Source organism: Mus caroli, unplaced genomic scaffold (assembly GCF_978045245.1).
Source record: "Mus caroli unplaced genomic scaffold, Mus_caroli_1 scaffold_5, whole genome shotgun sequence".
NCBI classification, from domain to species: Eukaryota; Metazoa; Chordata; class Mammalia; order Rodentia; family Muridae; genus Mus; species Mus caroli.
In genome coordinates, this window is record NW_028227260.1 from 58,482,218 (window position 1) to 58,554,306 (window position 72,089).

Sequence of the window (72,089 nt, forward strand, 5' to 3'; positions counted from 1 at the left end):
AAAATACCTGATAAAAAAGGTTAAGAGAGAAAGAATACGTTTTAGTTTATAATCTGAGAGGGTACAGTTCATCACAAAAGGGAAAGCATGGTAGCAGAGCACAAAGGTACTTGCTCACACCTGGGTAAACAGTGAAGCAGAGAGAGCATGAATGTGGTTATTCTCCTGGCTTTGCCTTTTGTCTCTTTTCTTTAAGTGTAAGCAACCAGGCCATAGGATGCTATTCACTCAGAGGTGAGTCATCCCTTCTCAGTTAATTGTCTCTTGTGACACCCTCACAGACATGTTCACAGGTGTGATTCATCAATGCCCCAGGCATTTCTTGATCTAATTAAACTGCCAATCAAAGTTAACGGTCCCCAAAGATTAGGTATTTATTCCAATCTTCTTAATACGGATCCCTTTGTACATGCTTTCTAGAAATGTAAGAAAGCACTTTCTTTTCTCCGAGCCTATATTCAATCCCACACTAATGCACAACTGAGTAATACCCTAGGTTATGTTTACTAATGATCCTCTTCAAATGTAAACCCTTATGGACACATTTATAACCGGGTTCCACGAAATCCTAATCATCTTCTCAAAATATAAAACATCTATAGTTATACCTATTGATTAAGATCATTAATGATCTAAGTCTCTCTAGAAATACACCAAAAAGTCTGTCTACTAGGCATCTTCAAACACAGCCAAGTTTAAAATTATGATTAACTACCACAGAGGATTTGTAATTTTATTCTCTTGTGGTCAGAAAAGATATAAATTTTATGTTTTTATATTTTAAAGTTGTTTCATGGCCTAAATTGTAGTCTATTTTCAGGAATGTTTATATGCTGATAAATGAATGTGTTAGCTTCACCTGCACATTGATATACCCTTTAAATATCTGTTAATTGTATTCATTTCAGTCTTGTGTTTCTTTCTCTTAATTTTTTTTTCAAGATGATTTGGCACACTATGAAACTGATGTCTGTAATTCCCCACTATTGTTTTTTTGGGATACAACTCTCTCTTTAGCTCTCATGTTTGTTATGTAAGATTGGTTTCTCTAGTACTGGATGAATACAAATTCATTAAAATAAATTATTTATATTCCATTAGTATTTGTCTTTGTATACTTGTCTTAAAGTCTGTTTTGTCAGTGCTGGACTGTGGCTCACTTGGTAAAAGCATGTATAGCTCTAGGAGAGGATAAGGGTTCAATTTCTAACATTTGTGACACCTCATCATCATCTGTAATTCCAGTTCCAGGTGATCCAAATGTAAATGCAGGCAAAATATTCAAAGAGGTAATTAAAGTCTAATTTGTCTTATATGAACACACTCTTCACTTTTTCTTCTTTTGATGTAGAATATCCTTCTACTTTTAAAAAATGTATTCTGTATGTGTTTAGAGATGATGTCAGTTTCTTATAACCAGCTTATTTTTCTTATTCATACAAAGAGCCTTTGTAGAATTTTTTACACTCATGATTATCATTAAGTAGTCATATATTCCTGTTATTTTGCTAATTTTATTCTTGTTTTTTGAACATCAGTTGTTTCTTTCCTACAGTTATTTCTTTAATTTTCATATCATTTATTCTAGTGTTCATCTATTTTAGTTTTAAAGTTATGATACTTTGGATTTTTCGTTGTAACTGGTCTTTACATGGATTTTATATTTGTAAATATTCTCATAATGGTAGTTTTCTTTAACATTTTTTCTGAATGTAGAACTCTTTTAATCATGACTTCAAGGAGAGTTTTATGGTAACATATTCATTTTTACTTTTTTTCTCTTGGAAAACATTATTTCTCTTCATTTTGGGTGGATAGCTTTACTCAATAAATTATTTTTGGTTTAATTTTGGGAAGGTAAACTGTCAGCAGTTAAATTATGTTATCTAATTTATCTTCATGTATAACAGGTCTGTTCTGAATTGTGCTGCTAGTTTAGTCATGATTTCACTTAAATGTATCTTGGAATTGTCCCTTGCCATTTTTAGAAATCTTTCTTGGTTTTGTATATTTCCGAGTTTGTCCATCATACATTATGACTATAATATATTTTCAACTTTAGATAATTTTCATCTATTATTAAACTATTATTCAATGTCTTTCCCTTTTCTGTGCCATCTGGCAGCTGCCCATTGCCTCCAAATGAATATTTATTTATTTAATATTGTCACATATGTGTGTGAAGCCATTTGCTTATTATTATATTTTACTGTATTTTTGTCTGAATTGGATGTGTTTGTAAAATATCCCATTAAGTTTACATGGTTCTTAGTATGCTACACACACACACACACATATACACAAATACACACACACACACACACACATCAAGCAGGATATATATATATATATATATATATATATATATATATTCAGATTCTACTTGAATTTTTTCTCATTTTAAAAGTAGATATATTTATTTTATGTGTATGTATATTTTGCTTGCATGAAGAATGTATTTTCACCACCTATATGCCTGATCCCTGCAGATTTCAGAATAAGGTATCTATCTGGGTGTCCTCTATATGGAGTCACAGAATGGTTGTTAGATAGCAGGTGAGTACTAGGAACCTAAGCCACTTCCTCTCGAAGAAGAGCAGCAAGTAATTTTAACTCCTCAATCATCTCACAATCACAATGATTTTTGTTCATTCAAAATTTCAAACATTTAATGTGCACTTATCTGGATAATTGCATAAACTAGTAGAGTTCAATATGAAATGTGTGTGTGTTTGTATATGCGTGCGTGTGTGCATGTTCGCACGTGTGTGATTTGACAAGAGAAGAGGAAAAAAGGAAAAATAATACCAAGTCCGATTTGTGTTGCCTGTATAATCATTGGAGGATGGTCAAATGCCCAGTGGTCAGCCACTTAAAGAAAACTGAATCCTTCCCCACTCCCACAGCTGCCAGAAACCATTAACTGTGAAGACGTACATTTCAGCATCCACATCACAATATTTAAGCATTCTATTCAATGACTTCCTGTATAGACTGTTTCTTCTGGAGGAGTCAGGGGTGTGCAGACATTGCCATAGAAGCCTTCTATGTCCTTCATTCTCAACTGTGAAACTGTGTCATCGAAAAATACCATTGCAAAAGAAGATTCCTGCCCCTTTTTTTTTGCTCAGCAGCAACACATACCATGGATTCCACCAGTGCTTCTGGTATGGACCATGGACATCAATATGGATTCTGGTGGCATCAAAAGCCATGGACATCCCCATATCCTCTAGTGGTAAAATGATTTTGGCCATGGACATAAATATGACTCCCAGTGCCATACAAATCTTGACCACCTACTCAGGGGCTGTGCTATCTACAGTGGGCTGGGCTTTCCCACATTAATTACTAATAAATAAAATATAGGTGTAGCTCATAAATTATTATGGAGATGGTATTTTAAAAATATTTCTGGAACTAAAATTGAAAACATAACACACCAAAATTTCTGGTATAAAAACCAACCAAACAAAAACAATCAACTAACCAACCAACCAACAAAACGAACAAAAATTTCTCTAAGAAGGAAATTTATAAGAGTCTACATCAAATGCTCAGAAAAAGAAAAAATATAAAGGACTTAATAATGAAAAGTAAGAATTGGGGCAAAAAAAAAAAAAAAAAAAGAAAAGAAAAAGAAACCCAAATAAAATGAGTAGATGGAAAGAAATAAACCAAAGCAGAAATTAATGAAATATAAAGAAAATAATACACAGAATCAATGAATTTAAAGAGCTGTCCCTTTGAGAAGATATATAAGACTGGTAGACCCATTATGATGTGTTTATAAAACGATAAACAGAGATAGTAGATATGATCTATGGGGGTGTCTTGAGGTATGAGGGAAGGGGGTGTCTCAGTGGGCTCATGCCAAGGCAACCCTTTCCCCTAAGGGGCCAGACACATGATCATATAGTATAGAATAGAGTCTATTCAGGGCATGGGGAGGGGAGAGAGTAGAGAATTAGAGGCCAGCCATGAACACATGGAGAGAGGGGGAAGGGAATGGGGAAGGTAGAGGGAAGGGGAAGAGCCCAAGAGAGCAAGAAAGAAGCAAGAGAGCAAGAGAACAAGTGAACAAGAGAAGGAGGATGGGACAAGCAGCCCCTTTTATAGTGGGTCAGTCATACCTGGCTGTTGCCAGGTAACTGTGGGAAGGAGCATACCTTGCTATTGCCAGGTAACTGTGAAGTAGAGTTTAGAGAGAATGTTAACACTTTGTCTTGGTGTTTTATTGCTGTGATGAGACACCATGACCAAGGCAACTCTTACAAAGAAAAAACATTTAAGTGAGCCTGGATTACAGTTTCAAAGTTTTAGTCCACTATGATGGCATGAAGCATAGCAGTATCTATGCAGACATAGTGCTAGAGAAGGAGTTCTATACCTTGATCCACAGAGAGCAGAAAGATTGTGTATTATGCTGGGTGTACCTTGAGCATAGGAGACCTCAAAGCCACTCCCTCTAACAAGTAGCATACTCCCTCTAACAAGGCTATACCTCCTAATAGTGCCACTTCTATTAAGCAAACACATGAGTCTAAGGGATCATACCTATTCAAGCCACAACATTCTTGATCCAACTAACCCTAAGAAAGAAGATGATTCAAATGGAGAATCAGAAAAGAGCAGAGAGTGGGGTAGTGGTGGTGCATGCCTTTAATCCCAGCACTTGGGAGGCAGAGACAGGTGGATTTGTGAGTTCAAGGCCAGCCTGGTCTACAAAGTGAGTTCCAGGACAGCCAGGACTATACAGGGAAACCCTGTCTCAAAAACAAAACAAACAAACAAAAAAGAGCAGAGAAACATTACAACAGACACAGAAGAAACACAGAATATTATATGGGATACTGTAAAGATCTCTATATCATGATGTGGAAAATTAAAAAAAAAATAAATATATTTTTTTTTTTGGTTTTTTGAGACAGGGTTTCTCTGTGTAGCCTTGGCTGTCCTGGAACTCACTTTGTAGACCAGGCTGGCCTCGAACTCAGAAATCCGCCTGCCTCTGCCTCCCGAGTGCTGGGATTAAAGGCGTCTGCCACCACGCCTGGCCTAAGAAACATACAATCCCCACAAGAAACAAAGAAATTGAATAAATGGAAAAAAAAAAAAGCTTTCCTAAATGTTCAGTTCAGAGAGATTCTGAGTAGAATTATACAAGATTTTCAAACAAGAACTACAACCAATCATTAGACCCTTTCAAAAGAAGGATCAACTTCCAAAATCATTCTGTGAATCCAGTATTTCTTTAATACCCAAATGAGTTAAAGACACAACAAACAAACAATCCTACAAAGCTATGAATTGATATCACTGATGAACAGATTCAAATATCCTCAATAAAATGCCAGCAAATCAAATACAAGTGTATATCAAATGGATTATTCACCATGACTAAGTTGGCTTTAAAAAAAATATCTGTTTAGTACAATGTACTTAAGGCAAAAAAACAAAAAAAACATAAAACCAAAAAAATGATAATCTCAATAGACCTATAAAAAGGTTTTGACAAAATCAAACATGATTTCATGATAATAGTTCTAGAAAAAGTAGGAATAGAATGAAAATATTTCAACATAATAAAGGATATATAAGACAAACACACAGCCAACATTATTCTAAAAGTTATTTCCTGCTGCTTGTGGATATAGAACTCCCAGCTACATTCTTCGGACCATGGTTTTCTGCATGCTGCCATAATGATAATGGACTAAATCTTTAAACTGTAAGCCAGCCCCAATTAAATATTTTCCTTTTTAATGTTTGCTGTGGTCATGTTGTCTCTACAACAATAGAAACTCTAACTAAGGCACAGGTTGGTATCAGGGATGGGGGCATTATTGTGACAGGCCTGACCTTGCTTTGTTTGGAAGAATATGGACTTTAGGACCTTGAATTAGAAAAGCAGTGGAACACTTTTAGCATGGCTTAATGGGCCATACTACTAGGATATGGAAGAAAATGTTACAGAAAGTGATGGAAGGGTCCAACTCAAGATGATTCATAGGGGAGGAGAATATTATATGTGGCCTAGAGATCTTTCTTGTGATATTAAGGGATGTTTTTTGCCAAAAATTGTGCATGAGGCTACATTGGAGAGTTTTGTATTAATTGCATTGGAAGAAGAAGTTCCAAAACAGCCTCATATTGACTCTGATGTGTCATTATTTAGTGATTACTTGTATCTATAATGAACACAAGGACACTGGGCAAGGAAAAATACGAAATATGCAGTTCTGGGGGGTTAGGAGTGGGGAAGAGCAACTGCAAAGTAGAATGGAGTTAAATTCTGTGTTCAAGTAGATAACCAGATTAAAGAAAAGCCTGATGTTAAATGGAACAATGAGAGAAGTGACCCCAGGACAAGACCCTGCCCAGCTTAGCTTCCAAGTGGTCTTGAGCCTGGTATGGAAGTTCATAACTTTAGTCCCAGCACTCTGGAGGCAGAGGTACACAGATCTCTGAATTTGAGGCCAGCCTGGTCTTCGGATGGAGCTCCAGAACAGCCAAGCTTAGGCAGTGATGGAAGTGACAGAGAACAGAAAGCTGATGAAGATGTAATTGAACAAGGAGAGCATGTCCAGCACTAGTAAGCTGCAGAACTAGGCAGCTTTAGCCACATGGTTCTGGCTTAAAAGCAAATAATAGAAAAAAAGTGGTTAGTAAATTTCCCTCCATGACTAAGGAAAGCTGATAAAGCCAGGAATGTAGCAGGGGTGTCCCTGGCATGGTGGCCTAGAGAGGCCATTGGGTGAAGCTGTGAATGTAAAACCTAGATTGCCTTGGAGACCCCAAGAATTTAGAGACACCATAGTCTTGAGATAGCTGTCTAGGAAATTTATTCATTTGCTCTTTAAAGTTCTCTATCATCCTTCTAATATTGGTTTTATGGTTGTGTGTGTGTGTGTTTGTGTGTGTATGTGTGTGTGTGTATTTCAATTGAGTTAGGCTATCCAGGGCTTGCTGTAGTAGGTAAGGTAGCTGTGCTCTGAAGGTTTCATATTGTCATGGCTTTTGTTGATTGTTTTCTTTTTGAGGGCCCTTAGCAATCTTGATGGCTTTGGTCCCTAGATATTTGTTGGGAGCCATTAAGACAACACAATTGTCCTGATCTCTGAATTGGGCCTCTCCCCCCCAAAAGAAAAGGGGGTCAAAAGCGAGCCACCTATGCACTGCTCCGAGAACAAACACAGATTGTTCCAGCTCTAAGTCAGTGCAGGATGTCCTGACCACAAGATGTACCCTGATACCACCAATTCCTGCTTCCCCATGTAGTCGCCAAAAGAAAAATTTCTGCTGTCCCATCCCTCCTGCTGAGAAATACTTCTTCCTTTGCTTGTGCATTTCCGCTGCCCCATTCCTCCTGCTGCGAAGTACTTCTCCTTTTGCTTGTGCATTTAAGCCTTGAGCCTTGCTAAATACAGTGAGACCTTGATGCTAATCAGACTGCTTCCATGTGTCATTCATTGCACTTGGTTCTCGTCTCCCCCCCCCCCCATTTGGTTCTTAGGAGAAGGTCCCCTTGAGACCCTTGAATAACTGGACCTGCTGGAAAGGTCAGATATTCCTGATGTAGTAGGTATTGGGAGGGGGATTAGCCTCAATAGTACTGGTGTGGCAGACCTCTGGAGGTTATCCTTGGGTTGTGTGGTTTCAGATCAGCAGATCTGTATGTTTCAGGCTCCTCAGGCCTAATAAAGTTGGGCTGAGATTTGTATGTAGTCCCACTGTGGATAGCAGACTGCTTGTGGCACCATTCTTGTGCTCCAGAGGACTCAGCAAGCAGAGAAAAATGGATAAGGAAGGACAAAATAGTTAATTTTAAGAGACAACTTTGAATGTCTGTGTGAGAGGGTTTATTTTTGAAAATGTGAATTTAGAAAAAAAAATCATGAAATTCTTAAATCAAGGTCCTAAACAATATCAAAAGAGAATAAAATCAAGGGACTACAATTGTGAACTCTAGATTCAGAGGATCTGTATTCAAAGTTCTGCCACAGTGGTGCTACATTTCACAGATTTCAAAAATTTCTATTGAAACTATTCATAAAATGAAACACCTTTACCTTTCAATTCAGTCTTCATAAATACTAAATGAGATTATTTATATTGCATTATTAAAATGTGCCCTAGCATACAACACTGATAAGTAGATCAAAGTCACTGGAGTAATAATAATGCCCAAGACTATTAAGCACCAATTCCTTGTACTCTTTGCAGTGCTGAGTATAGATTTGATACTATCTCCATATACTTCATCTCCCTTTGAACCTCTGTTGATTTAGATTTCTTATGAGATATCCAATAATACCCATTTTCTCCCATGGCCACCACATTCCAAAGTATTTTGATATTTCCAAATTGTTAACTATTATACTGGCCATTTATTTAGGGACATTTTATTTTAGATTTTTTTAAACCTATTTTCTTCTTTTTCTTCTTCTTCTTCTTCTTCTTCTTCTTCTTCTTCTTCTTCTTCTTCTTCTTCTTCTTCTTCTTCTTCTTCTTCTTCTTCTCTTTACTTTTTTATGGATTCTTTGTTTTACATTATGCAGCCCAGTCCCACTCATGTTCCCATCCCTTTGTATCTGCCCTGTGTCCTTGAACACCCCCCCAAGAAAATAACAAAACAAAACAAGTATAGAAAACCTCTCATGTAAGCTTCAGTGTCTCACAGTGTGTCTCAAAAATATAGCCTTCTGTTCACTCATCTTTACTTGCAAATGTTTGTTGTACTGCGTCATTGCTTTAGTTCAAGGCCTATGGCTTCTGCTGCACCATCAGTACAAGATTCTCACTAGGACTCCTCTCTGATATCCTGTTGTTGCCATGTGTCAAGAGATCCTGCAGATTTGGATCAAAATGATGAACCCTTTCACATGATCCAACGGTTCATCGATGAGGTAGATTTGGGGGAGGGATAATTCAAAGCCCCGGATTTGGGCATGGGTATTCCCTGAATTTGTAAGCCTGCTAGCTCATAGGTATCCATATCACTAGTGTGAGCTCTCCAGCAGTGCCAAACTTGGCTGAACTAATGCCTTAGCCAGCAGAGGACAACATCAGTTCTCCTGAGTGCTATAGCCAGGGAGAGGTAGAATGGAATATCACAGCCTGTGAGGTCTGGGGTCAATTCTCCACAGCCCTTGGACAATACCTGGACCCAGACAACTGCTCAGACCAGGGGTGTCTGCCTGGTCACCAGTGGTAATATGAACCATGGACATAGAAACAGACCACCTGATGTTGCATGGCCAAGGACCCAGGCATGGTCCTCAGAAGCAGCACAGGCTAAGGCTAAGAATTCACCATGGCTTATAGTGGCTGGGTTGACTACTTAGAACAGGCTATTCCTCTCAAGTCTCCAATGCCATCTCTCTTCATAATTTTTAAACTGTTCCACTCCTCTTTCTCTCCCATCTGTCCACTATATACTTGAACATTATAGTGGCTCTGTGTCTTAGTCAGGATTTCTATTCCTGCACAATCATCATGACCAAGAAGCAAGTTGGGAAAGAAAGTGTTTATTCAGCTTACACTTCCCACACTGCTGTTGATCACCAAAGGAAGTCAGGACTGGAACTCAAGCAGATCAGGAAGCAGGAAGTGAGGCAGAGGTCATGGAGGGATGTTACTTACTGGCTTACTTCCCCTGCCTTGCTCATCTTGCTTTCTTATAGAACCCAAGACTACCACCAGCCCAGGGATGTTACCACCTACAAGGGGCCCTCCCCTTGGTCACTAATTGAGAAAATGCCTTACAGCTGAATCTCATGGAGGTAGTTTCTCAACTGAAGCTCCCTTTTTCTGTGGTAACTCCAGCCTGTGCCAAGTTGCCACACAAAACCAACCAGTGCACTCTTGATGTGGACAGGCCACAAGGTTGGCATGTCTGTGCATGTCCTCCTCAGCTAATCCATTTGGTGTGGCAGCTGACAGGTCTCTGAAGGCCTTGCTCCTCCCATGCTGCATTCCATAGCAGCAGAGAGGCTTCTTTGTGTCTTCAGTGCACCCATGCCATGTGGTGACAGGCAGGTCTCTGGATGTCTTTCTTGCCCACACTGCACGGCAGGCCTTTGGATGTTTTCCTCCTCTGGTGATGGGTTGTGCATCAGTAGGTGAGTCTCTGTGTGTCTACAGCCTAATGGCAGCAGGTGAGTTTCTAAATGTATAAATTTTAATAATTCAATGAGACGTTAAATTCCTAAGGGGCACAGAAACTAATTTTTAAAGTTGAATGTTGTCTGAAGATTGTTATGAATACCTGTAAATCATTATACTTTGTTCACATGTTAGTGGTTTTTCCAACAATACTGTTGGTAATCATTCTGACCTACAAATATTCTCAGTCTAAAACATTATACATAAATTATTATATGCAAGAGAGGAGATTACAATCAATTAATAAAATAAACTGAAATCTAGGTATGAAAAGGTCAACTGTAATAGAGTAACTATTATTCTGTACATATATCTTGGCAGAAAAGAGTAGACATTAGCTGAAGAACATTAACTATTTGTAGAGCAGGCTGACAAAAATTTTACCTGAAAAATACCCAATAATGTCTGGTACACACACACACACACACACACACACACACACACACACACACACTTTTTTTCATAATAGCATCATTACATATATATAATATATAATATTGTATATAATATATATATAATATTATATATATTTCATAATATCATCATTATTTCACCTAACTCAGGGTTTACTACATAAGGAAGGCCTTACTCCTGTGGTAATTTTTGAAATTAATGAGTGGTCAAAATTTAACATTACCGCTGATGCATAGAGCATTAGCACACAGGAAATTAAATAAAGAAGAGAGAGAAAGGGGAGATAGCACTAATGATATTTGAAGAAGCCATAGTAAAATATTACTTCATGTGCTTACTTAAATGTTGATAGACATGTATACATACATAAATAAATGTAATAATTTTTAAATACTATAAGTCTAAATTATACAACCGTATGAACTCAAAAAAGTTATACCACAAGAACCACAGTTTATCTAATGAAACTTCCAGTGCCAGGCATCAGAAACCTCTCTTTCAATTGTTGGTCATGGGATATAAATTATAAAAGGTGTTTTCATTGCCCTAGATTGGTTAGCAGAATTTGAAGGTAAGACCTTATTGCTGAAGACACCAAGATTTGACTTTGGACAAAAATTTGAGGGAATAAAACTGAAAAGGGACCTTGAAGCCTCCTCCCAGAAGAGTAGTTTTCATAGTATCAAAAGTGCTAAGCAATAGACAAAATCAAGTAATAGCCCTACCAAGCTACAAAACTACAAACCATATCAATAAGGCACAGAGTAAGACATCTGTAATAGTGAAATAGTGGTACTTACTTTTTGGAAGTTACCAACATCTAATTAGACTTAAGGCTTATTCTATGAGAGGGATTTTATGCCTGGTACTATAAACCTAGTTTAGAGCTTAGTCATGAAGCCTTGAGGATAGTGTACTACTTCCTCTTTCCTAAACCAGTATAATATATAAATGCAAACTAAATACTAATTCTTATGCCTGCAGATAAATGTAGCTCTTGCCTGCCATCAAAGAAGCTTCTTTGTACAGCAGATGGAGAGTGTTACAGAGATGTACAAATGGTTAAAATGCAGAAAATAAGTGAAAGGGTTCCTAATCCCAATTGATTCATCTACAATTCAGCCCTTTCACTGAAGGCCAAGGAAACATTGTGAAAGAGGAGGCAGAAAGATTGTAAGAGTCAAAGAAGCAGGGCATCTTCTGCTAGTGTCTTCTAGACATGACACAGAGGCTAAACCCAAGAAATCTCAATAATAAGATTTCCTAAACAAGACCAGCAGAATGAGAATACAAGTTGACATGCCAATGTGGATGAAAGAAAATTTACAAGGTCTGATATGGAGAGCTACAGGCAATCAATGGTTACTAACAGAACTGTTTTCTCCAAGGGCACACTCCTGATAGGTTATTCAGTCACAAGTAGTCAGTCTGAAATACAAGTATATACAAGCAACAGATTCATTATCTTTTCATCTGTTGAAGGACATTTAGGTGGTGTCAGTTTCCTGACTATTGTGAATAGGGCATTTTCGATCATTACAGATCAGGTATCTGTAGAGTAGAATGGTGAATCCATTGAATATATGCCAATGAGTGGGATAGCTATTCCTACAGTAGGTTTATTTTTAGGGTGTTGAGAATTCTCTATGCTTGTTTTCAGGGTACCTGCATTAATGTGCATTCCTACCAATTGTAAACAAGGTTACCCATTTTCGAAAGTCTTATCAAAATTTCTTGTCATTTGTGTTGATGATCTTAGCCATTCTGACAGAAGTGAAGTCTAATAGCCATTTTAATTTGAGTTTCCCTAATTTCTCGGTGTCTTAGGATTTTAGTGCTGTGTAGAGGCACCATGACAAAGGCAACTTTTTTTTTTTAATATTTTTTATTACATATTTTCCTCAATTACATTTCCAATGCTATCCCAAAAGTCCCCCATACCCTCCCCCCCCACTCCCCTACCCACCCATTCCCACCCACTTTTTGGCCCTGGCATTCCTCTGTACTGGGGCATATAAAGTTTGCATGTCCAATGGGCCTCTTTTTCCAGTGATGGCCTACTAGGCCATCTTTTGATACATATGCACCTAGAGTCAAGAGCTCCGTGGTACTGGTTAGTTCATAATGTTGTTGCACCTACAGGGTTGCAGATCTCTTTAGCTCCTTGGATACTTTCTCTAGCTCCTCCATTGGGGGCCCTGTGATCCATCCAATAGCTGACTGTGAGCATCCACTTATGTGTTTGCTAGGCCCCGGCCTAGGCTCACAAGAGACAGCTATACACGTGAAACTGAAGAAGAACGAAGAGCAAAGTGTGGATGCTTTGACCCTTCTTAGAATTGGAAACAATCACCCATGGAAGGAGTTACAAAGTTTGGAGCTGAGACAAAAGGATGGACCATCTAGAGACTGCCATATCCAGAGATCCATCCCATAATTAGCCTCCAAACGATGACACCATTGCATACACTAGCAAGCATTTGCTCAAAGGCAACTTTTATAAGGGCAACATTTAATAGGGAGTGGCTAACAGGTTCAGAGGTTCAGTCCATTATCATCTAGGCAGACATGGGGCTGGAGGAGCTGAGATTTCTACATCATGTTCAGAAGGTGTCTAGGAGAAGACTGGCTCCCAGGCAGCTAGGACAAGTGTCCTAAAGCCCATGCCCAGAGTGACACACTTACTCCAACAAGGCCACATCTCCTAATAGTGCCACTCCCTGGGTCAAGCATATGTAAACCATCACAACTGGTAAATATATTGAACACCTTTTAAGGAAGTTCTTAAGCATTTTCAATTCTTATATTGAGAGATGAAGTTTCAACGCATAATACATGTTTTTAAAAGGATGATTGTTTCTCTGAGTCTTTTTTTTATTTTATTTTTACTATATCATGGATATCAATTGACTATCAGATGTACATTTATTAATTTTTTTCTACCAGCCACAGCTCTGCTTGATTCCCCAGAGATCTACTGCCACCCAGGACAACCAAGCGAAATCCCCAAGCTCCAAAACCCTGCACACTGGGTTCCCTGCCAATACCAGCAGAACTGCCCTGTCTGCTTGGTGCTCCATTTTCTGGTCCATACCTCTACCTGAAATCCATGATGCCTGCAAGCATAAGGGACTATCAGCTCTGCCTACATCCTAGGAGGCATCTATAACCATAGATGAGAGGCCTGGATCTATTAGGGATGACCAGCTCTGCTTGCATCACAGGAAAGCCTGTTACCATTGGGAGCAGCCAGCTGTACCTGAAATTGCAGAGATTTGCTGCTATCAGTGACTACCATATCTACTTGTACCACAGAGTCCTGCTGCCATATGGAATACCAGGTTTGCCAACACTAGGGACAACCACATACATAGCTAAAGGCCAGAATAAAAATACAGTCAACAAAAGTCAGAGAAATATGGCACCACCAGACCCAGCTCTCCTACTACAGCAAGCTCTAGATATGTTAACCTACCTGAAATACAAAAAAATGACCTTAAAACTGGTCTTATAAAGATTATAAAGGCCTTAAAAGAGGAAACAAATAAATCCCTTAAAGAAATACAGGTAAATGCAATCAAACAGGTAGAGGTTCTTAAAGGGGAAATGAATTAATATAAAGATATACAGGAAAAAATAATTAAACAGGTGAAGGAAATAAATACATGTCATCAAGACCTGAAAATGGAAAGAAAAGAAATAAAGAAATCACAAAGGGGTGGAATCCTGGAGATGGAAAACCTAGAGAAGAAAACAGGAATGACAGATGCAAGTATCACCAATAGAATACAAGAGATGGAAGAAAGAATCTCATGAATAGAAAATACAATAGAAGAAATTGATAGAACAGTCAAAGAAAATGTTAAATCTAAAAAAAAAAAAAAATTCAGGCACAATCATACAGAAAATCTGAGGTATAATGAAAATACCTAACCAAAGAATAATAGAAATAGAAGAAGGTGAAGAGTTCCAGGTACAAGGACCAGAAAATATTATCAACAAAATCATAGAAGAAAACATTTTCAACCTAAAAAAGAGATGCCTTTAAACATACAGGAAGCTTATAGAACACCAATCAGACTGGACCAGGAAAGAAAATCCTCCTGCCACATAATAATCTAAATACAAAATCTATAGAACAAAGAAAGAACATTAAAGGCTGCAAGGGGAAAACAGCAGGTAACATACAAACACAGACCTATCAGAATACTCAATAGATACTCTAAATGCTAGAAGTTCCTGGACTGATATCTTTCAGCCTTTGAAAAAGAGCAGATTCCAACCTAGACTACTTTACCCAGAAAAACTCTCAATCATCATAGATGGAAAAAACAAGATACTTTGAGGCAAATTCAGATTTAAACATTATCCACAAGTCCCACACAACAAAATATATGAAAAGGAAATCTCTGACCCAAGGAAGACAACTCCATCAAAGAAAACACAAAAACAAAGTAATTCCATACTAGCAAAACCAATGAACACACACACACACACACACACACACACACACACACACACTAGCACAACCAACATCAAAATGACGGGAATTAACAATAACTGGTCATTAATATCTCTCACCATTAATGGACTCAACTTCCTAATAAAAAGACACAGGCTAACAGAATGGATGCAAAACAGGATCCATCTTTATGCTGCATGTTAGAAACATACTTCAACAATAAAGATAGACATTACCTCAGAATAAAGGGCTGGAAAAAGCTTTTCCATTCAAACATCTTCAAGAAGCAAGCTGGAGTAGCTATTCTAATATCTAATAACATAGACTTTCAACCAAAATTATTCAAAACAGAGAGAGAAGGATGCTTCATACTCATGAAAGGAAAAATCTACTACGATAACATGTCAATTCTGAAGATCTACGCCCCAAACACAAGTGTACCCACATTTGTAAAAGATACATTGCTAAAGCTTAAATTGCACATTGAACCCCACATATAAAATAGTGAAAGACTTCAACACCTCAGCCTCACCATGACTTGGCAGGTCATTAAGACAAAAACAAAGCAAAACAAAACAAAACAAAACAAAACAAAACAAAACAAAACAAAACAAGAGAATCAATGAAATTAACAGACATTATGAATCAAATGGACCTAACAGACATCTATAGAATGTTGCATCCAAACAGAAAAAAAATATATTTTTCTCAGTACTTCATGGATCCTTCTCCAAAACTGGCCATATAATAGGTGACAAAGCACACCTCCAGAGACATAAGAAAATTTAAGTAATATTGTGTATCTTATTTTACCACCATGGATTAAAGCTGCACATCAACAACAACAGAGGCAGAAGAAAGCTTCCACACTCATAGAAACTGAAAAACTCTCTACTCAATGATTATTTGGTCAGGGAGAAAATAAAACAATAAATTAAAGACTTTATAGAATTCAATTAAATTAGCCGGGTGGTGGTGGTGCACGCCTTTAATCCCAGCACTTGGGAGGCAGAGGCAGGCGGATTTCGGAGTTCGAGGCCAGCCTGGTCTAAAAAAGTGAGTTCCAGGAGAGCCAGGGCTGCACAGAGAAACCCTGTTTCAAAACAAAACAAAACAAAACAAAGCTAAACAAAAACAAAAACAAAAACAAAAAAAACAAAATAAAAAACAAAACAAAAAAAAAACAATTCAATTTAATTGAAGGAAAAAATATCCAGATTTATGGTACACAACGAAAGTTCATAGCACTAGGTGCCTCCATAAAGAAATTAGAAAGTTCTCAAACAAACAATTTAAAAGTACAGCTGAAAGCTCTAGAAAAAAGGAATAAACAGCACAATCAAGAGGAGAAGGCAGGGAATAATCAAAATCTGGCCAGAAATCCGTTAGTTAGCAACAAAGAAAACAATAAAAAAAAATTGTTCTTTGAGAAATTAAAAAAGATAGACAAACCCTTAGCCAAACCAACCAAAAGACAGAGAGACAGTATGCAAATAAACAAAATAAGAATGAAAAGATATAACAACAGACACTGAGCAAATTCAAAGAATCATCAGTTTTTACTACAAAATCTTGTTCTCAAAAGAAATTGGAATGTTTTAATGAAATAGATGATTTTCTAGGCATATATCACTTATCAAATTTAAATCAAGATCAGGTAAACTATTCAAGCAGAGCTAAAACTCCTAAGAAATAGAAGCAGTCATCAAATAGTTCCCAACAACAACAACAAAAACAACAACAACAAAGTCCAGGGCTAGATTGTTTTAGTGCATAATTCTGCAAGACTTTCAAAGAAAAGCTAATACCAACACAATTCAAACCACCCACAATATAGAAACAAAAAGAACATGGCAAAACTCATTCTATGCGGCCACAGACACCCTGATTCCTAAACCACACAATGACTCCACAAGAAAGAGAATTTCAGACCAATTTCCTTATGAACAGGAATGCAAAATATTTCATAAAATACTCACAAACCAAATCCAAGAATACATCAAAAACATCATCCACCATTATCAAGTAGGCTTCATCCTATGGATGTAGTGGTGGTTCAATGTACAAAAAGCTATCAATATAATCCAGCATACAAGCAAAGTGAAAGAAGAAAAAAACACATGATCATCTGATTAGAATCTGAAAAAGCCTTTGACAAAATCCAACATTACTTCATGATAAAAGTCTTGGAAAGTTCAAGGGTACAAGGAAAATACCTAAGCACAATAAAGGCAATCAATATTCAGTAAGCCAAATAAATAGAAAGAAACTTAGAGCAATTCCACTAAAATCAAGGGCAATATAAGGCTGCCCACTCTTCATCTCTTCAATATTGTACTCAAATTCCCAGCTAGAGAAGTAAAACAACCAAAGAAAATCAGGGGATGATAATTGTAAAGGAAGCAGTCAAAGTATCACTATTCACATATGATATGACAAAATACATAAGTAATTCCCAAAACTGTCCAGGAGAACTCCCGAAGCTGACAAACGTTGTTGTCAGCAAAGTGGCTGCTTACAAAATTAACTCAAAAATCAATAGCCCTCCTTTACAGAAATGAGACATGGGCTAAGAAAGAAATTAGTAATATGACATACCATTACAATAGCCACAAATAGTACAAAATACCTTAGTGTTACTCTAACCAAGCAAGTGAAAGACCTGTGGAACAAGCATTCAAGTCTCTGAAGAAAGAAATTGAAGAAGATATCTGAAGATGAAAAGATCTCCCATGATCATGGACCCATAGGATTAACATAGTAAAAGTGGTCATCTTACGAAAAGCTATCTACAAATTCAATGCAGTTCCAATCAAAATTCCAACACAATTCTTTACAGACCTTTATAGAACAATTCTTCACTTTATATGGAAAAACAAACAAACAAACAAAACTAGGACAGCCAAAAGAGTCCTGAACATTAAAAGAACTTCAGGAGAAATCACCATCCCTGACCTCAAGCTATACTACAGTGCAATAGTGATAAAAACTATCTGGTATTGGTATGGAGACAGACATGTTGATCAATGGAATTAAATTGAAGATCCAATAATAAACCCATATACCTATGGACACTGGGTTTTTGATAAGGAATACAAATCATACAAAGGAACAAAGAAAGCATCTTCTACAAATTTTCCTGGTCTAATTGGAAGTCTACATGTAGAAGAATGCACATAGATTCATATTTATCAACCTGCACAAAACTCAAGTCTAGATGTATCAAACATCTCAACATAAAACTGGACACACTAAACCTCATAGAAGAGAATGTGAAAAATAGACTAGGACACACTGGTACAGGAGGTAGTTATCTGAACAGAACACCAATGGTTCAGGCTCTAAGATTAACAATGGATCAGTGGAAACTCACAAAACTTTTTTAACTTTTGTAAGTCAAAGGGCACTGTCAATAGGACAAAACCACAGCATACAGATTGGGAAAGTATCATACCAACCCTATATCTGAGAAAGGGCTAATATCCAAAATTTGTAAAGAACTCAAGAAGTTAAACACCAGCAACCCAAATAACCCGATTTTAAGATGTGCTACAGAGTTAAACAGGGAATTCTCAACCTAGGAATCTCAAACAGAGTAGAAACACTTCAAGAAATGGTCAGCATCCTTAGCCATCCGAGACATGCAAACCAAAACAAGTCTGAGATTCCATCACACTCCAGTCAGACAGGCTAAGATAAAAAACTCAAGTGATACTACTTGCTTGTCAGAATGTGGAGCAAGGGAAATACTCCTCCATTGCTGGTGGAAGTGCAAACTTGCACAACCACTTTGAAAATTAACTTGGTGGTTTCTCATAAAACTGGGAATCGTTCTACCTCAAAATTCAACTATACCATTCTTGGGTATATATTCAAAGGATGCTCCACTTTTCCACAAAGACACTTGCTCAACTAGGTTCTTGGCAGGTTTTTGTTTCTTTGTTTTTGTTTGGTTTTGTTTTTAATAATAACCAGCAACTGGAAACAGCCTACATGACCCTCAGCTGAAAAATGAATAAAGAAAATTTGGGCAGTCTATACAATTGCATACTATTTATCTACAAATACAAAGACATCATGAATTTTGCAGGCCAATGGATGGGACTTGAGGATATCATCTTGAATGAGATAACCACATCTTAAGAGGACATGTATTTCATACCAGTAACCCCCAGAGCTCCCACAGTACCCCCCAGAGCTCGTGTCTCTAGCTGCATATGTATCAGAAGATGACCTAGTCGGCCATCAGTGGAAAGAGAGGTGGGCTGGCTTGTATGGCTTCAGTTGGAGAGAATGGGTGTAGCTCCACAGAGAGTTGATGTATCAGGGTTGGGGGATACCCTGATAGGCCCTCATCCTCTCAGAGGAAAAGTGGAAAAGTAGGGGGGAAGGATTGTGGGAGAGAGTGACCGAGGGGGGCAGTGAACAGGATGAAAAGTGAACCTATAAATAAAAAAAATTTTCACATACTTAAGTGATACCTATTTTTACTATTATGATCATAATTCCAAGAATTTAAATATTACTGTTTTATATGTTTTTTTATGTAAAATGGGATAAAAATTGGAAATTGAGTTCTAGGATGGCTCCAAAAATAAAATGTGACAATACATGGAAAATGGTTAGCAGTGAATTTGATATATAATAATGAATCTGTAATTATATTATGGTAATTACTTCTATAAAGTAATCATATGATAAAGGTGTGCATATAAATATACATATACACATTTCTATTCTGAGCTTGTTTGTAAGGTCTTACTGGGAAAATAATGTAAATTTTCAATTTTTCTCTTTTAATGTAAGTACTTTTACAAAATATTTAGTCATAAGTTGAACTGAATTACATGACATTGGAAAATTTAATGATTAAGGGAGAAAGTAAAGAAAATATATGAATCCATTAAAAACAATTAGTTCTTTCAACAAAACACTATGATAATGTATAACAATTTTTCTATTTGTCTAAACACACACACACACATTCACAGACACACACACCATCTCCTCTAATCAGGAATAAAGCTTATGTGAATAATATTTATTGACATGGTGTGTGCAAAATCAAGAAGTTTTCATTATTCTTTCATTATGTACATTACCTTCTCAATATTTATTCTTCTAGAGGTAAAAACAGTACTGCCAAACATATATTCTATAGTTAAGGAATTATCATGTATGATATTTTGAAACACAAGTTTTTAAAATTTGATTTTCAGGGTATATCACCATTATCATTTTGATTAATTATCTATGAGTCATGCAACCAGATGAATGTAAAGCTAACTGTTGAGAGCAGCATAGTATATGAGTAGAAATGAACTTTCAATTTTCAAGCTATTTCTTGATAATTGACTATTTTCATTGAGTGGGGGGGGGAATACACATTTTTATAGATTATGGCTAACTTAGTGTATGTTTTAACAAAATATTCTTTGACCAATCTTAGGAATAAAAGCTTATTATAATAAAAGTAAATTATTAATAAAAATTAATAAAAGTAAAGTAATAATAAAAGTTAATTATAGAATTATTGTATCTTATATATTTGTAACTTACTTTTTCTCTTTTTAGGTTTAAATTTGTTTTGTTTACTGCAATAATCAGGAAGATATCACAATGTCAATCAAGGATTAATACCTTTAACCAAAAAGCATTATCTTTTGAGGCAATGAAAAGAACTATGATTAGTATCTGGAAGGAAACATACCCTGTTTACATATGTAATCTTGCTTGAACTTTAAATGTATTTGAACCTGTAATACATATAAATGATTATTACCGAACATATAAAAAACTTTCATGTTGTAATTTTATCATTAGTTTTAAATAAGATGCACGTGATGATAGAATTTATATATCAAATAATGCTTGCTTACAATATTTAACTGCCTATAGAATACAGCTAACACCCAGGAGACTAATTTGTTTGCATTAGTTGGTCAGGTCAACTGCTTCAAAAATGCAGATTGTAGAACTACTGGTAGATTGCATTACACCATTTAAATAAATAGTGGCAATTTGTCAATGTCATCTTAACTTCAACATTTCCTTTGAAACATCAGGAAACAGTAATTCCCACTAAACTGACCTTTTCTTTCTTTTTAAAAAATGTGATGACCTAGATATTTTTCTTAGTAGATCTTTCTTCTAAGTCTGTTACTATTTGTTTTCAATAAGCATCCTTTTGGAAAGGAGAATAAGAAAGCAATGAAAAGTTTTTGGTAGAATTCAAATATTAAATTCTAAAAATGTTGGATTAAAAATGAAGCATTTTGCTGATATAATTCCCAAAGGAATTATAATCAAAGCTTTGTGTGTGTGTGTGTGTGTGTGTGTGTGAGATTTGTATGGGGGAGATGGTGGAGAGGAAGACTATATATGTATATATATTTCTCAATATTTATATTTCTGGACAATTTTTTTGGTTTTATTTAATTTTATTTATAGTATTTACTATTTTCTTAATAAAATATATTGTTGATGCTATTTGTCTAAAATATCCCTGTTGAATGTAAAAAATGTAGCTATTTATTTTATTTATTAAGGTAATCCAAAATAAAATATAACAGGAGGGGCTAAAATATGATACCCTACCATCTACTGATACAGAAAGGAAACAAAGGTGATTTTGACAAGAAACATTAATCACATCCTGTGAAAGTAGAAAGGATTCATAATTTATCTAAAAGGAAAACTCTAAGAAAGTACTCCCACCTCACCCTTCTAGCATCCGCCTTTGATGGGTCAACAAGCCTCCACAGGACTAAGCACAAGCCATCCCATTGATAGTAGATAAGGCAATCCTCTCCTACATTTGTAGTGGGAGTCATGGACACACCCATCTGTACTCTACTCTTTGGTTGATAGTAAATCCCTGAGAGCTCTGAGAGATTCGGATAGTTGATATTGTTGTTCTTCTTATAGAGTTGCAATCCCCTTCAGCTCCTTCAGTCCTTCCCTATCTCTTCCATTGGGGTCCCTGGGCTCAGTTCAATGGTTGTCTGTGAGTATCTGCATTTCTTTTAGTCAGGTGCTGGCAGAGCCTCTCAGACCTCAAGCTGTACTACAGATCAATCATGATAAAAAACTGCATGGTATTGATACAGTGCCAGGCAGGTAGATGAATGAAATAGAATTGAAGACTCCAAAATGAACCCACACACTTATGTTCACTTGATCTCTGACCAAGGAGCTAAAATCCCCCAGTGGAAAAAAAGACAGCATTTTCAACAAAAGGTGCTGGTTCAACTGGTGGTTAGCATGTAGAAGAATGCAAATTGATCCATTCTTATCTCCTTGTACAAACTCAACTCCAAATAGATCAATGACCTCCACATAAAGCCAGATACATGAAACTAATGGAAATGAAAGTTTGAAATAGCCTCAAGCACATAGGCACAGGGGAAATTTCCCTGAACAGAGCTCCAATAGCTCATGCTCTAAGATCAAGAATTGACAAATGGGACTTTGTAAAATTGCAAAGATTCTGTAAGACAATGGACACTGTCAATAGGACAAAATAGCAGCCAACAGATTGGGAAAAGATCTTTACTAACCCTACATTCTATGGAGGGCTGATATCTAATATATACAATGAACTCAAGAAGTTAGACTCCAGAAAAACAAATATCCCTATTAAAAATGGGGTACAGAGCTAAAGAAAGAATTTTCAGCTGATGAATACTGAATGGCTGAGAAGCAGCTAAAGAAATATTTAACATCCTTAGTCTTCAGGGAAATGCAAATCAAACTGATCCTGGCTACCAGCCAGTCCATCCAAGAGCTCCCAGGGACTAAACCATCAACCAAAAAGTGCACATGTAGGGATCCATGGTTACAGTAGCATATTAGCAGAGGATAGCCTTGTGGGACAACAATGAGAGGAGAGGCCCTTGGTGTTTTGAAGGGCCCCAGTGTAGTGGAATGCCAGGACAGGGGAACAGGAAGAGGGGGAAGGGGGATGGGATGGGGAATTTTGGATGTGAAATGAGGAAAGAGGATAAAATTTGAAATGTAAATCAAGAAAATATCTAAAACAAACAAACAAACAAGCAAAACCCCAAAACCCTCAGATGACAGCAGATGTTGGCGAGAATGTGGAGAAAGAGGGCCCACATTTCTAAGGAAAAGTAGTTCTTTATCTCACTGTATCAATAAGTTGCCAATAGTACCCTAGGTAGAGGTAAAATCCATAACCCTTTTCCATCCATGTTGGGATTTTGTATGGCTTGATCTTCTGCAGGTCTTGTAGATACAGTTCCACCTACTCCAAGTTCATGTCTGCCATGATGTTTTCATGTTGAAAAATACTATTTTGTTACAAATAGCTAGTTCCTTCATAGCACCTATGCTCAATCTATGAAGACCCAAGCTCCATTGTTGCCTCTTATGAGTACTCCAATTTAAACACGCATATCTAAATTTTCAATTCTAGTATCCACATATGAGAGAGATCATGGATTTGTGTTTCTTTGTCTGAGTCCTCCCATTCAAAATCACCAGGGAAGGAGTTACAGAGACAAAGTTCGTAGCTGTGATGAAAGGATGGACCATTTAGAGACTGCTGTATCCAGGGATCCGTCCCATAATCAGCTTCTAAACGCTGACACCATTCAATACACTAGCAAGATTTTGCTGAAAGGACCCAAATATAGCTGTCTCTTGTGAGACGATGCCGGGGCCTAGCAAACACAGGAGTGGATGTTCACAGTCAGCTATTGGATGTATCACAGGGCTCCCAATGGAGAAGCTAGAGAAAGTACCCAAGGAGCTAAAGGGATCTGCAACCCTATTGTTGGAACAACATGATGTACTAACCAGAACCCCGGAGCTCTTGTCTCTAGCTGCATATGTATCGAAAGATGGCCTAGTCGGCCATCATTGGAAAGAGAGGCCCATTGGACTTGCAAACTTTATATGCCCCAATATAGGGGAATGCCAGGGCCAAAAGAATGGGAATGGGTGGGTAGGGAAGTGGGGGGCGCTATGGGGGACTTTAGGGATAGCATTGGAAATGTAATTGAGGAAAATATGCAATAAAAATATTAAAAATCAAAAAAAAAACAACAAAATGATTATTTCCAGTTGTATCCTTTTATCTACAAATTTCATAATTTGCTTTCTTTTATTTCTGAATAATATTCATATGTATATGTATATACACAAATTTGAACATTACAAATATATCCTTTTTCAAATATAGCTTCCTACTTGTGAATCAATTCTTGTACAGATATTGAAATTATGATATATATATCCATATATATATATCCATATGTGTGTGTGTGTGTATTTGTGTGTGTGTAGTATTCAAATTCAAATTGTTTTTTTTCCTTCCTGGTGAACCAAAGCCTTGATTTTCATAGATAGTTTCATTGTTTTCACAATGCTCCTTGAATTTAAAATTAATTTTCTTTTTCTTATGTGGTACATTAACTACAATAGATTTTCTGTCTATTAGTGTTAGAATGCCTTATATTTTTCCTTTTCTTTTAAACCTCTTTGTTCCTCATTGCTGAAAATATGACCTTAAATTTAGTACATATTTTTCTTTTAATATAGTTTGATATGGATTGTTGATATTTCATACAGTTCTTGATATAACTCGATTTATATCTGGTATTTATCATTTGGTTAAGCTTGTACATTTCATTCTTTCTTTTTCCTTTCTCTTTTCCTATAGTAATTTGCGTTTGGGGAATCTATTATAATTAATATATATTTCTGTTTTCCAAGGTCAAACATACTTTATGCTATTGTCATAAATATATTTACATATATATGAAATATAAAATCTACCAGACATTTCACTTTACAATGTATTTATAAAGTAATTAAACATTTTCATTATTTTTCATTACTCTCTGTGTTTACATGATTTAATCTCAAATAACTTTTTAGCATTTGAAGGTCTTTCTTTAGTCAGTGTGAAAGTCTATACTAGTTTTCAGTATTTACCTTTAAAAATTATTTTCTTTCTTTTGTTTCTCTACGACTTTTATTTTCTCTTTTACACTATATAGAATTCTTGGATCTATTTCTTATTTGAACTTTGCAACTCTGTAACTGAGGATATGGTTTATTTGTTAAAATTACTGAGTGCCTGATTTCATATCCTCAGTACTCATTCCTCGAAAGCTGAATATACCTAGCACTGTCAGGTTCAGAAATGAATCCTTGGAGATGCCAACCTATGTCTGAGCTCCCTGAGAGACCTCGACTCAATGATACAAAGCAGAAAATGATAAAGAAGTTTGAGAGACCTCGACTCAATGATACAAAGCAGAAAATGATAAAGAAGTTTACCTAACATCCTCCTTTGGCTTCCATATGCTTGCACAGTGTGAGCATATACCATATATATTCAAAAAATCTGTTACTCCATTTCTGGTTGACCCCTATTTTTAGCATAAAATGCAGCCGTGTATGACTGCTCCTTTGGCCATTAATATTCATGTTTTGGTTTCTGCCCTCCACTGCTTTCCACTTACTTTTCACCTGTTTTGTAAAGACTTGCCTAGATGTACCTAATACTTTTCTCAGTAGGTATTTGCAATCATGTTCTGATTGTTTAGTTCAATATATTTTTAGTTTTGAAAGTTTCTGCCCTACATATTTATGTAGAAATGTATTTCAGGTATTATACCAAGACCACTGCTTTTTTATCCTTCATGCATACAATTACATAGACCTTGCATCTTTGGGCAACATCTTATCTGTCCTCAATATTCTTTGGGGTTGTTTCTTTGTTTTTTTTCTGTCATTTTCTTTTCTTAGAATTTTAGTATAAAATTTTTGCAATGATTTCTTTTCTAAAGCATTATTATTGATTTTTACTTCATATAATCTATTAAGTAGTTCATCAAAGATGTTTTTACTATTGCCAAGATTATATTCTTCAGGATCAGGGTGCTTTAGTCACCTTAATTTCATTTTTTACCTCTTAAGCTCTGTTAAACTGTCAAAATCTTTAAGCTACAATTGTGTCCTCAGCATGTAGCTGAGGATTGTGATTCAAATCAGAACACCTCCTATAGGGTAAAAATGGCAGAGAATGTTGGGCTTAGTTCAATATTTTCCCTTGTCTTTGAGATATTGATCTTTTTAGTTTGGACAGCATTGTTTGTTCTGTGATAATTTTAGTCAGTTCAACTTATTTACTTAAATTGTATATTTATCCTCTATGTTTATTTTTGTGATATTTATATAAAGCAAGGTTTTCAGTCAAAATCCTACACTTGTGTATGTTTCATGATTGGGTAAATTTTGTTAAAATGTGTTTTTATAATATTTAGACATAGAAATCAAAAACACTTCCAAAGATTATATAGAACATGTACATACATTTTAAAGTAGCCTTCATTTTCATATTGTCCCCTCCTTTTTTCTGTATATGTAAACACAACACTATCAAACATGTACCTGACCCAAAATGATTCTCACTTCAAATGCAAGGACAACTGCCTTATGCTGCCTATTAAACCTAAGACAATAGAATTTTAATTATTTTGGGTATATTAATCTTATTTTATGTATATGGTGATTTGCTTGCATGTGTTTCTATGTACCACCTTTATTCCTGATGGCCATGGAGCCAGAAGAATATGTTGGATCCCCTAGAATTATAATGCCAACAGTTAAATCCAGATTTTATGGAGGGAGCAGCCAGTGCTCTTAACCACTGAACAGTGTCCCCAGCCCCAAACTTCTTTGTTTTAAATAAGTACATTTGATTTTTTTTCTTTTATGCCATAAATATTTTCTATATAGCTTCTTAAAATGTTAAATTCATACAGGTCTTATAGAATATTTATATCTGTTTGACTGTCTCAAGAAGTATCTTCGAACACATTTCTTGAACAAGCAATTAAATAGACAAAACCCACTAAGCACCCATTTCAATTAAACTTTATAACTAAAACCATATTGCCATTTGGCAATTCCTGCAAAGATTTGTCATATAAATTTTCTCAACCTATTTCAAAATGCATAGTAAAATTTGCACATGTAACCAAAAAGGTAATTATGTGGTTTAAAATTAGTATGTTTATTTATTTTTATTAAAAATCTATATGAATTTCACTCAGGTTTCATTCCTAGTCAAATTAATCACAGGATTATTTATATTAGTTTGGTCATTCAGATGCAACCTTAGCTAAAATGTTGGTAGCAATGTGTCATTGTGGTACACACTTTTAATCCAGGGGCAGTTGGAGAGATAGGTGTAGCTCTGTGACCTAGTGTGGTCTACATAGAGAGCTCTATGACAGGAGGAGCCACATAGAAAGACTCTGTCTCAAAACTATAGCAACAAATAACTTGGTACCTGAAAGAACACACAGTATATATCTAAGAATGAACCTAACTATTCATAAGGGAATTTGTTTCTTATCTTTTTAGTTTTACATCCAGGTGACTATCTTAAGATACATTCGGACTTTTTATCTATTTTCTTTTATTTATGAAAAGCCTTCCTTACTTCTATTTCCCATTTCACCTCTACTTTCAACTTAGGCTGTAGATAGAGCAATTGATTGAATGCAGAGTAAATGGCAGTGGTGGAAAATTTAATTCAAGATCTTGTGTAGAGACTGGATCATGGAAATGAACCCATAATTATATGCTTCTATTCCTCTATCTCTGACCAGAAACTGACTCAACTCTTGTAGGGATGGTCATTCTATTCAAATGGTAAATTGTTTAATATATTTCTACTTGGAGCAAAAAAATAGGGAGAGGGAACCTTGTTTCATCAGCAAAATCACCAAACAACCTCTGGCATTCAATGAGGTAACAAATATTCCATCTACTTCAAGCATACTTCTAGGCATAGTTGGCAAAATAATAAAACTGTCTTCTGTAATATGTGGCTATATTCCATGATTGCTAATTACATTGCTATGACTAGGATTAAAAGCAATGTGTAATGAAAGTAAATACTTTCAACCATATTTTGAGTAATTTTATTATAAAAAAGAAAACTTCTGATCGGGAGGTGTTTTGCTTATCTCAGGCTTTTGATTAGGCTTAACATATTTTAACTGCACATGCCTCTTGAAAACAAAGGAAAGCAAGGCGTCTTCTTGCTGATGATCCAAAGAATCTACATACAGCACAGAGTGACTAGGATAACTTAATGGCCCCTCTTTGAGGGAAAGGTTAATTGGGCATCTGTTCAAATTCTAGATTTTAGATAGATTGCCCAAAATATCAATTTCTGTTCTCTCTCCCCAAATATGAGTACTTCATGAAACTCAAAATAATTTAGAATCTTATGGCTTCCATCATATGCCTGGAAATTAAGTATAAACGGTTAGGGTTGCTTCAAGGGAGTAAAGAACTTGGAAGTATCAAGGCTTAAATGGGAATAATAGGATAAAATGGGTTAAGATGGGGTGGGAGGTAGGCAGGCAAAGGAGAGGAGAAAATATACATGAGTTAAAAGGCAATTATCCTATAACTAAAATAGCAATACTCATACTAAATACCACATGATAAAAATGAAATTCCTATTGTCAGAAATGGGGTATGTCTTGTGGACATAACAACTGGTGAGGTCTATAGGTCCTTAAACATTACATAGTTCTGCCAATCTACTTGTTACCCTCCATAACCTGATTGTAAGAACCTATTGCTGAAAACTTCATATACTTGAGTACAGAACATTAGAGATCATTGCAAGTAGAAGACAAAGTGTAAGACTGAAGACCACTGAATGAATAAAAGGAAATACTGTTTTCTGGACATGAAAGAACTTTTTCACATATGAACTCATAATAATCATCACAGCATGTACAAACCTTATGTAAAAGAAAGCTCAAGGCAGAAAAAAACCTCAGTATGGAAAGGGAAGAGTTGGGCATCAAATCCCACCTCTATCTAAAGAGCTATGGGCAATTGATAGCTGTTGGAAGAGGGATACTAATTTTCTTTAATACCGTCGTCCCTCTGATAAATCGGTCATGGTTTAGTGAAGGTATACATGCAAGAATATACAGATTGTACAAACTGAACTTGATGGATAAGGAAACAAAACAAAAAAGTAATGATATAAAGTTAGGTGATTAGGAAAGGTAGACAGGATCTGGGAGTAGGACAGAGGAGTGGATATGAGCATAAAATTTAAAAATAAATTGAAAATTTAAGATGATGGTTAATTTGTATAGTAAATCAATTCTATGGTAAAATTACTAAGTTTTAAAAAAAATATTGGATATTTTATTAACTTACAATTCAACTGTTATCTCCTTTCAGGGTTTCACTTTCACAAACCCTGTATCACATCCTTCTCCCCTTGCTTCTCTGAGGGTGCTCCCCCACCCACACACCCACTCTCACCTCCATGTCTTGGCATTTCCCTACACTGGGGCATGGATCCTTCACAAGATCAAGGGCCTCCCCTCCCATTGATGTCAGATAAGGACATTCTCTGCTACATATGCAAGTAGAATCATGGGTCCTCTTTGGATTGTGGTTTAGTCCCTGGGAGTTCTTGGGGTCTGGTAGGTTGATAATGTTGTTCTTCCAGTGGGGTTGCAAACCCCTTCAGCTCCTTCAGTCCTTCCCCTAACTCCTCCATTGGGGTCTCTGTGCTCATTCCAATGGTAGGCTGCAAGCATCCACATCTGTATTGATCAGGTCCACATCTGAATTGACCAGGTTCTGGCAGGGTATCTCAGGAGACAGCTATATCATGCTACTGTCAGCAACCCTTCTTGGCATCAGCAATAGTGTATGGGTTTGGTGTCTGAATATTGCATGGATCCTCAGGTGGGGCAGTCTCTGTATGCTCTTTCCTTCAGTAAATGTTCCACTCTTTGTACCCTTATTTCTTTAAGACAGGAACTATTCTGTTTTAAAATTTTGGAGATGAGTGGGTGGCCCCATTCCTCAAACTGGGGCCTTGCCTAACTTCTGGATATAGTCTCTAGAGCCTCTCCCTCCCTTTTATTGGGTATTTCATCTAGTTAAAATTATCAAGACATATAAAAATGAGAAAGTTATTGGCTTTGTGGCTTCAAAGACAGTGCTATGAAATGTTCTTAATAATAATGAAAATTCCACAAAAAGTAGAGTAATAATTATTTGCTTCAAAAACTTGACTCCTGGGTATTATAAATAAAAGTTTCAAATATATATAAGCATTCCTATACCAACTGAAGTGCTAAAATGTATAATCAAATGAATTGTCTTTATACATATGGGCAAATAATTAAAATATGATGTATATAGCTATGGGGATATTTTCATTCTTAAAATAAGATAATGAGATCCTGTAATCTAGTACAATATAGATGAACCTGAAAGACATCATGCAGAGTAAGCTAAGTCAATCCCTGAAGGACAAAATACTCCTACACATAATTAATTACCAAAGTAAACACTTATAACCACAGATAGTAATGTACTAATGGCTATGGGCTGTAAGGAGGGGCAAAATTGTATTTGCTGCTAAGTTCACATTGAGTTATATTTATGTAATATGCAATACATCCTAGAAATCTGTCATTTAACAATATCCATGCAGCTAATACTGACTGCATGCATTAAAATCTCATAGGCTGGCAGATGTCATGTTCTGTGTTATAATTTCATGTTTTATGATAAGGTAATACATTGAAATACATATGAGTTAAAATAAATTTGAATATTCTTCTAAAATTGAAAAATATAAGAGCATTCTTGTCAGTAAGCAAAAGAATGCTTGAAATTGAAAAAAAAAATGTGCCTAAACACACCTACATTAGGATAATGGGTGCTTCTATATGACATCATTATTCTTTGAAGGGAGTACTTCAAAAAGGCTAAGGTGACAGTATGTGGAAAGAGTCATGGGCATTTTTGGTGGTCATACAAATGAAATTTTAAATTTACAATTAAAAGTATATATCATATATTTATTATATTTTTAATTTTATATGTATATATGGCAACCATGTGACATTTCATGCATATAGTAATGGTGCATAGTCTATGTTAATATAATCATGTCATCTCATCTTAAAAATATTTTTTTCCTAGGGAAAACATTCAAAATCCTTCTTCTGTATTTTTATAATACACAAAATTATATATATGCATATATATAACACATAAATTATAACATAAATTATATGTATATAACACATATAAACATGTTCATGTATATAATTGTCATTATTTATGATAACCTTTCTATGCAAAAAAGTGACAATAATTCTATTGTTAAGTCAGAGGATTCTGATTTCATTTCTGTGTTAACACTCTGTCAATACTTAAAGACAAATAAATCTAGGGATAACATGAGACTAAAATAGTATGTGCATTCTTTTTGCTCTTTCCTGGTAAACTCAAAATGAGGAAAATGATATTACTTTCAATTACTATATATAATTACTTAAGAGGAGACTTTATTTGAGATGTTAAATTATATTGAAAATTTGTCTATATGATAAGGTGGAATAAATGTGTGAAAGAAGAGTTTAGAAGACCCTGTATGGATCCTATGAAGGGACAAATAAAATTCAAATGCCTTCCTTTTACAATCTTGTAGACAGTTCCATTAATTATGTCAGTATTCATTTCTACTCTTTGCCTCCAGTGTTTCTCCCTTACCTAGTCACAAAGCCTGTAGCCTTACCAATTCACTCAGCAGGAAATGTTGTTACCATCTCATCTAGTCTCTGCTTCAGGCTGATAATATGGCTCTTGCACTATAAACCATAACTTTAATATCTTTGAAATTAACTTAAAATATGGCTAGAGATTATTTCACAAAATAGTAAGTTATAGGCATTATGAATATGCTTTTCATTCAGGATAATCACAATAAGAGGGAAATAAATGATAGCTGAGAGGAAGGATGGACCATCCAGAGACTGCCACACCCAGGGGTCCATCCCATAATCAGCCACTAAACGCAGGCACTATTGCATATGCCATCAAGATTTTGCTGAAAGGATCCTGATATAGCTGTCTCTTGTGAGGCTATGCCAGTGCCTGGCAAACACAGAAATGGATGCTCACAGTCAGCTATTGGATGGAACACAGGACCCCCAATGGAGGAGCTAGAGAAATTACCCAAGGAGCTGAAGGGGTCTGCAACACTATAGGTAGAACAACAATATGAACTAACCAGTACCCCCGGAGCTCGTGTCTCTAGCTGCATATGTAGCAAAAGATGGCCTAGTAGGCCATCATTGGGAAGAGAGACCCCCTGGTCTTGCAAACTTTATATGCCCCAGTACAGGGGAACACCAGGGCCAAGAAGTAGGAGTGAGTAGGTAGGGGAGCGGGGGTGGGTGGATGGTATGGGGGACTTTTGGGATAGCATTTGAAATGTAAATGAAGAAAATACCTAATAAAAAATTGGAAAAAGGAAAAAAAAGAAACAAATGCAAAGTATTTGATAATTTATAGTCTTTTTTGTCACCTAGAGACAAGCTAGGATTATCTTAGAAGATTAATCTCAAATGTAAAAGTGCATCAATAAGATTTCCTATAGTTAAATCTATGGTATATTTGCTTGATTAATGATTGATGTGGGAGGGTTGAGCTCACTGTGGATGGTACCATCTCTAGGCAGGTGGTCCTGACATGTTTAAGAAATCAGTCTGAGATCTGGGTAAGCCATAAGGAGCTAGCCAGTAAGTAGTGTTCTTCCATGGTTCCTGGCATCCAGGTTTCTGCTTGACCTCTATACCCTGACTTCTCTTTATGATGGTCTGTACACTTCAATGTGAACTAAGCTATTTCTCCACAAGTTATGTTTGGTTATGGTGTTTGTCACAGTAATAGAAACTTAAAACAAGTATAAAAAAGGGATATTTAAGCATTAATATAAATTCTTCTCAAAACTATTCTAGGCCTAGATAAGATTTTATGGAGGCTAGAAACATCTAGGCCTAGGTCTAGGTTAGCAGACAGGGTTAGTAAGCCTCCAAGACAACAATTACTTCAGGAAAATAGAAGTCACTTTATCAATAAGAACGATGTTAAGATGGCTTTGTAGGTAAAGGTACTTGATTCCAACCCTGATGACCTGAGTTCAATCCTTGGGATCCACATGATAGAAGGAGAGAACTTACTTACACAATTTGTTTTCTGATATCCAAATGTACATCATTGCATAAGCCTACACCCTCCCACACACACCATTCAACTAAATGAAATAATATTTAAATGACAGTAAATCTACAAAAATTGTAAAGTAAAAATTAAATCTATGCAAAATAAGCTTGGTTGTCTTTTATTATGAAGAATTTCATTTTTTAAAATTATCATTTTTTTTCATTTATTCAGTTCTTGTTCATGTGAATGGATATGTAGCTATGGAGTTCAGAAAACACAGTTATAGAGTTGGTTCTCTCCCCCCAGTCTGTGGGTCCTGGGAATCTGACACTGTGCTTGGGAATCTGGCAGGCATCTTTACTTGCTGAGCCATCTCTCTAGCCATGCATTTCATTTATTCAGTATGTTACCTGATTCCTGAGTCTTAATAAATTATTCTTGCCTCCCTTGGGATGGGTCTTAAGTTGGGACAATCATTGGTTGTCCATACCATCAATTTCTGCTCTATTTTAAACACTGTTCATCTTGTAGGCAGGTTAAATTTTGTGTGGAAGGTTTGTGGGTGCTTGGTGTCTGCATTCCTCTGAAAATCCTACCTGGCTACAGGAGGTGGCCACTTCAACTGTTGTATCCCCCACCAGTATAACCCCCATAAACTCTAGAGAGTCTCCTTGGTCCCAAGTCTCCAACTTTTATGAGAGATGCCCCATCCCCCACCAACTTCCTTGTTCTCTCCCAGCCCCCTCACCCCTTCCCTAAACTAATCCTCACCTGAGTTCTATTCCCTAGCCCTTCTTACCCTGGTCCCTCCATCTATCTATCTCCAATGTCTATTTTACTTCCACTTCTGAGTGAGATTCAAGCTTTCACCATTGATCCCACCTTGTTACGTAAATTCTATGGATCTGTGGATTGCAGCATGGTTCTCTTGTACTTTATGACTACTATCTACTTATTAGTGAGTTCATATCATGAATGTCTTTCTGGGTCTGGGTTAACCTCACTCAAAATAATATTTTTCTAGTTCCATCCATTTGAGAGAGTGCCAACCCCTGACACTATTAATGATACTTTGCTATGCTTGCAAACAGGAGCCTAGCATAACTGTCCTCTGAGAAACATCATCAATCAGCTGATGGAAACAGATACAGAAAGACCCAAGGTGGAGCTCAAGAGGTCTTGTGGAAGAGTGGGAGGAAGGATTGAGGGAGTCAGAGGGGTCAAGGACACCACAAGTCCTACAGGGTCAGCTCATCTGGGCCCCTGGGGCTCATCAAGACAGAACCACCAAGCAAAGGCATGCATAGGCTCAAGCCTAGGTCTCTTATAAATATGTACCAGTTGTGCAGCATGGTCTCCATGTTGTTCCTCTAACAATTGGAGTAGCAGCTGTATCTGACTCTGTTGCTTACCTTTGGATCCCTTTCCCCTAGTTAGACTACCTTGTTTGGCTTCAGTGTGAGAGAATGCACCTAGTACTGTTGCAATTTGATGTGCTAGGGAAGGTTGGTATACATGGGAGGCCTTCCATTCTCATAGGAGAAGGGGATGGAGTAATGGGGATGGGGTGTGATCATGAGAATGAGAGGAAAGGAGGAAGGGGGTCTGCAATCAGGATGTAACTTGAATAAATAAATAAAGGAAGGAAGAAAAAGTTATTCTTGCCTACTTACTCATGTGGGAATCTTAGTAGTATGTAGAGAAAACAATTACAGAACCAGTAATTAAAATTAGAGTTTAGCGTAGAGAATTTAGTTGTTCACAAACTGCCTCCTGTGTTCTACCATTTGTTCATTCTTATACATTTATGTTTTCACATGGAAAGAAAATTCTATAGAATACAAAGTAATCTTAGACATTCAGTATTTCCTTATACTATGCATGTGCATTCATACATAGTATGAAGCAACAATATTCCTTTTACATATTACAGCTTATCAATCAGTGAGTGACTTGTGCATAGTTAATAAGAAGTCACCATGCCCAGTCACAAATCATATAACATCAGAGACTTGTAGATCAGGAAAACAAAATGATATAACAAAAGTACTCATAGTACTTTTTATGAAAGGTTCACAGGTTTATTTTCAAACTTGTATATGTGGTTTTTTTTGTTTCAATTTTATTTGATATTTTCTTCATTTACATTTCAAATGCTATCCCAAAAGTCCCCTATACCCTTCCCCTACCCTGCTCCCCTACCCATCTATTCCCACTTCTTGGCCCTGGAGTTCCCCTGTACTGGGGCATATAAAGTTTGCAAGACCAAGGGGCCTCTCTTCCGAATGATGGCTGACTAGGCCATCTTCTGCTACATATGTGGCTAGAGACATGAGCTCTGGGGTACTGGTTAATTCATATTGTTGTTCCACCTATAGGGTTGCAGACCCCTTCAGCTCCTTGGGTACTTTCTCTAGCTCCTCCATTGGAGGCCCTGTGTGTTTTTGTTTTTTGATAAATGTTTTTGATGCTCTTCAGGGTATACTTTGTAAATTTTATTTCATGGTATTGAGTATCACTTCAAAATCAGACAATATAATTTTTGGTCTTTTGCTATGTATTGTAATGCTAAATACTGCCCCCACAAGGCCTGGTTGCCCCTAAGCATGAGAGAATCAGAATGTAGATCCACATTACATTATGTGAACTTGCCCCCCAAATTATTCCAAATTGGTGAATAAAGATGCCTACAGCCTATAGCTGGGCAGAATTTAGATAAGCAGGGCATGGGGATCTTGGCATCTGAGAAGAAAGATGAGAGGGAGAGCAAAGGAAGGCACCATAACTTAGGTGAGTCATGAAAGTATGGCCATGAGGACTAGCCAATTGAAGTTAAGAGCAGCCCAGACTAAATGTGGCAAATTATAATGTTGGTTAATGTTTAATGGAAATAAATTCTAATAGCAGAGGATAGATATCTGCACAGCTACAGTGCTGATTAAGACTTATTTGAATAATAAAAGTAGTGAGTCTTTTACCTGGGAACTGAATGATCAAAGGCAGCATAGAAACCCTGGAATGAGATCAAATAATTTTGGTAACATATTATACTCCCATAAATACAAAATAAAGAGTTATAAGGCACTTTAGGAACAGAGTTTGTTGTAAATCTGTTAATAATTAATCTGAATATGGATCTGCTTATCAACCTGTTCTATCCTTAGCATAAATGGGCACCATTTTTTACCTGTATTTACACATTTTAAAAACAGTACAGATGAAAAAGGGAGAATTTTAACCATTGCTCTAAGAATCATAAAGGGCCCAACAATCTCTTTCACACTGTGTGAAAGAGGCAACAAGAAAAATAGAGTTCCTCTAGCTGTTTTATTTTAAAGAAAAGTAATAGCAAATTACAAAGAAAGAATGGTGATTAAATCAGACCAGGGGACATCTTAACAACTAAATTGGTTCTATTATTCCTGGCAATCATCAGGGTTGACAGATGTCATAGCTATATCACCCACATATCCCTAAAGTAACTGGGATTTCTTGCCAAAGACAGTTTGATATCCCAGCCATCTGACTATAGTAGAGGTGTTTAATAGGACCCAGAAGGAGAAACCTAAACAATGGTGTGATCTGTTCCAACAATAACCCACATGTTTCTAGCATTAGAGTTTTGTGTTTTGTCTGTAACAATGCACTCTCAAGTGTTTTGGTGTGATTATGAGTTGATTTAGAGAGAGGTGTTGGGGAAACCACTATTTCTCTTTAAATCCTTCTATCTTATGTTGGCTTGTGGTTTATATAATAGCTCTCAACAAGTTCATTCCCAGTTGTTTTTTTTTTTTTTTCTTAAAAGGTAATAATCATATCCATTTAAATTTCAATTGAACTTTGAATTTAATAGAATTAAGTTCACACTAATCAAATAGAACCACTAAAGTTCAAATTGATTAATTTAATAAATGAAGTATAATATAAAAAGTAGCAACAAAATAGAATAACCTGTAGATTAAAGTAATACCTTCTGAAATGTTTAGTGGGAATTAATGTCATTTAGAAACTAATTGTGGGTAGTAAAGTATAAATGATTTAAATTTACTCCTTCATTGCTTTGGCACCTAATTATAACACATATGAAACTAAGCACATCTTTTCACTGATTCTTTATGAAAAGGTTTAAATTTCCACAAGGTCAGGTGTAGTAACAAGGTCTGCAGCCTAACATGTATTCAGTAAATGTTTAATAAGCTAACATTTAGAAAACAACAACAATTCTACTGTAATTGATAGTCTCTGAATCTTTACATAAACACATTTAGTAAGCTAATTATTAAATTGATTTTTAAAGATTTAATATTTATTTTATTTGTGGTAATGTTTTGCCTGTGTGTGTGTGCAAGTAGACCAGGTGTATGCAAATCCCTGGGTGCCATAAAGGGCATCCAGTCTCCTGAAACTAGAGTGACAGACAGTCAAGAGCTTGTGCTGTGAACTGAACCAAGGTTCTCTAGGAGACCAACTGGTGCTCTTAACTGCTGAGCCCTCTCTTTAGTTCCTGTTTTTAATTAATTTCTAACTTCTAACTTCCTCTGCGTTCACCTTATTTTATTAACTAGATCCCAAACTAATTCTATGTGGAATATGTATCCCCAGTGTCTATCCTACCAATTCTACTACTATGCTCTGAATGGCATTTGAGTAAGCCAATAAACCTATGTTAACATCATTGGCAACATGTCATAGATACAAAACATGTTGATGTGGCTTTAAATATGTATAACTCATTAAAGCATGTGAAAATAAAATGAGAATGGAACACGCATATTTATGAATGGAAATTATTGGATACTTGATCTTCAAAAGGAAAATTGTGTCCTGCTCAAAAGAAGTAATTTTGCAAGATTTTTACCCTCAAACTGGCATTGAGTAACAAAAGTATTGCATTTTGACACCAGATGCAAGGCTTTCTAGGTTATAATTGTCTTTAGTTTAATGATTGGATTGAGAATAATTAATCATTCATTTTCTTTATTATTTTTGTCAGATACCTTCTAAATTGAAGTTTTGCATATTAAGAGGCACACTTCTTTGAATATGAATAATGATTCAGGGAAGGTGTTTAAAAGTAGAATTCCCTGGATACCAGGCAGATACAATAGAATAGTTACTCCAAGAAGGGGTTTTTAGTATAATCCACTCAATTCTGACATTGAAACTGTTTACTGTGAATACATATTAAGTTTCATAGTAGAAACTAGGACCATTTTCCTGATGTGAATTGTAATACATCGGTTGAATCCAAAATAAATAAAACAATGGTATTTTCTTAACAAGTTGCTTTATAAATTCATCCATATAAAACAAAAATAAGGTAATTACTGCTGTGGAAAAAAAGAGTATATTCAATAATTTTCTATTTTTTGGGCCACAAAAGAAAAAAGAAGAAGAAGAAGAAAAAAGGCCTCCTTTATTGTGTATAAAACCTTTTGCACTTTGACATAAGTCCTTCCAGCCAAACTCTTTTTGATTGAAACAAACTTAAACCATATTCCATTTCACAAAAGCGAAATGTGCTGAACATGTGGCTTTTAAAATAGAAGCATGTGCATCAACTGTTCTCCATGAAGATCCTTTCTGAGAAAAGTCTCTAGGGAAAGTTCATTACCCAAAGCCAGAGAGCACAGGAAAAGGGTGAAACAGAATGAGATCAAGCCTTCCCAAAGTGGATAGTCCAGACAGAGGCATAAGTGATATTTAATATGCACGCCCAAGGGCTCCTGTTGAGTGCCCTGTTTGGTAACCCGGATCAGGATGCTTGTTTAGTGGATAAAAGTGTAACTTTAGAAATTGGCAGGAACTCTTATGCTTGGCCACCTGTATTCTCAGCCAGAGATGGTGGAAGGGGTTTTAAACAAGCACACATTTCAAACTTTTTATTATTTTGCTTTCTTAAAACTTTCCAGTTTCAAAGGAGCCATTTATGAAACTGTAAGCTTAAGGATGCCTAGACAGCACACAGTGGGAATTGCGATAAACTTCATATTTTATCTTTCCCTTGCTAAAATAATACTTTTATAAAGTCGTCAGTGTAAATCGAAGCAAAAGTATACATTATACTTGATGCAATAGCCCCGGTGAATTGCCACATGAATAGATATCGTTGTTACAGGCTTCTGGCTATCAATAATACTATTTATATCTAAAGTAAATACAGTGAATTCTCAAAGTAGTCTGCAGAGTCAATCAACAGTGGATATTAGCACTTCAAGGAAGTCATCCCTTCCAGCTTCAAAAAAAGAAAAAGAGATTGTGTTGTGAATTTTGACCTAAGAATATAATAACGTTTTCCTAGATCTCATTATTCTTTATGCCCATTTAAGGCCATCTGGGGCCTAAAATGATGAAAGACTAGTGTAAATTTATGACCCCCAAATCTAGCAATAGCCTTTTGGATATTAGGTTGGATTAGTAGATTTACTGCTAATCCAAACACTGTGGACCAAATTCTGCCTGACACATCTGCACTGTGGGTCTCAGAAAATTGTAGCATGTTGAGCTTTTGAAGGGCTGACGGCATGCTTTGTGCTGCAGGCACAGGCTGCATGCATTTTGCCATCAAGGGTAGTTCTTCAGATCTGCATTCCCTCCACATTTGCAATGACAGCTTTCCACCCCCACTTCACAGTAATGGTCATTGTCAGTAAGAAGCTTACACTAGTCTTATGTTCCTTTCTCAACTGAGCAGAAATTTAGCCAGTTTTATTTGCACAGATATGCATGATTTTTAAAGGCACTTACATTCCTGATGCTTGTTGAAAATATAGCTAAATCATGTTCAGCTGAAAGTTGGGTCCCAGCAGTCATTATGTGAGAACACTTTTTGGAATTTCAGACTCTTCCAAGCCTACGATAGGAAAGTACATGACACTGTATTCAACTCTGATGTAATAAGTTGCATTTCATAACATAATAATGTAGAGGAATCAGAAAAGTAATTATGTCAGCAAACATTAGGTAAAACATAGAATGATTCAAAGATTATATGGGCTATTTAAAATGGATGGAATTTATTCTACTATATGTAACCTGGTCTGTTACATATAAATTTCTTAACAAGTAAAATTTACAATAATATTGATAACATTTGCATGCTTTGTATCCTTTACTGTGTACTCTATGTTTTATACAAATTAGGACATTCCCTAATATATAAAATCAATACTTTATATTTACATATTAATACATTTATTTATATTTGTGAGGCATGGTCTCATTTTATATTCCAAGGCTGGTATTACATATGTATTATCATGCCTGGCTGGAGATAAATATAATAGTTTTAAACCATAATTTTCTTTTTATGTTTATGTCTATGGCACTTGAAAAGGAAGTTAATTTTATATGGGATATTTTTCAAAATTGAAACATCTTAATATTAATATATCCTTAAACTAGAACTTATTTTTGATTTATATACAGTTCAAATGTTGTATATGATATACTGAATAAAATAATATGCAATTTAATCAGTCTTTAGAAAATCTTTTGAACAGAATTATTTTTAAATGTATAGTGCATTTCAATATGATGGTATAAAATGTTTTAGAATACATTTGGAAAGATACTCAGAGTGTAATTTAATCAAAATACACATAAAAAGAAAACATATAAACTTTCAAATATTAACATGCACACAGAAGAAATTGCCAAAAGTTATGTCTTGTGGAAGCAACTTTGAATTTATTATATTCTTACTCTTTATGTAGTTTCTGTTTATGAAAGTTGTGATTGACACAAGAAAATTATTTTTTCTTTATTCCTCAATCATATTCACTTTATTAGTAATCTATTATATTAAATGTAACATCCAATAAAGTAGATCTGATTATTATAGTAAGAAATAACTAACATTATTAAACATAAAATAAATCATATTTAAGTGACCCCATATTGTCTTTTGGAGCAACTGTACCATTTTGCATTTCTACCAACAGAATAAAAAAGCACCAGAATTTCCATATCTTGACTTTGACAGATATTATTTTAAAATTATTTTGTTGACAGCTATTTATCAGGTGCAATTTGATATATAACTGTAGTTTTGTTTTGTGCCTCCATTATGACTATGTGATATTAAACATTTTTTCATATGCCTGTTGCCCTATGCTAAGTTAAATAAGTCATCCAGAGAAAAATAATGTATGATTGTGCTTATGTGAGCTATATAGGATAGACAAAGAATAAAAATTAGCTGTTTACTGCCAGTGACTGACACTCTAAACTATAGTCTGGGGGAAAAAAGGCTCTAGACATATACTATATAGCACTATAATCATATGCAAGGAAATATACTGTACATTTTAAAAGGTTGATCATACTAATGTTCTTCTAAATTTTAAAATGAAATATAATTCATGTGTTCAACTTTTCATACGTCTACCTAAGTAAAGTAAAAGCTAGTTAGAATAAGTACTAACAGCATTTTATTAATGAGTAGATAAATAGTACTGAGGTATTTTTATACCTGAGGGATATCAGCTTATATCAAATCCACAAAATATAAAAATCCAGTGGTAATTAGTATTACTACTTCTCAGAGTTTCTCATAAAACTTTTTCTTTAATTTAAAATATTAAAATATAATTTATGTAAGTTTCAGAGTATTAAACTAGGTCACTTTGGATATGTAACACACCTCATATTCTTGTTTTTATTTTTAAATAACATTTTACTGTTATATTTTTATTGATTAAACAACTATATAATATATATTATGTTATGTATTTACTATGGCTTTCATTAGAATATCTTAATTCTCTGACCGTATTGTCCGGATGATCCAGACAATAGCAACAGCCAATTCAATGTTTATCACATATTAGCTAAACCTTTTACCAATTACTATTTAAGTGGACATCTTTAGTCAATTTTGATTAAGTATTAATATTATCTTATGACCTGCATTTGGTAAAATTATAAATTATAATTTAAGTTGAATAAGCTCTTTGAAGGTATGCAAATATGTTATAGCAAATATTTCATAAATATTTCATTTAGCACAGTTAAGATATTTTGTGACAATACTTATCACTAAGTGATTTATAAATGATAGAAATATATTTGCTGCAGTTGTGAATACTTAGAGGTATCATATCAAATTGACAGTATGCTCAGTGTATAGGGAGGATCTGCTTTTTGTTTCTAAAACAGTGCCTTGAATTCTGTCTTCAAATGGCAGAAGATATAGAAAGGTAATTCCAAAAAGGACCCATCTGGTTCTATTCAGCTCTGTTATGAGCTACTAATCCTGTTGAGGAAGAAGAGCCCTCATGGTCTAATCATCTCCTAAATTTACCAACTATTATTACTGTTGCACTGGGGATTATGTTTTAATAAAGATTTTGGAGGTAACACAAAAAGTTCAAACCAGTCAACCACCACTATATAGAAACGTATATTTCTGAAATGTCAGTGATTGACTTTATAAATGTGGTATTGCCCCTACTTTGTTCAAGCATAGCAAATATACTTGTAAAAGTAAATTAAGCAAAAACTATAAATTGAAGCATTTGACTCCTATATCTGAACTTGTTTAATGCTTAAGATGCATCAAACACCTAAATGTAAAACATACTACTTTGAAACTACTAGAAAAATTAATAAAACAATACTAACACTTCAAGACATTAGTCAATACAAGCAAATATTTTCTTTATAGGAAACCAATAAAACAGGTAAAAAATTGAAAATGATATTATATAAAAATAAACAATCTTCTTTTGTTCTAGTACTTTTTACAATAGCTGAAATTTGGAACCAGTTTAGCAACCTATTTACAAATGAATGGATTAATTGCTAACTGTAAGCTAAGTCTACTATAAGGTAATTACCAAACAAATCTATATTTACAGTGATATTATTTATTAATCTTATTCATTAATTAATAATATTTGATTATGATTTAATGAATTAATATATCTATTTATTTATGTTTTTGAGTAATGATTTCATTATGTACCTAGGCTGGCCTCCATCTCATTGTGAAAGTCAGGGTGTCCTCTGCCTGCCATGTACTGGGAACATGAGGCTATGTCACCATATGTGCCTCACTTATCTTCTGGATATTGTGAGTTTTGGTACGTTAACCTCTTTTGAGTTCAATTTTAATGTAAACTTCATTGTGAAAAATTTCAAAATCTTTTCTTTCACATTTACACACAGTCATCTCTACTTGCTATCTATAGTCATCATGGCTAAGAAGGATTTCAACTTTTTCCTATTAATTGTTTATATTTAGCTTTTATTTTTTTACTTTGAGGCACATCCTTTATATTCATAATCTCACTATTTTATAAAAAATTTTGAATTTTACAAAATGCTATTCTTCCATCAATTAAAATGCCAATATTGTGACTCTTGTCTCTCATTGTAGTAATATGTCCTATCACTTTTTTCTAATTTTTAAAATTCTTGTTGTGTGTTTCCTGTGCTATCAGTGTTTTATTGTTGGCTAAATATATGTCCCAAACATTCCTTTAATGCTTTCAGTGTTTCCAGTTTTAAACTAAGGACTTTGGTATAATTTTTATTGCTTTTTGTGCAAGGTAAGACATAATTTAACTTAATTCTACTGCTGGTAGATATCCAATTTTGCCCTCAGCATCTGTTGAAAAGTTTGTCTGCTTCATAGTGCATGTTTTTACCTTTGTGAAAAGTAATTATCCATCCCATATTGGTTTATCTTTCAGGTCTTATGTTCCACGGGTCTAACTGTCTATATCTGTGTCAGTACTATGCTATCATTATCACTATGGCTCTATAGTATAGTTTGAGGTTGTGCAATGTGCTGCCTCTGGCTGTGTTCTGTATGGTTAGAATTGCTTTGTCTATGTGTGGTATTGGAGTTTACAGATGAATTTTAGAATTAATATTAATTTTAGCTCTATAAACAACACCTATTGATTGCATTTGATAATATAGCATTAATCACAATATTAATTTTGTCAATCCAAGAACATAGATTTCATATAATACTGAATTCTCCAACTTCGTTCTTCCTTTCCTACTTCTCTTTCTCCTCTTCTTCATCTTCCTCTTTGTCCTCACCCTCTTCTTTGTGTGTGTGTCTGTTAGAGTTTTCCTTATGGAGATCCTTTACCTCCTTTGTTAGTTTTATTTCAAGTGAAGCTATGACCTCAACATAAGCCTCAATACCCTGAAATCTGATAGAGCAGAAAGATGGGAACAGACTTGAACTCATTGGCACTTTCTGTACAAGATGTGAATAGCATGGACATTACAAGCAGTAATTAATAAATTGGAACTCATGAAGCTAAAAACATTCTATATACCAAAAGATACCACCATTTGAGTAAAGAGACAACTTAAATTATGGAAAAAGTATTAATTAGCCATATGTTTGTCAGAAGTTCAGTATTTAGGATATATAAAATACTTGAAAACCTAAACACCAAGAAAACAAACAGATGTTTTTAGTGTTGCATAAAGGTGATCATGTTATTTGCTTAAGTCTAGTAGTATGGTGTATTATACTTATTGATTTGCATGTTAGCCAGATTTTCATTGTTGAGATGAAACCAATTGAACTGTGGTATATAACATATTAAAAAAAACCTAATTTTTCTGTGTATCTGTGTATCACTTATATACCAAGAGCCTGTGGAGGCCAGATCACCTGAAACTAGAATTAAAAATTGTGTGAGCCACCATGTAGAAGCTGGGAATTAAACTGGGTCTGTTGGAATACCATCCAATGCTCTTATACACTGAACCATCCTTCTAATGCTAACTCGCCTCCGCTGCATACACACACACACACACACACACACACACACACACACACACTTTGCATATTAATTTAGTCATTTTTAATCATTTTACTTTTAGTACCCATGGCAAATGTATGGATGGATTATGCAACATCTTTGTAACAGTAGAGAATTCTGCATTTAAGTAATTACCCCTACTAATGTACATTACACCTTTCTATGTTTTTCTCTTACTTACATCATATCCTTTCTGGTTGAAAGGATTCCTTTATTTTGTTGTGCAACCAATCAGAAAGTAGTATTTTCACTTAGATTTCTAAAAGGTAGTTTTGCTCATAGCAGGTTTTTTTTTTTTTAATTTTATTTCCAAACTATAATCTGTAGACCCAGAGAGGTTAGGTAAATAGGATGGATCTTGATGGTAAGCTCAGCCAGTGAAAGGAAAATAAAATTGATTTTGTGAGTGGACTGGGGGTGGAATGAGACAGCGTGGAGACAGACAATTGGAATTGGGGGTGGGGTGGGGCACTTGGAGGGTGGTATGGAAACCTGGTGCAGTGAAAAATTCCTGATATCTATGAAAGTGATTCTAGTGGGGACTCCTAGCAATGGAGGATATTGAACTTCAACTGGCTACACAAGGTTGGACTGTATTCCATCCAGCTGAGTTGCAGGCCAGGGAGTTCTGTTGAGGTCCTCTAAAAACAAAGTCTGATACTAGGACAGACAGATGGTGCTCTCCATCAACTGACAGTAGGGTCCCATTGCAGAGTATGACATCCACACAGTTCATCGAATTTTCAAAGGTTGACCTGATGCTTGCATGGGGCCCTCACTCCAGCTTTCTAGACCTTTGACCAAATATTTGTCCAGCATGCAAGATGTGCTAGAACAATGATGTCAATGAAGGTGTTGGAGTGGACAACCAATACCTGATTTAACTTAGGACCATTCCATGAGAGGGAGCCCATGCCTAGCACTTCTGTTATAGTCCAGGAATTGGAGACTAGATAGTCTAAAAACCTCAGATAGAACCAAACATAATTGGCCTAAAAATTCATATATATATATATATATATATATATATATATATATATATATATAAATATGCATGAATATATAATTTTATATTCCTTTTCTTCCCTCCAGATACTCTCATGTACTCCCTCTTTGTTTTTATTTTTATTACATTTATGTTAGATATTTAAATCTTTCTTTTTATTTTCTTCAAGCTTAATGGGTTTCCATGAGACAAGAGTTTTATGATTTTGGCTTCAAAGGTCACCTATACTGATTAATTCCTGGTCAATTTGTCATAAATTATGGTTAGTACCAAATGCTGGAAGCATCATATATTTTGGGAGTATTATTGTATCTGTGTATGACTTTGCTTGTGTTTGGATTTTTACTAATATTAAGAAGGCTGTTTATTTTCACTGTACCTGTAGCCACTTTTACTATTTTACTAACAGATGGAGCACAGATCCAAATGTAGTAGTCAACTGATGCTGTTCTATTTTTACTCTTAATAGGACCCTATAAGATTAGTTTTGTTCTGAATATTCTATTAGGATGTTATTTTGAAACAAAGAGTGCTTAGAAACAGCCCCATGTGTCTCTCCATGGGTCCAGGATAGATCCTGATGTATTGATGGGCTTGTCATTAATCACAACAAAATTCTGCTTTGTTGTGAGCAGTGTCATCATGAATGATATTTAATATTCATTGGAAATCTGCCTGGATTTAGAATCACCTGAATTATTGATGAGACTCATTTCTTAATATATCTGTAAGGATATTTCTAGTGACAAGTAACTAAAGTGGAGGATCCACTTTGTATATGATCAGCATCATAATTATCTTGAAATTTATATGTAATGAGTGGTCAAATTGGAAAAGAGAGCCTAACATCAGTCTCCTCTCTTCTGTTTCCTGGTCCAACCTCATGTGACATTGAATTTTCTTTGCCACAAGAATGAAATACTCTGAAACTGTGAGCCAAAGAAATCTTCATTCTTTTTAAGTTTATGAGTCATGTAGTTTCCTATGACAAGAAAAGTAACTAATGCATCAAGTATGATGTATTATCTATCTCCTCTGTCACACCCCTAGCAATCAAAGCCCTCAAACTGTGACATTCTAAGTTCCCATCCCAGTAAAATTAGGACAACACTGAAGTGGATTAAAGGTCCACTACATATTTTTATGGGTGACCTATTTTTGAGATAATATTCTGGCTCAAGACAACTCTAGCTGCCACAGATGTTATTAGCTGAGATAAAACCAACAAGTGCCAAGATACACTTGTCTTCTCTTGTTATTGGAGCTATTTAAGAGTAACAGCCAAAGGAATGTCTAGAAAATGGAGCCTTGTACTATGCAGCCCACGATTGGGGTAGTGTTGCTTAAGGCATACCCTTAGCTACCTGGCACATGCTTGAATATCAAAGCAATTTTTATGGTATAGCAAAATACATCCTGTAGCTTATACTCATATAGACTAAAATATGTGCCCATTCCATCTTGTAACAGGATTACAGCTAATGCAGGGTAGTTTTGTAATCCTATTTTTGACCAATGGTTATGTATTAGTGCCTGAGGCTGTATGGATTGTTCTTGGTGATGATAGTCCCTTGAGCACAAGGTATGATGATAAAGTGAGTGACATCAGAGTCATATGCTTGCAGGAGTTTGAGAAATTTCATAAAACAGTAAATGTGATTGACAGTCTTATTTCAACACTCAAATTGATGGAACATGAACTGAATGAAGTACTTTACCTGCCTGAGCCTGATGCCCAAACTAGTCTTGAGGATTTGTCTGTAAAATCTGGCCTGCAGAGGCCCTTTCGGTTGGCGCCAGCACCGGGTCACCTTGGGCTCAGAGTCTGTGGACACCCCCAAAGTCCTGAGAGGATTCTCCACGCGATCTTAGGACCACCAGTGAGTGGAACACAACTTCTGTTCCATTCCAATAGCACGGGACCTGAGACAGCATTAGGGAAGCAGAAAACCTGGCCTGACGAGGGTCACAAGTCCCTTCTGGTCAGCACCAGCACCAGGTCTCCTTGGGCTCAGAGTTAGCAGACACCCCCCGCCAAGGTCCCTAGAGGACTCTCCACACAATCTTAGGATCACCAGTGAGTGTAACACAACTTCTGTTCTATCCCAATCCCGCAGGACCTGAGATAGCATTAGGGAAGCAGAAAACCCAGCCTGACCAGGGTCACAAATCCCTTCCGGTCAGTGCCAGCACAAGGTCACATGGGCCAGGAGTCGGAGGACATCCCCAAGGTGCCTAGAGGACAGCTTATGAGGCAGAGCCCATTTTGGGCTCCAGACATCCGGGCACCTTACATGTCAGAGGACAGGTGGCCTCCCACCTGGGAGGGCTTTGCAGGAGCACCTGGGGAAGCCATTTTGGTTCCCGGATCCCTTTGAGATAAGTCTGCACAAATGAGAGTATGAACTACAGAAGCTAACAGCCTCTGGGACAGGCCCTGTTTCAGGCCTTCATCTTCTGCCAGGAGGCAGGTCTGAATGTCAGATATCTGTGCACCTTCCCTACAAGAGGAGAGCTTGCCTGCAGAGAGTGCTTTGACTACTGAAACTCTGGAGAGAGCTAGTCTCCCAGGTCTGCTGATAGAGGCTAAAATAATCACCTGAGGGACAAGCTCTAACCAGAGAAAAGTATAATAACTAACTCCAGAGATTACCTGGCTAAAGGCAAATGTAAGAATCTTACTAAGAACCAAGACCACTCACCATCATCAGAATGCAGCACTCTCAGCTCACACTGTGCTGGGCACCCCAACACACCCGAAAAAATTGACCGGGATTTAAAAGCATATCTCATGATGATGGTAGAGGACATAAAGAAGAACTTTAACAACTTACTTAAAGAAATACAGGAGAAGACTGCTAAAGAGTTACAAGTCCTTAAAGAAAAATAGGAAAAAAAAAAAAAAAAACAGGTAGAAGTCCTTAAAGAAAAACAGAAAAGCACAACCAAACAGGTGATGGAAATGAACAAAACCATACTAGACCTAAAAAGGGAAGTAGACACAAGAAAGAAAACCCAAAGTGAGGCAACACTGGAGATAGAAACCTAGGAAAGAAATCTGGAACCATAGATGCTAACATCAACAACAGAATACAAGAGATGTAAGAGAGAATCTCAGGTGCAGAAGATTCCATAGACAACATAGGCACAACAATCAAAGAAAATGCAAAATGCAAAAAGATCCTAACTAAAAACATCCAGGAACCCCAGGACACAATGAGAAGAGCAAACCTACAGATAATACGAGTAGATGAGAATGAAGAATTTCAAATTAAAGGGCCAGTAAATATCTTCAACAGAATTATAGAAGAAAACTTCCAAACCTAAAGAAAGAGATGCCCATGAACATACAAGAAGCCTACAGAACTCCAAATAGACTGGAACACAAAAGAAATTCCACCTGACACATAATAATCAGAACAATAAATACACTAAATAAAGATAGAATATTAAAAGCAGTAAGGGAAAAAGCTCAAGTAACATATAAAGGCAGGCCTATCAGAATTACACCAGATTTTTCACCAGAGACTATGAAAGCCAGAAGATCCTGGACAGATGTTATACAGACACTAAGAGAAGACAAATGCCAGGTCAGGCTACTATACCCAGCCAAACTTTCAATTACCATGGATGGAGAAACCAAAGTATTCCATGACAAACCCAAATTCCCACATTATCTTTCCAGGAATTCAGCCCTTCAAAGGATAATAACAGAAAAAAACAATACAAGGACAGAAACCACACCCTAGGGAAAGAAAGAAAGTAATCCTTCAACAAACCTAAAAGAAGACAGCCACAAGAACAGAATGCCAACTCTAGCAACAAAAATAATAAGAAACAACAATTACTTTCACTTAATATCTCTTAAAATCAATAGACTCAATTCTCCAATAAAAAGACATAGACTAACAGACTGGCTACACAAACAGGACCCAACATTTGCTCCTTACATGAAACCCAACTCAGGGAAAAAGACAGACACTACCTCAAAATGGAAGACTGGAAAGCCATTTTCCAAGCAAATGGTCTGAAGAAACAAGCTGGAGTAGCCATTCTAATATCAAATGAAATCGCCTTCCAACCCAAAGCTATAAAAAATACGAGGGACACTGCATACTCATCAAAGGTAAAATGCTCCAATAAGAACTCTCAATTCTGAATATCTATGTTCCAAATGCAAGGGCAGCCACATTAATTAAAGAAACTTTAGTAAAGCTCAAAGCACACATTGCACCTGACACAATAATAGTGGGAAACTTCAACACATCACTTTCATCAATGGACAGATCCTGGAAACAGAAAGTAAATGGGAACACAGTGAAACTAACAGAAGTAATGAAACAAATGGATTTATAAGATATCTACAGAACATTTTATCCTAAAACAAAAGGATATACCTTTTTCTAAGCACTGCATTGTACGTTCTCCAAAATTGACCATAAAATTGGTCACAAAATAGGCCCCAACAGAAACAAAAATATTGAAATTGTCCCATGCATCCTATCAGATCACAAGGGACTAAGGCGGATCTTCAATAACAACATAAATAATAGAAAGCCAACATTCACATGGAAACTGAATAACACACTTCTCAATGATACCTTTATCAATGAAGGAATAAAGAAAGTAATTAAAGACATTTTAGAATTTTATGAAAATGAAGCCACAGCATACCCAAACTTATGGGACACAATGAAAGCATTTCTAAGAGGAAAACTCATAGCTCTGAGTGCCTCCAAAAAGAAACTAGAGAGAGCACACATTAGCAGCTTGACAACACACCTAAAAGCACTAGAACAAAAGGAAGCAAATTCACCCAAGAGAAGTAGATGGCAGGAAATAATCAAACTCAGGGGCAAAATTAACCAAGTGGAAGTGAGAACTTTTCAAAGAATCAACCAAATGAGGAGCTGGTTCTTTGAGAAAATAAACATGATAGATAAACCCTTAGTCAGACTCATGAGAGGGCACAGGGACAGCATCCTACTTAACAAAATCAGAAATGAAAAGGGAGATATAACAACAGATCCTAGAGAAATCCAAAACACCATCAGATCCTTCTACAAAAGTCTATACTACACAAAACTGGAAAACCTGGATGAAATGGACAAATTTCTAGACAGATTCCAGGTACCAAAGTTAAATCAGCATCAGGTTAATGATCTAAACAGTCCTATATCCCCTAAAGAAATAGAAGCAGTCATTGATATTCTCCTAACAACAAAAAAAAAAGCACAGGACCAGATGGGTTTAGTGCAGAGATGTATCAGACCTTGAAAGATGATTTAATTCCAGTTCTGCACAAACTATTCCACCAATTAGAAGCAGAAGGTACTCTACCCAACTCATTCTATGATGACAATTACTCTGATACCTCAAACACAGAAAGACCCAACAAAGATGGAGCACTTAAGACCATTTTCCCTTATGAATATAGATGAAACAATCCTCAATAAAATTGTCACTAACAGAATCCAAGAACACATCAAAACAATCATCCATCCTGGCCAAGTAGGTTCATTCCAGGAATGCAGGGATGGTTTAATATACTGAAATCCATCAAAGTGATCCACTATATAAACAAACTCAAAGAGAATAACCACATGATCATCTCGTTAGATGTGGAGAAAGTATTTGACAAAATCCAATACCCATTCATGATAAAAGTCATGGAAAGATCAGGAATTCAAGGCACATACATAAACATGATAAAAGCAATCTAAAGCAAATCAGTAGCCAACATCAAAGTAAATGGTGAGAAGCTGGAAGCATTCCCACTAAAATCAGGGACTAGACCAGGCTGCCCACTTTCTCCCTACCTATTCAACATTGTTACTTGAGGTCCTAGCCAGAGCAATTAGACAACAAAAGGAGATCAAGGGGATACAAATTGTAAAGGAAGAAATCAAATCATCACTTTTTGCAGATGATATGATAGTATACATAAGTGACCCTAAAAATTCCACCAGAGAAACTCCTAAACCTGATAAACAGTTTAAGTGAAGTAGCTGGATATAAAATTCACTCAAAGAAGTCAATGGCCTTTCTCTACACAAAGGATAAACAGGCTGAGAAAGAAATTAGGGAAACAACACCCTTCTCAATAGTCACTAATAATATAAAATACCTTGGAGTAACTCTAACTAAGGAAGTGAAAGATCTGTATGATAAGAACTTCAAGTCTATGAAGAAAGAAAATAAAGAAGATCTCAGAAGATGGAAAGATCTCCCATGCTCATAGATTGACAGGATCAATATAGTATAAATGACTATCTTTCCACAAACAATCTACAGATTCAATGCAATCCCCATCAAAATTCCAACTCAATTCTTCAATGAATTAGAAAGGGCAATCTGCAAATTTATCTGGAATAACAAAAAAACCTAGGATAGCAAAAAATCTTCTCAGTGATAAAAGAACTTCTGGTGGAATCACCATGTCTGACTTAATCCTCTACTACAGAGCAATTGTGATAAAAACTGCATGATACTGGTATAGCGACAGACAAGGAGACCAAAGGAATAGAATTGAAGACCCAGTAATGAACCCACACACCTATGGTCACTTGATCTTTGACAAGGGAGCTAAAACCATCCAGTTGAAAAAAGACAGCATTTTCACCAAATGCTGCTGGCACAACTTGCAGTTATCATGTAGAAGAATGCGAATTGATCCATTCCTATCTGCTCGTACTAAGGTCAAATCTATGTTTATCAAGGAACTCCACATAAAACCGGAGAAACCTAAACTTATGGAGGAGAAAGTGGGGAAAAGTCTCAAAGATATGAGCACAGGGGAAAATATCCTGAATAGAAAAGCAATGGCTTGTGCTGTTAGAACTAGAATCAACAACTGGGACCTCATAAAATTGCAAAGCTTGTGTAAGGCATTAGACACCATCAATATGATAAAAAGGCCACCAACAGATTGGGAAAGGATCTTTACCTATCCTAAATCAGATAAGGGACTAATATCCAATACATATAAAGAACTCAAGAAGGTGAACTCCAAAAAATCAAATAACCCCATTAAAAAATGGGGCTCAGAGCTAAACAAAGAATTCTCACCGGAGGAAAACTGAATGGCTAAGAAGCACCTGAAAAAATGTTCAGCATCCTTAATCATCAGGGTAATGCAAATCAAAACAACCCTGAGATTCCACCTCATAACAGTCAGAATGGATAAGTTCACAATTCAGGTGACAGCAAATGCTGTCAAGTATGTGGAGAAAGAGGGACACTCCTCCATTGTTGGTGGGATTGCAAGCTTATACAACCACTCTGGAAATCAGTCGGGTGGATACTCACAAAATTGGACATATTACTACTGGAGGATCCTGCAATCCCTCTCCTGGGCATATATCCAGAAGATGTTCCCACTGGCAAGAAGGACACATGCTCCACTATGTTCATGGCAGCCTCATTTATAATAGCCAGAAAATGGAAAGAACCCAGATGCCCCTCAACAGAGGAATGGATACAGAAAATGTTGTACATTTACAAAATGGAGTACTACTTAGCTCTTAAAAAGAATGAATACAAGAAATTCCTAGGCAAATGGATGGACCTGGAGGCCATCATCCTGAGTGATGTAACCAATCACAAAAGAACTCACATGATATGTACTCACTGATAAGTGCGTATTAGTCCATAAACTTAGAACACCCAAGATATAAGATACAATTTGCTAAACACATGAAACTCAAGAAGAATGAAGACCAAAGTGTGGACACTTTGCCCCATCTTAGAATTGGGAACAAAACACCCATGGAAGGAGTTACAGAGACAAAGTTTGGAGCTGAGATGAAAGGATGTTCCATCTAGAGACTGCCATATCTGGGAATCCATCCCATAATCAGCATCCAAATGCTGACACCATTGCATACACTAGCAAGATTTTGCTGCAAGGACCCTAATATAGCTGTTTCTTGTTAAACTATGCCGGGGCCTTGCAAACACAGAAGTGGATGCTCACAGTCAGTTATTGTATCGATCACAGGGCCCCCAATGGAGGAGCTAGAGAAAGTACCCAAGGAGCTAAAGGGGTCTGCAACCCTATAGGTGGAACAACAATATGAACTAACCAGTACCCACAGGAGCTCGTGTCTCTAGCTGCATATGTATCAGATGGGCTAGTTGGCCATCAGTTTAAAGAGTTGCCTATTGGTTGTGCAAACTTTATTTCCTCACTACAGGGGAATGCCAGGGCCAAAAAGTGGGAGTTGGTGGGTAGGGGAGTGGGGGTAGGTAGGGTATGGGGGACTTTTGGCATAGCACTGGAAATGTAAATAAAGAAAGTACCTAAAAAAAAAAAAAAAAAGAAAAGAAAGAAAGCTGAGTAAGCCAGGGGAAGTAAGCCAGTATGTAACATCCCTTCATGGCCTATGCATAAGTTCCTGCTTCCTAACCTGCTTGAATTCCAGTCCTGACTTCCTTTGGTGATGATCAGCACTGTGGAAGTATAAGCTGAATAAACCCTTTCCTTCCCGCACAAAAAAAAAAAAAAACAAAACAAAAAAAAAAAAACCTGTCCTGTTTCTCCTGCCTTATTTTATTTTATTATTTATTTATTTATTTATTTATTTATTTATTTATTTATTTTTGATGCAAACTGCAAGAGGACTCTATTTCATGAGGGCTCTCTGGCCCACAGTCATACACCATGCAGGGGTAGAGGACCGTGGCATCCTGAGTAGCTGGGTAAGGGGATATTTAAAGGAAGAAATCACAACTCAAGTGGGTGGGGAGTGAGTTGTTGGAAAATACCAAATATACCAGTTAAGAGTCATGAGGAAGTGCACAGTCACAAGAGTCACAAGGAATACCTGGTAATTGTGCGGGTCATTTCTCAAGACAGTTTCTAAGAGCCCCCCCCCCAACAATAGCACATTTTCATAGCAAGTTCCATGAATGATCAGGGTGATGCTGTTTGAACAAACACTCCCTGAACCCAGGAAGCAGGTGGGTAGAGGAATGTTGCTATCTGTTTTATGGTTAGCATGCCTTGGAGCATTGAGTCACAAAGGTCACATTCTCAAGCCTGGGCCTAAAGACCTAGATTTTATGTTTTTAAGTTTCCCTTTTTCATTAGGAAGTGTGAATTCTGCAAAGGAAAGTTATCATCTTTCTGTTTAGTTAGCACAGCTTAAGGATTTGCCTACCTAAGAGGTGGTCGTTTGCTTTTTGGGTTTTTTGTTTGCTTGCTTGATTGATTGATTGATTGATTTTCAGTATAGGGTTTCTCTGTGTAGTTCTGACTTTCCTAAATCTCTCTCTGTATACTAGGCTGACCTCGAATTCAGAAATCCACCTGCTTCTGCCTCCCAAGTGTTAGGATTACAGGCATGAGCCACCACTGCCTGGGCCCAATTGGAATGTTAATTCTCCATACAAGACAAAGAATCATTCTCTTGACAAGAAGGAAATAATCTTCACTCAGTATTGTCCCCACTCCTGTTGCATTGTGGGTATTAGAGAATGTAAGAAGAAATGCTGGAATTAAGTAACTCATCATTTATCAAATCCAAATATTTAGCTCTCTTAACTCTCTGCTATATTTGTTTCACATGCCAATAAACATTGCTCATTACTTTCAGGAGGGGGATTGCTGCCTTTGTGTGGCTAAGGCTTTAAGAAAGAATGAAGGTAGGGAAGAGAGAAAGAAAGAAAGAAAGAAAGAAAGAAAGAAAGAAAGAAAGAAAGAAAGAAAGAAAGAAAGAAAGAAAGAAAGAAAAAGGGAGGAAGAAAGGAAGACTTATGTTTTCTATCAATTGCTTAACAGTGGCAGAGAAGGCCTGGAAATGAACCTTATGAAAGCTACCTGATCTATCTTTTGTATTTAACTTTCCACTGTGTAGAATGCTTTCACTCTTCTCTTAACGTTGAAATGAGCTCATGGATCATAAGTCATATACTCACACACATGGAATAAAGTGGTCCTTATGACTCAATGCTTAGGCTAGCAGAATGCATCATCAAAGATTGTCAAGCACTCATTTAAGTGTGACATGTACTTCTGAGGTTTAATTTAAGAGTGTGAATTAATCTCCCAGGTCTTCCTCCTCTAATCAGGGCTCACATCTTTCAAATTGGGTTCACTCATATTTGGGGGAGAAGCATTACTCACAGATCTTTTCGCTTTTGTTTTGTCAATGTCCTTGGCAGACAATACAGGGTGTCCATGATCTTTTATCTTTTTCTTTCTTCTTTCTTTCTTTCTTTCTTTCTTTCTTTCTTTCTTTCTTTCTTTCTTTCTTTCTTTCTTTCTTTCTTTCTTGAATCCCATGCAATGTGTTTTGTTCATACTCATCACCTTCCCAGTTCTCTAAGATTCACATTAACTTTCCCACCTATAGTGATTTGAATAAAGATGACTCCAATGGGCCCACAGTGAATGGAACTATTTGGAAATGTGGCTTTGTAATAGATGTGGAATTGAAATTGGTAGTATGTCAATGTGGATGGACTTTGATAACAACTAACCTAGGTCACTAATATAAAATGAATATTCAACAAAAAAAGAAAAAAATCAAGAATATAAGTAAGTTATATGATAAAATAAAGGCAATTCAAAGAGGCAAGTTAATACTAAGTGCTTTAAGAGGCAAGTTTATAACACTAAGTGCCTACTTAAAACTTTGGAGAGATCTGTTCTGGTTAATTTAACAGCACAACTGAAAGGTCTAGAAGAAAGAGAGCAAATCACACCCAAATTGTAGGAGACAGCAAGAAGTAATCAAATTCTGGACTAAAATAAAAAAAAATCAACAAACAAACAAAACAATACAAAGAATTCATGAAACAAAAATTCAGTTATTTGAGAAAATCAGTACCATTGACCAATTCTTGAACATATTAACTAAAAGACTACCCTTAAAAAACTGTTCACTGTCAAATTGGAAAATTTAAAAGAAATGTACATAGTGGAGCATGTGTCCTTCTTACCGGTTGGAACATCTTCTGGATATATGCCCAGGAGAGGTATTGCAGAATTCTCCGGTAGTACTATGTCCAATTTTCTGAGGAACCGCCAGACTGATTTCCAGAGTGGTTGTACAAGCTTGCAATCCCACCAACAATGAAGGAGTGTTCCTCTTTCTCCACATCCTCACCAGCATCTGCTGTCACCTGAATTTTTGATCTTAGCCATTTTGACTGGTGTGAGATGGAATCTCAGGGTTGTTTTGATTTGCATTTCTCTGATGGTTAAGGATGCTGAGCATTTTTTTTTCAGGTGCTTCTCAGCCATTTGGTATTCCTCAGGTGAGAATTCTTTGTTTAGCTCTGAGCCCCATGCTCCACTATGTTCATAGCAGCATTATTTATAATAGCCAGAAGCTGGAAAGAGCCCAGATGCCCCTCAACACAGGAATGGATACAAAAAATGTGGTACATTTACACAATGGAGTACTACTCAGCTATTAAAAAGAATGAATTTATGAAATTCCTAGGCAAATGGTTGGACCTGGAGGGCATCATCCTTAGTGAGGTAACACAATCACAAAAGAACTCAAATGATATGTACTCACTGATAAGTGGATATTAGCCCAGAAACATAGAATACCCAAGATACAAGGTACAATTTGCAAAACACATGAAACTCAAGAACGAAGACCAAAGTGTGGACACTTTACTCCTTCATGGAATTGGGAACAAAACACCCATGGAGGGAGTTACAGAGACACAGTTTGGAGCTGAGACTAAAGGATGGACCATCTAGAGACTGCCATATCCAGTGATCCATCCCATAATTAGCCTCCAAATGATGACACCATTGCATACACTAGCAAGCGTTTGCTGAAAGGACCTTGATATAGCTGTCTCTTGTGCGACTAGGCCGGGGCCTAGCAAACACATAAGTGGATGCTCACAGTCAGCTATTGGATAGATCACAGGGCCCCCAATGGAGGAGCTAGAGAAAGTATCCAAGGAGCTAAGGAGATCTGCAACCCTGTAGGTGCAACAACATTATGAACTAACCAGTACCCTGGAGCTCTTGACTCTAGCTGCATATGTATCAAAAGATGGCCTAGTCGGCCATCACTGGAAAGAGAGACCCATTGGACTTGCAAACTTTATATGCCCAAGTACAGAGGAACACCAGGGCCAAAAAGTGGGAATGTGTGGGTAGGGGAATGTGGACAAGGGTATGAGGGACTTTTGGGATAGCATTCTAAATGTAATTGAGGAAAATATGTAATAAAACCAAAGAAATGTACAGTTTTCTCAACACAAACCACTATCAAAAGTTAAATCAAGATCAGGCAAATAATTTAAATAAACTTATAACTCCTAGTGAAATGGAAATAGTAATTAAAAATCTGCCAATCAAAAGATTCCCCAAAACAGATTATTTTAGTCCAGAAATCAACCAGAATTCCAAAATACAGAAAGAACTGAAAAGAACAAGATACCAAGAAAACAAAGGAATAAAATAGAGTATGGATCTAAACAACGAATTTTCAAAAGACAAAACTCAAATACCTGGGAAACACTTTTAAAATATATTGTATCCTAAGTTATTAGGGAAATGCAAATTAAAACTTCTTTGAGATTTCATCTTATACCTGTAAGAATGGCTAAGATCAATAAAACAAGTAGCATATCATTCTGGTGAGGATGTGGAGTAAAGGGAACATTCATCCATTTCTGGTAGGAGTAAAAACTTGTACAGCCACTATGGAAATAAGTGTGGTGGTTCCTGAGAAAGATGGGAATTGATCTACCTTAACTATTCAGTTGTGCCACTCTTGGGCACATATCCAAAGAATATGTCATCCTACCATAAGGATACTTGTGCACACATGCTCATTGGTGTTTATTCATAAGAGCCAGAAATTGGAAACAAAATAGATGTCATAAAACAGATGGATGGATGCATAAAATATTGCACACTTACACAACAGAGTATTGCCCAGCCTTTTAAAAAGTGAAATTATGTGGGGAATAGCCTTACATGCATTAGCACAGGAAAATTCCTGAACAGAACAACAGTAGGACAGGCACAAAGATAAACAATAAATAGGACTTCATGAAACTCTTCTGTAAGGCAAAGTGCACTGTCAATAGGACAAAGTGGCACCCTACAAAAAGGGAAAAGATTTTCACTAACACCACATCTGACAGAGAACTAAAATATATAAAGAACTCAAAAACTGGACAACAGCAAAATAACTAATTCAATTAAAAGCATTTTCAGCAAATGCTGCTGGTTAGACTGGTGGTAAGCATGTAGATGAATGCAAATCAACCCATTCTCATCTCATTGTACAAAGCTCAAGTCAAAGTGGATCAAGATACTCCACATAAAACCAGATATACTGAAACTAATAGAAGAGAAAGTGGGGAAAAGCCTCGAGCATATGGGCACAGGGGGACATTTCCTGAGCAGAACACCAATGGATTATTCCCTAAGATCAACAATAGACAAATGGGACCTCATAAAATTGCAAAGCTTATGTAAGACAAAGGACACTTTCAAAAGGACAAAATGGCAACCAATAGATTGGGAAAAAATCTTTACCAACCCTACATCCGATAGAGGGCAATATCCAATATATATGAAAAAAAAAATCAAGAAGTTAGAATCCAGAGAATCAAATAACCCTATACAATGGGGAACAGAGCTAAACAAAGAATTCTCAACTGGGGAGTATTGAATGGCTAAGAAGCAGCTAAAGAAATGTTCAACATCCTTAGTCATCAGGGAAATGAAACTCAAAACAACCATGAGATTCCATCTCATTCCAGTCAGAATGGCTAACATCATAAACTCAGGTGACAGTAGATGCTGGTGAGGATATTGAGAAAGAAAAACGCTCCTGTATTGTTGATGGGATTTCAAACTGAGACAACCACTCTAGAAATCAATCAGGCAGTTCCTCAGAAAATTGGACATAGTATTACCTGTGGACATAGCTATACTATTCCTGGTCATATAACCAACAGATGCTCCAACATATAAATAACAAGGACACATGCTCCACTATGTTTATTTATAAAAGCCAGAAGCTGGAAAGAACACAGATGTCCTTCAACAGAAGAATGGGTACAGAAAATGTGGTACATTTACACAATGGTGTACTACTCAGCTATTAAAAACAATGACTTCATGAAATTCTTAGGCAAATGGATGGAACTAGAAAATATTATCCTGAGTGAGGTAAACTAGTCACAAAAGAACACACATGGTATAAATTCACTGATAAGTGGATATTAACCCAAAACTTATAATACCCAAGATACAATTCACAGACCACATGAAGCTCAAGGAGAAGGAATTCCAAAGAGTGGATGCTTTGGTTCTTCTTAGAAGAGTGAACAAAATACATTTGGGAGGAAATATGGAGACAAGTTGTGGAGTGGAAAGTGAAGGAAAGGCCATGCAGAGACTGTCCCACCTGGTTATCCATCCCATATACAGACAACAAACACAGACACTATTATAGATTCCAAGAAGTGCTTCCTAACAGGAGCCTGATATAGCTGTCTCCTGAGAGGCTCTGCCAGAGCCTAACAAATCCAGAGGTAGATACTAGCAGTCAATCATTGGACTGAGCATGGGGTCCCCAATGGAAGAATTAGAGAAAGGACTAAAGGAGCTGAAGGGTTTTGCAACCCCATAGAAAGAACAATATCAGACAACCAGTCCCCAAGTACTGCCAAGGACTCAACTACCAACCAGAGAGTAAACATGGAATGACCAGTCGCATATGTAGCAGAAGATGGTCTTGCTGTGCATCAATGAGAGAAGAGACCCTTGGTCCTGTGAAGGCTTGATTCCCCAGTGTAGGGTAATGCCAGTGTAGGGATGTAGGAGTGGGTGGGTGTGTGTGGGAACACCCTCAAAGAAGCAGGGGGAGGAGGGGTGGGATAGGGTGAAACCAGGAAAGGGGATAACATTTGAAATGTAAATGGATAAAATATCCATTAAAATAAAAAGTAGGGTACATTATCTAAACTGAACTCTCAACAGAGAAGTTTCAAATGACTGAGAAACACATTGAAAATATTCAGCATTTTTCACCATCAGAGAAGTTAAAATAATAACAGAAAATCTGAGATTCCATCTTATACCTGTCTGATGGCTAAAATCAAAAATCCAAGTGACACCTCATTCTGGTAAGTATGTGGAGCAAGGGGAACACTCCTCTACTGCTTGTGGGAATCCAAACTTGCACAACCACTTTGGAAATCAGGATGGCTGTTTCAAAAAAAAAAAAAAAAAAAAAGAATCTTTTTTTAGATCACAAACTACTTATACCTACCATTTCTGGGCATATACCTAAAGGACTCTCCATCTTACCAGAGGGATACTGGCTCAACTGTGTTTATGGCATCTTTATTCATAATAGCCAGAAATTGGAAACAACCTAGATGTCCCTCATCAACCAAAGAATAGATTTAGAAAATTGCTATGCTTTCACAATGGAGTATTACTCAGCTATTAAAAAAATGGTACTATAAATTTGCAGGCAAATAGATGGAACTAGAAAACAATCACTCTGAGTGAGGTAACCTAGGCCCTGAAAGACAAACATGATATTTACTCATTTATAAGTGAATATTAGCTGTAAATAAAAATAATCATGTTACAATCCACAGACCCAAAGGGGCTATGTTATAAAAAGGTCTTAACAGGAACACAAGTATTTCCCTGGGAAGAAGATATAGAATAACTTTCATTGATGGCCTGGGCACAGGTGGGGTTGGAGAGATCAGGTTGTGGGAAGGAAGAAAATGCTGAGAGGGAAAATTAATATTGGGGGACATTTTAATTATGAGGTAGAAACCTATTACAATGGAAACTCCATGGAATCTATGAAAGTAACTCCTAGTAATAGCAAAAACAGCATGAATAGCCATCTTCTGTAACCAGGCAAGGACTCAAGTACAGGGATTGAGACAACAACCCAGCTACAGTTTATTTTGCCTGCAGAATCTTCTGGGAAAAGAGCCTAATATAATCATCAGTAGAGAGACCAGAAAGGCTTCACCTAGCAACTGAGGCTAGCAAATGTAACAAAGTCTCACAGCCAAACATTAGGCAGAACTCAGAGGTGGTTCTGCAGAGGAGTAGGAGAAAGGATTAGAAGAACCAAAGCAGTCAGCAACACCACAAGATCATGGTCCACAAAATCAAATGACTGGGACTTGAGAATTCACAGAAATCAGAGAACCTTGAGGAGTCTTTTGTAGGTCCTTTAGATATGTTATAGCTAAGTAGCTTGGATGTTTTTGTGGTAATCCTAAAAGTGGAAGCAAGAGAGTAGGTTGTTTGTCCCTGACTCTTTTGCCTACTTATGGGATGTTTTCATTCTTTTGGCTTGCCTTGTCAAACCTTGATATGATTGATGGTATGTTCCTGGCCTTATTTTAGCTTGTTAGGACATATTTGGTTGATATCCTTGGAAATTCTGCTCTTTTTGAGAGAAAGCAGAAACAGGTGGATCTGGGGGACAGAGAAGGTAGGGGAGAGGCTAGTAGGAGGGGATAAAATTCAAACTGAGTCAGGATGTAATATATGGGAGTAGAATAAAAAAAAGAAGAAAATGTACTTTAAAATGGTGAAATCATAAAATTCACCTATAAATAAATGGAATTAGGAAAAATCATCCCCAGTGAGGTAACTCAGACCCCAAAATACAAATATACTATGTGTGTAGTTATATATAGATGTTAGTTCAGCTATTAAGTTAATGGTAACCAAACTACAATCTATAGAACCAGAGAGCTTAGGCATAAAGTAAAATCTACCTAGGAGATAAATAAAATAGATATTATGGATGGATGTGGGGATGGAAGTAGAAGAATAAGTGGTAAGAGACAGGGAAGAGGGGTAAAGGGAGGGAACTTGGGGAGAAATAGTTGAAGTCAAGGTAGCCATGAAAACCTAATAGAGTAGAGCTTCCCAAAATACATCCATAGATGTAGGTGATTTAAGTGAAATTGCCAAATTGCCTCATCTATGAGGAAGAAGAATCCCAACTAGGCATTTCTTATCATCAAATGAAGCATTGAAGTACACTTAATTGAGTTGCTGACGAAAGGAATCTTCTGAGAATCTTAAATCCTTCCCCCACTGTTGCCATAACCTGACAGCAAAGTACCATTCCTGAAGATATATACTTAACTCATTGAATGTGTAGAAGTAGATCTGAAGCCTACCTAGGGTCATCAACCCTACATTCTAGCATCTGTGGTATAAAAAAATACTTTACACACTACCAGTGGAGAAATATAAACAACAATTCAGCCACATGTTTTGGTGGCCAAGAACCTGAGACTTGATAGCTCAGGGACCTAGGGTAAAAACAAATATAATTGTTCTATTTCTCTAGAATACCATAGCAATAAAAAAGATTCCGAGTGACATTGTGTTATACTCATAGATCAGTGCCTTTGCTCAGATGTCATTAGTTAGAGATACTTCCTCCATCAGCAAATGGGAACAAATACTGAGACCCAGAGCCAGACAATTTGCAGAGAGAAATAGAGACATTTTAACATAAGTGGTAAACAAGATTTATCTATCAAATCACTCCTGAGAGCTCAAGAAAACCTTTGAAAAGGAGGTGGAAAGAATATAAGAGCCAGAAGGGATGAAGGATACCTAGGAAACAAGGTCCTCTAAGTCAACAGAAATTATGCCATATGAACTCACAGAGACTGAGGTAGACTCCACAGGACCTGCATGGGTCATCATTATATAGCATCCTGGAGCTGAAGGAGAGAATTAGACACATGTTCCTATCCCTAAATCAGAGCTATTTCCAGTTGATAACCACTTTAAAGTGAAAGCTCAGTTTTCTCCATATGAATCTCAGTAGGGGAAACAAACTGTTCTTTAAGAGTAGGCCTCATGCTCATCAGTAGATGAAGAAGGGAAAACAAACTCAAGGGTACCTTTAGAGGTTCCTTGTATCAGATTGTTCTGTAAGGGGTTTTCAAAATTATTTATTTTTACTTTATTTTCTCTCTCTCTTTCTCTCTCTCTCTGTCACACACACACACACACACACACACACACACACACACACACACACACACAGAGAGAGAGAGAGAGAGAGAGAGATCCCCTACCATCTTACCTTACAAGTCCTTTGAATATAAAATGTGGCTGCCTGTTTTATGATTTCTTGACTTTAGAATGTTAAAAAAAGCAAGTCTCTTTCATCTATATATTTTTTCTTGTGCTCTTTTTGGCTCTTTTCCTTCTGTTTGTAGTATTCCATTCTGATGTGTTAGTTTTTCTTTTCTTCCATTTCATTTCATTACATTTCATTTCATTTCATTATCATATTATAATCCCTTACAAGTCTGTTTGCTTTCTAATGAGAAACAGAAAGGGGGTGGATCAGGATGGGAAGGGAAGTGGGGAAGAACTGGGAGAAGAGCATGCAAAGAAAACCATAATCAGTATATGAGATAAAGTGTTTTCTAATTTTCTTTTTTTCTTTAGTCTTCTCTCATGTATTACATTCTGTTTGCAGTTTCCTGTCCCGCCACTCCTCCCAGAACACCCCTCCCATTCTCTCTTCTCCAGGTTGACTTCTCCTTCATTTCCCTTCAGAAAAGGTCAGGCTTCCCTGACATATCAACCGAAGATGGCAGGCATATCAAGTTGAAATAAGACTAGGCACCTCTCCTCATATTAAGACTGGATGACAAAGGCCATTGATTTGTTTGAGTTAATTTTATATTCAGCTACTGTACTGAAGCTGTTTATCAGGTTTAGGAGTTCTCTGGTGGAATTTCTAGTTGGCCATCATTGGGAAGAGAGGCCCCTTGGTCTTGCAAACTTTATATGCCCTAGTACAGGGGAATGCCAGTGCCAAGAAGTAGGAGTGGGTGAGTAGGGGAGCAGGGCAGGTGGAGGGTTTAGGGAACTTTTGGGATAGCATGTGAAATGTAAATAAAGAAAATATCTTAAAAAAAAAAGACTGGATGAGGCAACCTAGTAGGAGTAAAAAGGATTCCAAAATCAGGGAAAAGATTCAGTCAGCTCCTACTCCCTCTGTTAGGAATCCCACAAAACCTCCAAGCAACAAATCTACAATATATATGTAGAGGACCTACCAGAGACTCATGCAGTTTTCCTGATCATTACATTAGTCTCTGTGAGCCCTTATGAACCTTGCTTATGTGATTCTCTGAACCATGATCCTATGGTGTACTAGACAACCTTGGCTCTTACAATATTTCCTCATCCTCTTCTGCAGGGTTCCCCAAGCTCAATATCATGTTTAGCTGTGGATATCTTTTCCCATCAGTTATTAGATGAAGCCTTTCTGAAGACAACTGGGCTATACAGTTATCTAGGCTTTTGTATGAAACTGTGTAGGTAAAACTTGGATTAACTTGAAGAACCTAAGATGTGGGGCTTTCAGAGAAATGTCAAACTTCTTGAAGAAAGCTATAGTCTGGGTGTATAATCAACTCAAGAAATATAAGTATGCTGTAGTTAACAATAATTAAAGGAACTGGAGATCTGAAGAGCCCTTTGGCATCACACATAGACATACAGAGTTTTCAGTTTGCCCTGTTGTATTTGGGCCATGAGTATTTTGTCACTATGCTCATTTTCCTCTGTTAGGAATGGCAACATATATTCTGTGCCATTGTATGTTGGAAGTAAGGGATCTGATTTTTTTGTTCATTGCCGGAGATTAAAATAAAATTTCATGAGACTCAGAAGAGACTTTGGATATTTACATAATGTTGAGACTATGATAGATGATTGATGAAGTCTTTTGAAGTTAGACAATGCATTTTTGCATTATGACATGGCTACAAGCCCATGGAGGCCATGGAGTGGAATGTGGTGGTTTGAATAGGAATGGCCCCCATAGCCTCATATTCTTGAATGTTTGATCATTAGAGATTGGTATAATATAAGAGGAATGAGGAGGTGTAGCCTTGTTGGAGGAGGTGTGTCATTGAGAACAGGCTTTGGGATATCAAATATTCAAGCTGAGACTAATGACTTGCTCTTCCTGCTACATGAAGATCCAGGTATAGAATTGTCAGGTACTCTCCACCACCATTAAATGCTTTCCTTTATAAGAGTTGTCATGATCATGCTGACTTTTTTTTTTTTCAAGACAGGGTTTCTTTGTGTAGCCCTGGCTGTCCTGGAACTCACTCTGCAGACCAGGCTGGCCTTGAACTCAGAAATTCTCCTGCTTCTGCCCCATGCTGGTTTTTTACAACATTAGAACACTGACTAAGACTCATAAAGCTGAGAATTGTTTTTTCTTTTTTTTTAAATATTTTTTATTACATATTTTCCTCAATTACATTTCCAATGCTATCCCAAAAGTCCCCCATAGCGCCCCCCCACTTCCCTACCCACCCATTCCCATTCCTTTGGCCCTGGCATTCCCCTATATTGGGGCATATAAAGTTTGCAAGTCCAATGGGCCTCTCTTTCCAGTGATGGCCGACTAGGCCATCTTTCGATACATATGCAGCTAGAGACAAGAGCTCCAGGGTACTAGTTAGTTCATCATGTTGTTCCAACTATAGGGTTGCAGATCCCTTTAGCTCCTTGGATACTTTCTCTAGCTTCTCCATTGGGAGCCCTGTGATACATCCAATAGCTGACTGTGAGCATCCACTCCTCTGTTTGCTAGGGCCCGGCATCGTCTCACAAGAAACAGCTATATTTGGGTCCTTTCAGCAAAATCTTGCTAGTGTATGCAATGGTGTCAGCGTTTAGAAGCTGATTATGGGATGGATCCCTGGATATGGCAGTCTCTAGATGGTCCATCCTTTCATCACAGCTCCAAACTTTGTCACTGTAACTCCTTCCATGGGTGTTTTGTTCCCAATTCTAAGAAGGGGCACAGTGTCCACACTTTGGTCTTCATTCTTCTTGAGTTTCATGCATTTAGCAAATTGTATCTTATATCTTGGGTATCCTAAGATTTGGGCTAATATCCACTTATCAGTGAATACATATTGTGTGAGTTCCTTTGTGATTGTGTTACCTCACTCAAGATGATGCCCTCCAGGTCCATCCATTTGCCTAGGAATTTCATAAATTCATTGTTTTTAATAGCTGAGTAGTACTCCATTGTGTAAATGTACCATAATTTCTGTACCCATTCCTCTGTTGAGGGACATCTGGGTCCTTTCCAGCTTCTGGCTATTATAAATAGGGCTGCTATGAACATAGTGGAGCATGTGTCCTTCTTACCGGTTGGGACATCTTCTGGATATATGTCCAGGAGAGGTATTGCTGGATCCTCTGGTAGTACTATGTCCAATTTTCTGAGGAACCGCCAGACTGATTTCCAGAGTGGTTGTACAAGCTTGCAATCCCACCAACAATGGAGGAGTGTTCCTCTTTCTCCACATCCTCGCCAGCATCTGCTGTCACCTGAATTTTTGATCTTAGCCATTCTGACTGGTGTGAGGTGGAATCTCAGGGTTGTTTTGATTTGCATTTCCCTGATGATTAAGGATGTTGAACATTTTTTCAGGTGCTTCTCTGCCATTCGGTATTCCTCAGGTGAGAATTCTTTGTTCAGTTCTGAGCCCCATTATTTAACGGGGTTATTTGACTTTCTGGAGTCCACCTTCTTGAGTTCTTTATATATATTGGATATTAGTCCCTTATCTGATTTAGGATAGGTAAAGATGCTTTCCCAATCTGTTGGTGGTTTTTTTGTCTTATTGCTGGTGTCTTCAGAAGCTTTGCAGTTTCATGAGGTCCCACTTGTCAATTCTTGATCTTACAGCAGAAGCCATTGTTGTTCTATTCAAGAATTTTTCCCCTGTGCCAATATCTTCAAGGCTTTTCCCCACTTTCTTCTCTATAAGTTTCAGTGTCTCTGGTTTTATGTGAAGTTCCTTGATCCACTTAGACTTGACCTTAGTACAAGGAGATAGGAATGGATCGATTCACATTCTTCTACATGTTAACAACCAGTTGTGCCAGCACCATTTGTTGAAAATGCTGTCTTTCTTCCACTGGATGTTTTAGCTCCCTTGTCGAAGATCAAGTGACCGTAGGTGTGTGGGTTCATTTCTGGGTCTTCAATTCTATTACATTGGTCTATTTGTCTGTCACTATACCAGTACCGTGCAGTTATTATCACAATTGCTCTGTAGTACAGCTTTAGGTCCGGCATGGTGATTCCACCAGAGGTTCGTTTATCCTTGAGAAGAGTTTTTGCTATCCTAGGTTTTTTGTTATTCCAGATGAATTTGCAGATTGCACTTTCTAATTCGTTGAAGAATTGAGTTGGAATTTTGATGGGGATTGCATTGAATCTGTAGATTGCTTTTGGTAAGATAGCCATTTTTACAATGTTGATCCTGCCAATCCATGAGCATGGGAGATCTTTCCATCTTCTGAGATCTTCTATAATTTCTTTCTTCAGAGACTTGAAGTTTTTATTATACAGATCTTTCACTTCCTTAGTTAGAGTCACGCCAAGATATTTTATATTATTTGTGACTATTGAGAAGGGTGTTGTTTCCCTAATTTCTTTCTCAGTCTGTTTATTCTTTGTGTAGAGAAAGGCCATTGATTTGTTTGAATTAATTTTATATCCAGCTACTTCACCGAAGCTGTTTATCAGGTTTAGGAGTTCTCTGGTGGAATTTTTAGGGTCACTTATATATACTATCATATCATCTGCAAAAAGTGATATTTTGACTTCATCTTTTCCAATTTGTATCCCTTTGATCTCCTTTTGTTGTCGAATTGCTCTGGCTAGGACTTCAAGTACAATGTTGAATAGGTATGGAGAATGTGGACAGCCTTGTCTAGTCCCTGATTTTAGAGGGATTGCTTCAAGCTTCTCACCATTTACTTTGATGTTGGCTACTGGTTTGCTGTAGATTGCTTTTATCATGTTTAGGTATGGGCCTTGAATTCCTGATCTTTCCAAGACTTTTATCATGAATGGGTGTTGGATCTTGTCAAATGCTTTTTCCACATCTAACGAGATGACCATGTGGTTTTTGTCTTTGAGTTTTTTTATATACTGGATTACGTTGATGGATTTCCGTATATTGAACCATCCCTGCATCCCTGGGATGAAACCTACTTGGTCAGGATGGATGATTGTTTTGATGTGTTCTTGGATTCGGTTAGCAAGAACTTTATTGAGGATTTTTGCATCAATATTCATAAGGGATATTGGTCTGAAGTTTTCTATCTTTGTTGGGTCTTTTTGTGGTTTAGGTATCAGAGTAATTGTGGCTTCATAGAATGAGTTGGGTAGAGTACCTTCTGTTTCTATTTTGTGGAATAGTTTGTGAAGAACTGGGATTAGATCTTCTTTGAAGGTCTGATAGAACTCTGCACTAAACCCATCTGGTCCTGGGCTTTTTTTGGTTGGGAGACTATTAATGACTGCTTCTATTTCTTTGGGGGATATAGGGCTGTTTAGATCATTAACCTGATCTTGATTCAACTTTGGTACCTGGTATCTGTCTAGGAACTTCTCCATTTCATCCAGGTTCTCCAGTTTTGTTGAGTATAGCCTTTGGTAGAAGGATCTGATGGTGTTTTGGATGTCTTCAGGATCTGTTGTTATGTTTCCTTTTTCATTTCTGATTTTGTTAATTAGGATGCTTTCCCTGTGCCCTCTAGTGAGTCTGGCTAAGGGTTTATCTATCTTGTTATTTTCTCAAAGAACCAGCTCCTTGATTGGTTGATTCTTTGGATAGTTCTTCTTGTTTCCACTTGGATGATTTCGCCCCTGAGTTTGATTATTTCCTGCCGTCTACTCCTCTTGGGTGAATTTGCTTCCTTTTGTTCTAGTGCTTTTAGGTGTGTTGTCAAGCTGCTAATGTGTGCTCTCTCTAGTTTCTTTTTGGAGGCACTCAGAGCTATGAGTTTTCCTCTTAGAAATGCTTTCATTGCGTCCCATAAGTTTGGGTATGTTGTGGCTTCATTTTCATTAAACTCTAAAAAGTCCTTAATTTCTTTCTTTATTCCTTCCTTGACCAAGGTATCATTGAGAAGAGTGTTGTTCAGTTTCCACGTGAATGTTGGCTTTCTATTATTTATTTTGTTATTGAAGATCAGCCTTAGTCCATGGTGATCTGATAGCATGCATGGGACAATTTCAATATTTTTGTATCTGTTGAGGCCTGTTTTGTGATCAATTATGTGGTCAATTTTGGAGAAGGTACCATGAGGTGCTGAGAAGAAGGTATATCCTTTTGTTTTAGGATAGAATGTTCTGTAGATATCTGCCAGATCCATTTGATTCATAACTTCTATTAGTTTCACTGTGTCCCTGTTTAGTTTCTGTTTCCATGATCTGTCCATTGGTGAAAGTGGTGTGTTGAAGTCTCCCACTATTATTGTATGAGGTGCAATGTGTGCTTTGAGATTTACTAAAGTTTCTTTAATGAATGTGGCTGCCTTTGTATTTGGAGCATAGTTATTCAGGATTGATAGTTCCTCTTGGGGGATTTTACCTTTGATGAGTATGAAGTACCCCTTTCTGTCTTTTTTGATGACTTTGGGTTGGAAGTCAATCTTATCAGATATTAGAATGGCTACTCCAGCTTGTTTCTTCATACCATTTGCTTGGAAAATTGTTTTCCAGCCTTTCATTCTGAGGTAGTGTCTATCTTTTTCTCTGAGATGAGTTTCCTGTAAGCAGCAAAATGTTGGGTCTTGTTTGTGTAGCCAGTTTGTTAGTCTATGTCTTTTTATCGGGGAGTTGAGTCCATTGATATTAAGAGATATTAAGGAAAAGTAATTGTTGTTTCCTGTTATTTTTGTTGTTAAAGTTGGCATTCTGTTCTTGTGGCTGTCTTCTTTTAGGTTTGTTGAGGGATTACCTTCTTGTTGTTTCTAGGGCGTGGTTCCTGTCCTTGTATTGTTTTTTTTCTGCTATTATCCTTTGAAGGGCTAGATTTGTGGAGAGATAATGTGTGAATTTGTTTTTGTCGTGGAATACTTTGGTTTCTCCATCTATGCTAATTGAGAGTTTGGCTAGGTATAGTAGCCTGGGCTGGAATTTGTGTTCTCTTAGTGTCTGTATAACATCTATCCAGGATCTTCTGGCTTTCATGGTCTCTGGTGAAAAATCCGGTGTAATTCTGATAGGCTTGCCTTTATATGTTACTTCGCCTTTTTCTCTTACTGCTTTTAGTATTCTATCTTTATTTAGTGCATTTGTTGTTCTGATTATTATGTGTCGGGAGGTATTTCTTTTCTGGTCCAGTCTATTTGGAGTTCTGTAGGCTTCTTGTATGTTCATGGGCATCTCTTTCTTTAGATTTGGGAAGTTTTCTTCTATAATTTTGTTGAAGATGTTTGCTGGTCCATTGAGTTGAAAATCTTCATTCTCATCCACTCCTATTATCCGTAGGTTTGGTCTTCTCATTGTGTCCTGTATTTCTTGGATGTTTTGAGTTAGGATCTTTTTGCGTTTTACATTTTCCTTGATGTGCCGATGTTCTCTATGGAATCTTCTGCACCTGAGATTCTCTCTTCCATCTCTTGTATTCTGTTGCTGATGCTCGTATCTATGGTTCCAGATTTCTTTCCTAGGGTTTCTATCTCCAGTGTTGCCTCATTTTGGGTTTTCTTTATTGTGTCTACTTCCCTTTTTAGGTCTAGTATGGTTTTGTTCATTTCCATCATCTGTTTGGATGTGTTTTCCTGTTTTTCTTTAAGGACTTCTACCTGTTTGATTGTGTTATCCTGTTTTTCTTTAAGGACTTCTACCTGTTTGATTGTGTTATCCTGTTTTTCTTTAAGGACTTGTATCTCTTTAGCCATGTTCTCCTGTAATTCTTTAAGTGAGTTATTAAAGTCCTTCTTGATGTCCTCTACCATCATCATGAGATATGCTTTTAGATCCGTGTCTAGCTTTTCCGGTGTGTTGGGGTGCCCTGGACTGGGCAAAGTGGGAGTGCTGGGTTCTGATGATGGTGAGTGGTCTTGTGTGGTCTCCCGCCACCTGCTTGAACCTGCTTGCTCAAGGGTGGAGCTTCCTGCTCATTCGTCCTGCCATGCCTACTGCTGGACCCTGCCTTTGCTGCCTGGAGGCACACACGTGTTCGTCCTGCTACTGGACCCTGAGTTACTTGGCGGCAAATCGGGTTCCCTCCCCCTTCCTTTATAACTGAGTGTCTGGAAATAGTAAAATTGAGCTTTGATCAGAATCTTGTCTTAGCTTCATTCCCTTCTCTCGCCGCCTAACCCCTCTTCTCT